The following is a 69,249-nucleotide window of genomic DNA, read 5'->3' as shown; positions in this document are numbered from 1 at the left end:
AACCCACAGAATGTACAACATCAAGAATGAATCCTAATGTAAACTGGTGGACTTTGGGTGATAATGATGTGTTCGTGTAGGTTCATCAATTGTACCAAATGTAGTACTCTGGGATGTTGATAATGCAAAAGGCTACACATGAGTGGGGACAGAGGTATATGGAAAATCTCTGTACCTTCCCCTTATTTTTGCTGTGAACCTAAAACTTCTCTAAAAAACTGTCTTTAAATATGAAAAAAAAGTGTGGGGAGGGACGTACGTGTGTCAACATCTGGCATCTACTTTCTTTTAAACATCAAGTTTCTAAAATTAATTCATATTATTGTGTGGAGTGGAAGTTTTTATTTTTCATGCAGTATAGTAGTCCAAGGTATGACTACACTACAAAATATTTATTCATTTTCCTGCCATAAGACATTTTGGCTATTACAGACAATACTGATATGAATGTTCTTGTAACATGGCCCCTGGTATGCAAGTGCATAAGGGTTTCTGGGGCATATAGTTAGGAATGGATTGCTGAGTCATAAGGTGTGGGAAACTGTTCCCAAAGTGGTTGTATCAATTTAAACTGTCACCAGCAGTGTCTAAACTTTTCCTTTGTTCTACATTCCCATCAACACTTGACATTAACATATATCTTAATTTTTGCCAATCTAGTAGGTGTATATGGTATTTCATTGTTTTCTTAATTAGCATTTATTTATTTGCTAGTGTTGTTGAACATGTTGTCAGATGTTTATATGATATTTGCATTTTTTTAAATGGAAATGCCTGTTCATGTCTGATGCCCATTTTTCTGTTGGGTTATATTTTTTATATTGCTTTATCTTATGTTCTCTGGATTCTAATATTTTGTCAATTAGATGAGTTACAAATATCTTCACTCAGATTATAACTTGTCTTTTCCTTTATGATGTTATTTGATAACAGGTTTTTTAAATTTTAAGGTAATTAAATTTAGAAATCCTTTCTTTTCTGGTTAGCAAGTTTTGTGTTTTATTTAGGAAATGTTTCCTTCCACTGAGTTCACAAAGATTCTTCTATATTCTAAAAATTTTGCGATTCTCTCTTTCACATTAAAATTTTATGTGTATCCATATTTAAGTATTTAATCTACTAAGAATTGATTTTTTGGTGTGTAGAGTGTGAGGTAATGCTCCAACTTTGTTATTTTTCCATATGAATAGCTAATCATCCCAATCTGTTTACTGAATAATCCATCATCTCCCCTATGATAAGCCATGCCTATTCTCTCATAAATAAGGATTCTATATATTCGTTGCTGTTTCTTGGATTTCTATTTTATTACTTTGATCAATTTGTCTATTTTCATAAAGAAAAAACTGTTTTAGCTATATACTCTAATTTATAATAAGTATTGATATCTCATAGTCCATCTACATTATAGTACTTTTCACAAATGTTTTGGCTACTCTCCCTCTACTTTTCCATATAGATTTTCAAACAGCCTACCAAATGTCAAATAGATAAAAATCCTCTTGGTATTTTGACTTGAATTTCACTAATGCCCCAAATAATACTTACTGAAACAATTTCTTGGCACTGTTTCTTGGACAGTGTAAAAGGAATCTAAAGTAGGTAGCCTAGGGATAACTTTCTGTTCTAACATCCAAGCAAGTGACTTCCATCCTCAAGGTCAATTTAAAGTTCATGATGGCTATGACAACCCCAACCACCATGCCTATGGCTGCCCTCCCATAAGTCCCACAACACACTTCTGCTTACATGTCATTGGCCAGGACTCAGTAACATGGACTACTAGCTGCAAGGAAGACATAGAAATATAGTCCTTTGGCTCAGTAAACTGCGGCCTAGAACAAAATTATGTTTTTTCACTAAAGAAAAAGGGTGAGAATGGCAAATGCCAAGTCTAAATGATGAACTAGAATAGGACCATTTAAAAGGTTGATCTCAAAGAAGTTTCATAGTGGGTAAAACAAAATAAAGCTTTAAGACCATCTCATGTTCTCCCAAGACCCAATAGGAAGAAGTCCTAGTCTAGGAGAGCCATTAAGGATTAGGGTTAGGGCTAAGTTAGGGTTAGGTTAGGTTCTTCTTTACTGAAGGCAGAGAAATGGGGTGACTTTGTTCTGAGAGCCTGCAGGGCACCAAGAAAACAGGAAAAAAACACTTTCCCTCTAATATTAATCAGAATACCAAGCTCTATCTACAGTATTATTTACATAGTAATGTATGTATAAATACATTGCATATAAATACTGTGTGTATAAATACTATGTAGAGTATTGCTTATATAACATGTACAGTAGCATGTTTCAGTTATGTATAAACACACATCCAGTTTTAAAAAACTGGAAAAAATATTCAGTGTTAACAATGGTTATCAACGTTTACCTCTGGGTGATAAGATTATGTTTAACTTTATTTTTACCATTTATGATTTTCCTTTTTTTCCTAATTTTTACTTCCAAACTTTAGTATTATTTTTATATTTTGAAGAATCTTATTTTAGAAGGAAAAAAAAAAAGTAAAGGAATGAAAACAGGAAAGAAGGCAGGTGGTGGATTTGAACTGTAATTTGCCATTGAATCCTGAGTGTCATTCAGCAGATACTGACTGAACATCTGTATGTATAAAGGGCTGTTGTGAGTTTCCAGGATGTATAAATCTCTGTTCCATGGAGCTTATATTGCAGTAGGAAGGGGAGGCAGAGGGGGTATCAGACAATCACAGTAACTATAATAAACTTGTCAATTGTCTCATATATTAGGAGGTGATATGTACTGTGGAAAAAAATGGAGCTGTGTAAGGAAGATAGGGAATGTAACATAGAGGTAGCAGAGCAGCGCAGTTTGTGATTTTAGATAAGGTGGTCAGGGTAGGCCTTATTGAAACATAGGGCAGAGGGACATAGACAAAGGAGGTGAGGCAGTGAGTCTTGCAGATGTCTGGGAGATATCTGGTGCAAAGACCCCAGGGCAGAACCACACCCAGTGTATTTAAGAACCAGCAAGGAGGCCAGTGTGGCTGAAATGGAGTTGAGCAAGGAGATCCCAATAGGAAACTCTGGAGGTTTGTTGTTTTTTGACACGGGCACCTGAAACGTAAGAGAGCCTGCCAAGGGTCGCCAAGCCTGTTGACCACTGCCTGCTCCCACCAATCTTCATGGAAAGAGAAAATACAGCACAAAGACATTTGCCGGTGCATCTCAGATGGCTGCAAAATCATGAATAGGAAATGGGCATTTGAAGGGCAATGAAGATCTTTTAAGCTCATATTTCAGTTGAAAGTAATAACCTTGGAAGAGAAAAGGAGATATTGGAAGGGAACTGCTAGCTTCATAAACGAGTTGAAAAACAGGTTTGATTTTCCTGGACCATGGCTTATAATAATAGAGCGATGGACTCTTGGCAAGAGACAGAACAGGAAGGGAGAGTTTGGCAGGTAGTTCATAAACTGAACAAGAGCGTTTTCCATTAACATTTGATGAGGAGGGAGAAAAAGATTCAGATAAAACTGAAGACTCAGGTGTTAAATGAAAAGAACAGTGGTGAAGATTCCCAGCTGATCTCAGGAGAAAACAAGAGGAGAAAGATGTGGCAGCAAAACATATGATCTCAGATATGAGCTAAGCATAGATAATAAAAGCTAATGTGATAATTCATATCAAAAGGAAATCATGCTTTTAAAAAGAAGTATTTGGCTTTTTAAAAAGTGACTCTAGGCTAGAGTATATTCTCTGCCATGTTAAGGCATGCATCATGTGATAGCATCCACCACCCAAAAGAAGGACAACTAATTGAAGGGTGGAAAAATTGCAACATATAATAGAATTATTTACATTTAGGGACATTTGTAAAGCAGAAGAGACACTTTTAGATGAGGATTAAAGAATAGAGAAATGGAATGATCAAACTGTGGAAGCATTTAAGGATGTGGAGGACATTTTGCAAATCAGATTAGAAAACTAACATAATAAGAGACAATAGCAATGGAGAAGGAAATCTATCTGAACACCGTGAAGACTTATACTCCAAAAGCAAGGATCTGGTAAATTCTTTCCTTCCTGAAGAAAGTAGAAGTAACATTTTGAGGAAATGACACTCCAGATGCAATCCTAATGTACAAGGATAATACAAATAACAATAGCTTACATTTGTTGAGCCCTTAACATCATTTATTGGGTGTTCACTATGTGTCAAACATTACTTCCTTTAATGTTCTCACAAGCTATGAAACTATCCCCATTTCACACATGAGGAAACTGAGCGTTAAAGAAGTTAATGAGTGCAAGGTTACTTAGCTAGCAATAAAGTACCTGAGAATCCAACCCAGATCTACCTGACTCCGAAGCCCATATTGTTAACCAGGCCTCTTAAGATTGGTGAAAAGTAACCATGCCATTTTAAAGACCATATAGTTAAGAAAGAGAAGTCTAGGAAGAATCAGCCTTGCACATTAAGGCTTAGGAAAGTGGGTATGATAAAATAAACAGAGAAGAGAGGATGATCCTGTGGCTAATGACTCCAGAAGACGGAACATGTCAAGGGACTTGGAAGATTATTTAAAAATAACATTTTTATTAATACAGTCATAAGTCATTCAAGCTGCTGTGCATCTGTGCATGAACATGCCAAAAATAATACATGGAAGTTAACAATTTGGCTGCTCAGGGCACTCAGATGTTATAAACATGAGCACAAAGATGGAACACCAAAGACCAATGTCAGAAGAAGCCGAGATTTCAAGAAGCTTAAGGACAGCAAAGATTTTTGTTTCAGTCGTGTTCAGAGCAGGAAGAACCAGAAAAAGTCTAGGCTAACTGCTTGAGGCAGATGGTGTAATATTACAAACAGGACTGAAAAGCTGGAAACCAACATAGGATCATTAAGAACAAGTCTCATCAAACTCTCATTTGCTTTATTGATGGGATTACCAAACAGGTAATGTACCGTAGCTTGATCTGAGCAAAATATCTTATCAAAGCTCTCATGGGTAATGCTTTCATGGGCAAGATGGGGAAGCCTAAGATGACTTCCTAACTCACTGAGCAACTAAGCCCATAGAGTATAAGTGGACTATGCCGGTCTGAAGGCCAAGCGTGCCTCGATGTTCTGTACTCTTAACACCTGAAGATGAAATTTGATCTAAGAGTGCACGTTATCACATTCACAGATAACCTGATGCCTGGTAGATGCCTAATTTGTTCAAAACAGACTCAAGTGGCAGAAATATCTGGCAGGCTGAGGCTAACAAGTTTGATGTATATCTACGTAAATAGCTTGGAACTAGTTAGTACAGGATGTGAGGGGTTTGACTTTACAGTATTTGCTTGGAAAGGACCTGGGAATATTAATTCACAGAACAAGAAATGGACAAGAACAGAACCTTCCAAAAGCCTGCAGTCTTTGGCTGTATTCACAAAAATATGGTGTTGAAATTAAAGAAGAAAGTATTTTCACTGCATCTGTAGTGCCCCATTCCCTATTTGGCGAATTGTTTTTTAATTCAAAAAACCAAATTATAAAATGGTCTTTAACGGATAAAAGGAATTGTTGATAGCAAAAGTCAACTCTGGGATCTTAGGATCAGAAAACATATTACAGAAAAAAATATAAATAATTAGCTTTGAAAAAAAGTAGGAATTCTAATACTGAAAAAGCTGAGTTCCTTGGAGACTCTATCACGTTGCCCTGGGTGTAGGCTCTGTTGTATTTATCACCATCTGAAATCGTCCTGCTTCTTTATTGTCTATTTCCCCTTCATATTTTTCTCTTTTTTTGGCCGCACCATGTGGCATAGGGAATCTTAGTTCCCTGACCAGGGATCAAACCCACATCCCCTGCATTGGAAGCATGGAGTCTTAACTGCTGGACTGCCAGGGAAATCCCAATGGTTCACTATTTTATCTACAGCACCTAGAACAGTGCCTGACACATAGTAGACACCAAGGGAAAGAATGGGATTGACTCTACACAAGTCACAGACAGCCTCCCTTGGGTCCGGTGGATGGGGACAAACTGGTATCTGGGTCCTACCTTTCCCCAGCAGGGGATATGGGGAGGGGCAGTTCTTTAGAAGAGGCTCTGGGGATAAAACCCCTAAACATCTCACTATATGCAGAGGGACATGTAGCTTGAGCTGACAGTTTTTGCTGACCCCTCTGAGGCTTCAGGCATGTCTGGACATGTCCAGGGAAACGGTGGGACATGCTGGGTAGAAGTCAAATTTGCACAGAGTCTAAAGAGCCCTCTGGGAGAAACAAACAAACAAATAAACAATCTCAGGCTGTGCCCCCTGGGTGACTTTCAACCTGTCTGGGAGGGTCTGGTGATTTGGTGGGGTAGTCAGTTAAAAGTTTACTTTCTGATGAAGATGTGGAGAAACTGGATTCCTCCCACATTGCTAGTGGTGACAGACAATGGTCCCACAACTCTAGAAAACTATGTGGCAACTTCTTACAACACGAAACCTGCAACTACCCTACAACCTAGCAATTGCACTGCTGGGCATGTGTCCCAGAGAAATGAAATTTTATATTCACATAAAAACCTATAAAGAGCAGTTTTATTCATAATAATCAAAACCTGGAAACAACTCAGATGTCCTTCAGTAGGTGACTAGATAAACAAAGTATGGCACATCTGCACCATGGAATACTGCTCAGCCATAAAAAGGAATGAACTATTGATAAAAGAACTTCAGTGAATCTCCAGATAATTAGGTACTTACACTGAGTGAAGAAAAGTCAATTCCAAAAAGGCACACGCTGTATGATTCCATTTATATAATATTCTCAAAATGACAAAATTACGGGAATAGAGAACAGATTGCCAGAGATCAGGGATGGGGGAAGGAGGTGGAGTTGGCTATGCCAGAGTGATATGAGGGATTCTTGTGGTGGATGTGGAAATTTTCTGTGTCTGGCTGTGTTGATGTCAATTCTGACTGTGGTAGTGTACCATCGTTTTACAAGATGGGGGAAATGAAGTAGATGGTACACAGGATCTCTCCATATTATTTATTACAACTGCAAATGAATCTACAATCATCTCAGAATAAAAATTTAATTAAAACAATGTTTACTTGCAAGTTGGGAAGGTGAGATGGTAGGGAGGTGTGTAGGAGGGGAGTGAACAATCCAGATAAGTCTCCCAGGAAAGAACTCATCCTAGATAAACAAAGAACTTGTTGCTATGACCTTGACCTTCCAGAGGGTAAGATCCAATAGAGTAGGAATTGCGTCCACCTTATGTCACTGGATCACTTGTGCCTACAACTACAAGCCTGACATATCAGAGGGCTTATGACTAGCGTTCCCATCTATCCAAATAAGAGCACCTAGGTATTGAAGAATGATGGGCTACCCAAATCTGCTTGAGTCTTTAGTTTTGAACAACAAAGGTTTAACTGAAAATGTACTTCACTCCATTTGGTTCCTAAGTTCAGACTGACTGATAGACAGCCCTGTTGTGGAGACACCCAGTGGAATCCAGTAGAGCTCTGTGGCTGTTAAATGCACCTGTCCCAAGGTCACCCCCGGATACATAAAAACTGACATAGCTGCTCAGTTAACCCCTGTATCACACTGCAGTCATAACAACACTGCTTTGGGAGTCTCTGACAAAGCATGATTCCACAAAGAGGGAGGTCCCCTACACTGCCACAGAGCACCAGATATCCTTGACAACCTGAGGACTGGAAACGAGTACTAGCAGAAACTGGTGGGTCTGATGAAGTTGCAGGAAAGAGCACAGCTCCAGAGAGGCAACGACAGTGCTAGGGTGGGTCCTGATCAGTGGCCTAGGGTGCTGTGACCTTCATGGGGTCCAGCCAGAACTGGAACAGTCACCGGCAGCAAAACTTCTGTGAGTGGTCTTCTTGCTGAACGCATGTGAGAAACCTCTTAGGGACTCCCAGAACTAATCAAGGGGGAATTTGCAGGAGCGTAAACTCCTGCATACACAGGTAAGCGGCAGAAGCATGTAACTTGGACTATAGACTTTTAAAAAAATTGAAATAACCTTATATCATATTGGTCCTGATTTTCATGAGGGAGCTGGATTTGGGATCAGAAGACCTCAACCCCAAGCTTCAGATTTAATTTCTTAAACTGGTATCCTAATGTCTGCTCTGCCGCTTGATAAGGCTGTTATTCTGAGAATTATATGAAATGATATATATGAGAAAGCTTATAACATTGTCAAGCACTGTATGCATGCAGTGTTTGGTATCATTATTTTAAGAGTGCTTTGTCACCTCCACTGTAACTTTCTGTCATCTCATCTTCTAGAAGCTGCATACTTTCTTAGCCCCCTTTTTGTGCCCCCTATAAAATACCATGGTATTTCAGGTGCTTGTGACCTAAGACTATTTGAAGTGTGTGTCTGTGGCGGTCTTTGTCTGACATCATTTAAAAGTTGTTCTGGGACCAGAATCTCCTGCAGTTCCCTGCACCCCTACCCAGGGCTCTGCTGAAGGTGTGGTCGTGGGTGTTGGCTGAATGTGAAGGCAGAGGATCCAATTACCCAAAGGCTAGGAATTTGAAAATGTGTTCCAGGATTAGGCTTCTAATTGTCTAATTCATAACATTTTACAAGACCCAAAACCTGAAAATTAAGGGATGATAGTGAATCCTGGAAACGAGGGAGGCGAGAGCCAGGAAGTCAGACTCCCTGTGCCTGGCCCCCACCCACTCAGTGGAACCCACAGCTCTGGGAAAGATTTAGTTCCAAGGAAAAGTGGAAAATGCACTGATTCAGAGTCATGGATTGACTCTGCCACTTAAAGCTGTGTGACTCTGGCTTCAAAAGCTACTCTTTTGAAATAGGGATAATACCTGCTCTGCATATGTTGATCAATGGGAGCTTTTTTTTTTTTTTTAATAAAAAAACCTGTTGTGAATTGTAAAGCATGCAAATGCAAAGATTTGTATAGCCCCGGGTCCCCAGACCCCCAAAAAGAAAAGGTCAGCTATAACTGGCTACTGGGATGAACCTTCCACTTAGAGATAGAAACTCTCATCAGTCCTTCAGCTGAAAAAAGGTCTTGTTTGTTTCTGGATCAAGAGACCTTTCAGACACACACTGGAAGCCATAAGCTTTTGTTTTTGCACATAAGCTTCTAAATTGAGTGAAGGAAAATTATTACAACCTAGGAAGATATAGATCATTTCACGGAATTAAAAGAAGCATCAAGGGCTTTCCTGGTGGCGCAGTGGTTGGGAGTCCGCCTGCCGATGCAGGAGACACGGGTTCGTGCCCTGGTCCGGGAAGATCCCACATGCCGCGGAGCGGCTGGGCCCGTGAGCCATGGCCACTGAGCCTGCGCGTCCGGAGCCTGTGCTCTGCAACGGGAGAGGCCACAACAGTGAGAGGCCCGCGTACAGCAAAAAAAAAAAAAAAAAAAAAAAAGAAGCATCAATTAAAGTCAAACCCCAGTGTTTCAGATGCTGGGAAGAGGATGAGAGTAGTGCAGTCCTTGCAAGGCCAGGCATGTGAGTGAACCATGGCAACCAGAAGCAGGGACAGAAAAGAGCTGAGAATAGAATGCAAAGAATCCAGCTCTCCAGGTAGCCCGGCTTAGCTGCAGGCTGGGGTTTCTTCATTCATTTATTCATGTGTTCATTCTCCGAGGATCTGCAATATGCTCGATGCGAGAGGTACAGACCTGAATAAGGCAAGGTCTCTGAAATTGAGGCATTCCCAGCAAGAAGGTGTTGCTGCAGAGAAGTCTTGTGTGAAACAGGGAGAGAGCCGCCCGGAAGGTGAGTGTACACATCTGCCCCAGGCTGGCCGAACACTCTGCTTATGTGCTTCTCCAGCTGCCAGCTAGAATGTGTCCCACAAAGGAGTCTGAATGTCCCAGGGCCTGCAATGACTCACCTGGATGCAAGAGCAGACAGTTACCTTTGCCAACAAGCAGATTTGGGGTTCTTAAGTCATTATTACTTGAGAAACAGGCCACTGGATCTTTGAGGCAGGGTCCCCCAACATATTAAGGAATCTAGAGGTCGTGACCCCTTGCCAAGGTGGAAAACAGACACCATCGTGGACTTCTAAGGCCCAGGCAGAATTAGACATTTTCTCTTCTGGGCTCTCACAGCTCTGGGCCCACAGCTCTTTTCAGCATTTCTTACAGTGCATGGTAGCCATCCTCACTGCACCAAGAGCTCCACCAGAGAAGGAACAGTAGGGTGCAGTGGTTAGGCACCTGATCTAGGTGGCAGAAAGATCTAGGTTCACACCCTGATTGGGTCCCTTAAAGACTGTATGCTTTTGCTGGGACAGTGCAATTAGATAACATCTGTAAACGTTTGGACCTATAGTATAACCAATATTTGGTAGCTGTTATTATTTTAATATTATTTAATATATACAAATACTATATTAATGTGCATAATATATAATGATATATTATTTATGACAAGATAATATAATAATATATTAATATTAATAACACATACAAATAATAATAGTTGTATCCATCAGAATTCAGGGCATGAAATAGAAATTGCTTTATTTATATTAAATAGGATTTAATTTAATGATTGGAAATGGAGTTTATAAAGGAATAATGTGCTTGCAAGGTTAGTAGAAGGGTTGAAGGAGCCGATTCTAAGCTGGGGCTCCAGAAACAGCTTCCAAAACAACACAGAAATGACCAGTCAGGGGAGTTACCACCTCTGGGGCACCTCGGGAGCTGTGCTAGAATCCTGAAGCTACCTCTGCTACAGTCCCTGCCTCTCAATGCCCAAGAAGCTGGAAAATGGACTCCAGAGCACCACTGCAGAAAACCCTCACATTTCCACAACTTTGGTTGCCAGCAAAAACGGCTAAAAGAGGGTCAACGTAAATAAACCTCAGAGACAATAATCAAGCAAAAAGCTTGATTATTTAGGATCAAAGAATTGCAATTCGGGCACACAGATTTTGGTAACAACCCAGTGTCCCTAGTAGGGACACTGAGTAAAGTTCAGGGGCTTTTAAAGGCAAAGAAGGGCAGAAGATCTAAATAGACATTTCTCCAAAGAAGACATACAGGTGGCCAAAAGGCACATGAAAAGATGCTCAACATCGCTAATTATTAGTAATGCAAATCAAAACTACTGTGAGGTATCACCTCACTCCAGTCAGAATGGCCATCATCAAAAAGTCTACAAATAATAAATGCTGGAGAGGATGTGGTGAAAAAGGAACCCTCCTACACTGTTGGTGGGAATATAAATTGGTATAGCCACTATGGAGAACAGTATGGAGAACAGAATAGAATAGAATAGAACAGAACAGCCAAGACATGGAAGCAATCTAAATGTCCATTGACAGATGAAAGGATAAAGAAGATGTGTGGGGTGTGTGTGTGTGTGTGTGTGTGTGTGTGTGTGTGTGTGTATACATATATATGCAATGAATTATTATTCAGCCATAAAAAAAGAATGAAATAATGCCATTTGCAGCAACATGGAATGACCTAGAGATTATCATACTAAGTGAAGTAAGCCAGACAAAGACAGATATCACATGATATTGCTTATATGTGGAATCTAAAAAAAAAAAGATACAAATGAACTTATATATGAAACAGAACTAGAACAACAGACATAGAAATCAAACTTATGGTTACCAAAGGGGAAAGGGAGAGGGGTGATAAATTAGGAGTTTGGGATTAACATATACACACTAAAATAGATAACCAACAAGGGCCTTCTGTATAGCACCAGGAACTATACTCAGTATTTTATAATAACCTATAAGGGAAAAGAATCTGAAAAAGATATATATTTATATATGTATTTATATATATATATATATATATATATATATAACTGAATCACTGTGTGTACACTTGAAACTAACACAATATTGTAAATCAACTATTTAAAAATTTTTTTAAAGAAACAAGTATTAGAAGCTGGATATTCAAAGCAAAAAATAAATAAATAAAAACAAAATAAAGGCAAAGATGGGAGGTCTGCATTACAAAGTCTTAATTGGAGTTGGAGGTGGAAGCTAGTCTTGGCTAATCATGATTTCATGCTAAGGCTATCACTAGAGGAAGGTAGAAGTTTGTTACTATGACAGTTTTCAGGTGTTCTTATAGAGTCCTTGGAATTTTCGTGGTTTCAGTTCAAACCTTCATGGTTCCACCCAGTGAGGACATGCATAAGGTTCACCTCCTTAATAACCTCCCAGCTCCATTTTAAGACCCCTTGACATAAGTGACTCCATTTTATTTCACATATCACAAAAGGGAGCAGATTATGCCTTGCACTTCTTATGCTGAGTGTGTCTACATGATGGAAGGCAGTTTGCATCTAGAACTCTGACTGCAAAGACATCCAGAAAACATGGTGCTTGGCTTCCCAACGTCTCCCTTTACCTGTGAGGCTGGAATGAAGGTCTGTGAGCCAGTCCACACAAGAGCTAACGTGTGGACTATTGCATTCCAGGCACTCTTCTATGTACTTCATGCCAGGTTAACCTCACAGCCATCCAGTGAGGTATGTACTTATTTCACAAATAAGGCAGCAGAGCCTTAAGGAAGTTGCTTTGTCAAAGGTCACAGATTAAGAGGTGAGGATGGGAGGTAAACAGGTTCTATATTATTCTGGAGCCCTCGCTCTTAACTACCATATTATTCTACCCATCACTGTACCTTGCATGCCTAACCCAGCATGTGGCCACACCTACTCAATGAACATTAGAGGAATTAATTATCAGGGATTTAAACAGAGAATTAAACCTAGATACTGTGGCCTCAGTCTTCTTCACCTTCTGGGTCTGATCCAGGTCAGGAAGGCAGAAGGCCGACAATGATGAGAGAGACACAAAAGAGGTGCCCATGTGGTGGACGGAGTTGGAGCTGTGTGTGCAAGTCCCACAGAGAACTGAAGCCAGAATATAGGGGAAAAGCCATTTGGTGGATTTGAGTGCTTCTAGGATCAGAGGATGTCGAGATGGAAGGGCCTAATAACAATGACTGACTGATTCATCCAAGAGATTTTTATTTTTGCCTTTTTTTTTTCTTTTAATAGAGAATGAAAGTATGATCTTAGAGGAGAAACAGACCCCCAGGAATTCAAGCAGCCTGGTGCCTGTGGTAATTGCTTCCTGAGGGTCCTGTCTCTGCTGATAACTGCAGACACCTGTCCTCTGCAGAAGCAGTTGGCATATCACACACCCAGGCACACGACTGTGCAGGCTTATAAACACCTGCAATAGGACATGCTTTCTCCACTCTCTCCGGACACAAACCGCAGTCCATGTGAGTGCCTAGGAAGTCTCTGTATCTGTATTCTGGCACAAATGCTGAGGTCTGAGAGAAGGGCCCAGGACCAAGACCTGTGGGACTGAAGTCCCCATACAGGAGTGAACACACACACAAGCACAGAAACACAAACATACACACACGGAGGGACACAAACATACACACCACATATCACACACAGAAACATATGCACCACAAATATACACACATATGTACACACATATGTACACAACACACACATAGACATACATACCACACACACCTCCACACACAGAGATTCACCACATACACACACAGACACATACACACTACAAACCACACATACAAACACACAGAGACACACATACACACCACACCCATCACAAAACCCTCCACACACTTCACCACACACAAACACAGAGACCTTCACATACATACACACACCATGTACACACATACAGACACAAATACATATGCCACAAACATATACACACAAATACACATAACATACCACACACATGAACATATACCACATATACATACCAAGACACACACACACAGCAGACACATACTATCACATATAATACATACATCCCAAACATACACACCCACAAACATACACAGTGAACACTTAATACCACATACATATACACAGGCATAAATTTTCTTCTCAATAAGTGCCTCACTATGGTTTAGCCATATTACAAAAGGTTTAAGGTAATATTTATGTGGACTGTGAGTGTGGGAGGTATGTATACAAAACAGTACCAGAAATAAGAAAAGCAGCAAAAAAGGTAAATACACAAAGATGAAATCCAGTGATATGCATGCATGATATTTATAGGAACAGAAAGGCAGCGTAAGCAATACAAATAATTGATGTTTATTTAGTAACCTTTGGATCATTTTCTGCGAATGGATTTAGTTGAACAGTACGATTTTTCCAGTAACTACTCTTTAGCCTGATACATTCACTATGTGGCCCCTGACTTCTTTCCACGGGGCAGGGTCTGCTCCACCTCTAGCTCACCTCCTTCCATTCTGAATGTACCTGTTGTTAGGGGGACAGCCGCACAGAGCCCCTGCAATGTGTGGTTGATGACAGAGCTTGCCACCCACTCCCTCTTGTCCTTCCTAGCTCCCTCCCTGCCCCAGTGTTCTTGCCTCAGAGTACATACAGGGAAGTGCAAGGGTTTGGTGCTGACCATAGTGAGACACCGTCTTCTCCCAGAGCTACAATTTTTCTCTGTGTGCCTAGGGGGCGCTCAGGTCCAGGAATTGAAAATGTCAGAAGTTCCCTTTAGCATTTCTAAGACCCAGTAGGGAAGGGCTGGAAATCAAAAGTTAAGGGACAGCTGATGAGAATGATGGCTGAGGGTTGTGGAGGAGGAAAGGGTGGGCTAGTTGTAAATATACCTCCAAGACCCATTGTCTCATTGAAGTTCAAATCTAAAAGGAATCTTACAGACCATCAGGTCTAATCCCTACATTTCTCCAAGGCAGAATCCAAGGCCAGAAGAGTGAGCGACATGTTCAAAGTTAAACCTAATTAGAAGCAACTCTATAATAACAAATGTAGAATTCCTCTCTGTTGGAGCAAATGGTTACCATTTTTTATCTTCCTGTTCCACAGTATTGTTTCATTATTCAGTGTATGAGCCAAGATATTATTCTGGATATGAGATTTTATTAGAGAAGCTAATTGATTAAATATACTTTATTTAAGACTTTCCATTTTATTAGATGAATGTTGAAGAATATTGTATAAAGTGCACAAATCAGCTGCTTAATGCAGACACGTCCTGCTTTAATAGAGTTCAACATCCAAAAATCCAAAAGTGAGGTACGATTGCTTCATTACAAATTATATCATTTAGTGGGGTTTTTAGTTTTTTGATAGGAAGTTTCCACTACATATTTTGACACTGAAGCTTTCCAGGGAAAAAGGGATGTAACTCAAGAAAAATGATGATGAATTTTTGTGTAGTTTTGGCATTCTATCCTGATAATTCTCAACTGTGTGTTTTTATTACATTTAACAAAACAACAAGAAATGGGGAAGATGTATGGATTAGCAATGGGAACCAGAGGTCTAATCCTACACTGGCCTCTAATCCCAAGGCCTTACATGAGTCTCTGAACCTTTGTGAGCTCCAGGTCCCCTTACAAAAGAACAGGCTGGGACCAGACAAGCTCTATGGGTTCTAATTAGGTTGCAAAGAAGAGTGGGAGTATGGTCAGATGTAAGAGTTAGACCAACTGGAGCTGGTTTATCTCCATCCTTAACTCTCTGAGCAAGTGACTTACCTTATCCAGACTGCAGTTCTCTTTAGAGTATAAAATGTGTGCTATCCACCATGGAGGTCTATTTGAATGTTAAATGAGAAAATACACACGGAGGGCTTAGACATTACCTGCCACATCATGGGTGCCCAGTAATTTTAGTTTTATCCCCACCTCCAACTTTGCCATTCTGTCATTTGATAACCATATTAATTTTACAAAGAATTCATGGCATCTATCTGCCTTAGGGTAACATCTTAGGGATGCAGTAGCGGAGGACTTGACCTTGTGCTTCCACAAAATGCCTTTTGCTATCAGTGTGGGAGAGACGGAAGCCAGATGGATGGAGGAGGCCCTGCACCCACTCCCCTGCCGCCACTGCAGCTTTTTGGAGCAGATATTTGCCCCACCGTGGTTTGGCTTTATTTGTTTTGCTTTCTCTTCATTGAGTTTTGCTCATTTGCTTTTTACAGATGACTGTTTTTTTGAGATTCTTTTTTTTCACCTGACTCTTCTTTCATTCGTGCTATTATTTCCTGATTAGGTCATTTCCCCAAACTCCCCTCTCTTTCATCTGGCTAATCCTCCAGGGCTCAGCTTTCCTCATGGAAATTTTTTTGAACCATCGCCACCCTGTTATTTGCTTTCATAGCACCCTGTGCCTCTGCTTCCTAACACTCACCACAATTACAGTTACATAATTTGTGTCGTATTAGTCTGTCTCCCTTACCAGGCAAAAGCTCCAAGAAAGCAGCAATCTTTCCTATTTTATTCACTGATCTGCCCCCAACAATATAATGCTTAGCACACAGTAAACGGTTCTGTGAATATGTGTTGAGTGACTGGGTGGATAAATGAATGAAAAATGAACGAATGAATGAATCCCCAAAGCCATCTGTCATGGCTAGCTTATTAGTACAGTTCTGTCCCTTTTCTCCTTCCATATTTCATCTTCACTTTTTGCAGGATTCTTCACAGCTTCTCCTGCACTCTTAAGAAAGGAATTGATTTACAGCTGCCACAAAAAAATTCAGCCAGAAGTGCTGACAGATCAAGACTTTAGAGAAACTTTATCTTGCTCACAATGAGCCTCACACATCCACAATAATCCCCCGTGTCCTTTAGTTGGGCACTTAAATCTACTTTGGGGTATCCATGGGATTATCTAAAGAAGCAGAAGGGCCAAAGGATTTTATTGATGACAGATCCCATTTTAGATTCCACCTTGACAATTTTTCTAGCCCAACAATTCGCTTCTAAAGATTCTATACACTCCATCTTGGGCCCTGGTTTTGTCTCTGGGATTTTCTACTCTCATCAGGTCCCCAGGTAATCAAATGAGCAGGTGAGCAGGTAGGAGTTCCACAAAAGGAAGAAAGGCATGTAAGTCAAATCAATATTTTCTCCTAATGACAACAGCCCTTAGAGCTAAGAGAACACTTGAGTCTTGGAAAGTGATGTCGAAGAGGGAGCAGAAAGGGAAGACAGAACAATGGGAATGGCTCACACCACTCTTCTTATTTATGTCTTTATGTTTCTCTCCTTAATGGAATAGTAACACACAGGAGTAGTTTTCCTCTCCAGGTCCAGTCTGACTGAAGATTAGGTTGAACAACCGCAGGCAGCTATGGAGGAAACATTTTCAACAATAATTTTCTGGAGCACTGCTATGTTTGTGTCAGCCCTCAAGCTTCCTGACAATATAGCTTTGTTCTCATTTCCTCCCCGATACCTGATCCAGCAGAGTGCCCCGCTCTCAACCTCCCAGAGGTAAATTGTCATTATGAGGGAAACAATAGGCCAAGCTGCTCTGTGGAGGGTATATATTCAAGGATGTCATGTTTAATTTCCCTGCTTCCATGAATAGTCTTCAAGATGAATAGCTTCAAGATTCCTGGGATTTGTTTCTTTTTTTTGTTTGTTTCTTTAAATAGCATACAGGGTCCCCCACTGCAGCCTAAATGGTGCCCATTTCAGGGATTCAGACCTGCCTGAGTGTGTGTCACAGAAAGGTTGGCAAGAGTCACTTTGGAAGGGATTTATGTGGCAGGAGTGGGAATGGGTATCTCAGACATTAGCCAATCTCGCCCTTGGCCCCAGGGAAAGGGAAGCTACAAGCTGAAGCTACAACAGCCAGTTTTCAACGTTGGAGGAGATATAAAAAGGAGGATTCTGATGCTAGGGTAACTGAAAGTGGAAAGGAAGAGCATTCTGTTTGCTTCTGTGCTGAGGCTGCGGTGTTTTAGACATACTGAGGCCTGAGGTCTTCTGAGACTGTAACAGCTCCTTGGTCTACACAGCTTTGGGGACACGGGGTAAGGGCCGGGGGTGGGGGCGGGCAGACAGCAACACCTGCACAGATATCAGCACTGTCATGGAGGGCACTGGCAGCTGTGGTGCTGAAGGATCCTCAAGTGCCTTCTCAGGCATTGAACGTCTGAAGAGTCCATGGGAGAAGAGGAAGCGCACGGCAGATAGGATGTGGGAGCACGTGAGCACGTATGCCTGAGCAGTCTGCTGCAAGAGGCCTTATTGACTGTGGAGGAGACAGACTCTTTGAGCCATCATTTCATTATGCAGTGAGCCAGTGGGGCTTCAGGGGAGAATGAACTTTCACCAGGTTTCTGGTCAAGCTCCATCCCCCACCCAATGCAGCCCATGATGCCCTGGGATCCAGTCATACACAAAGCGTTCTCTTGGGCCTGCCTATTTACATTCTTAGACTCCTGCCTAATCTCCCTAGAAAAAGAGTCAATCTGAAGAATATCTACTTCTAGCACCCAAAACTCTCATGAGAAAGTCTGCTCTAAAAGAAGGGCCAGACACTAATGGCTAGAACACACAGGGTGAGATGAAACCAACAACATGAAACTCAGTAGAGTTTGGGAAAGTCTCCAGAGATTAAAAAAAAAAATCTCTGATAAAAGCATCATCGAAGGATTAAGGGTCAAGTGTTGTGATGAAGGCAGATGGGGTGTTATCTACACAATGGTCCCACAGCAAGTTGTAAGAGTTCTCACAACCACCCCATGTCTTTCTAAAGAGAGGGATTGTCAGCAGCAGGGCATAGTTATGTCACTGATCAAGTTCCACAAGGCTGGGATGGCCCGATGGTCATGCGCCCATGGCCATTCACTGCTCTGAGCTAAACCAAGGAGACAGCTCATGGCTTGGGAGAGGTACAGACTTATGGATCTTTTACCTCTGACCTCCAGCCCTGATCCTGAAGAACTGAGATCTTGTCCTCTATGCAGTTCTTTTGGTCAAAGATACCTTGAGCGGTAGCAGGCAGACAGAATGGCTCTCTGGAGGAAAAACTCCCCAACTATTAGAGAAAGAAATTTTCAACTGCCAGACTAAGGGATCCAAAAGATGTGGGAGAAGCCCCGGGACAAGGATGATGATACTTTTCTTCTCCTGTTTGGGGGAAAAAAAAGTGAACCTCTGGATGGTTAACAAATCCCTCACATTTATTTAGTTTTCAATCCAGTTTTTAAAATTTGTCCCCACTCCTATTCCTCTATGAAATCTTTTTTTATCTTCCAATTTTTTTAATTAATTAATTAATTTTTTTGGCTGCGTGGCATGCGGGATCTTAGTTCCCCAACCAGGGGTGGAACCCACACCCCCTGCAGTGGAAACCCAGAGTTTTAACCACTGGACCGCCAGGGAAGTCCTTTCATCTTCCAATTAAATTGGAATTGTAGCAGCCTGCTCTGAGCACTGGGGGTACTTATGCGTACTTTTATAATGCTTTACTATGTCTATCTTCTCCACCAAAGTGGAAGCTTCTGTGTTACTGTCTCAAAGAGTTTAGCCATTAGAAAAAGAGCAGTCAGTGGGTTGTAAGGACAAGTAATTCATGAAACTTTCCTGGGGATGAGTAGACAAGTCTTCCTCACTGTCCTGCCCCTTCCTTTCTACACTCTGCCCTTTGGCCAATGTTGACACCCATCCTATGGTCCAGAGAGTGGTACTCACTGAGATTGTGCAGGAGGAGGGACTTTGCTGAACAAGAGATATGCATGACAAAGCCTCAAGTGAACTATCTAGAAAGAAGCATGCAGGGGAAGAAAACCCAATGAATACTACCAGGAAGTTGTTTGGCATTTCTCAGATTTGAAAGGGATGGGATAGAGTTTTAGAACTATAAGACTTTATAACCAGCCAACTCTGTGTTTCACTCTACATGACTTAGCCTTTTTCCAGAGGCTGCCCTGTCTCCTTTAGTACATCTACTACTCGAGTGGGGACCAGCAGTTCATGTCCTTACCTATTTATTCAAGGTTAACAAATTGGTCTGTATCACTGTCATTAACACCATCATCTCTATAACCACCACTGTCATCACCATCACCCACACATGTCTAGTGCCTCATAGTTTACAAAGTGTCTTCATATTCACTCTCATTCCATGCTAACAACAACCCTCTAAGGACATTCTGCAGTTGGGATCATGAGTACTGAAGTCACTGGCTTTTCCTTAGGCCTTGAAGCAGGTATTTCCATGGTATAAGAGTATAGACAATGTAATAAAACGTACTGTTGTATAACGTGGGAGAGAAGGATCCTTTAGATAACTGTATCGTTGAGGCCATTTCGCTGGGGTCACCTATTTGGCACTTCTTCTGGTTTTTTGCTACAGAAATAATGATGCCAACCAAAATAAAAATAAGGACATTGGTCATGAAGATTATAATAAAAAGAGTAATTTCCCAAACTGTCCTTTTGTAAAACAAGAATAAGACCCACTGGGTCAAGTTACATGTGGAATGATAATAATGTAATAATAAAATAACAACTACCTTTCAAGTTATTAAAATAATCATTATTATCTCCATTTTACAGATGAAAAAGGATCTCAGGTAAATAGCTCGCTAAGTCGGTATCAAAAACAGACAAAGATCCAAGTCACCTAGCTCCTGGACTAATGCTCATCTCTCTACTGGGCTGCCAACATGTAGTTCTGCACTGACGGGGTGGGCTTTCTCAGAAGCCCTCTGGGAGGGAATAAATCAACAAAACAGTAGACTTCTTTTTCTGATTGGCACATCCAGTAGGAATTTGCTTGCCCATTTACAGAACCCAAATCGAAGACACTGTAAAACAATAACCTTACTTTTTATTGTCTAATTATTAGCAAACAAATTGGTATTAATAAATGAAATGTGGATTTAATATCATGGTGTGTTTCAAAAGGTTCACAGGATCTTTGTGGAATATAGAGGCTCATGAGTTGTCATTTTAAAATGGGCTTCGGTTTACTGGTTTCTGTAGATCTCTTTTCAATGGTTCTTTTAGGCCTCCCTCTCTCCACCCCACCCCCTGCCAAATGTATATTCTTCTGTGGGGATAGAAATCACCTGGTGCTAGGTTAGGTCAAGGTCTTCTTTGGTGTTTACCCACCAGGCTGCCCCCTCCTCAGAGCAACTGCATCTCTGAACCTCAGGGAATAGAGCCCACGTGTCTTTTAAAGGCACCACCCCACCAAGTATTTCTCATCTAAAGTAAAGGTTAAAGATAACAGTTTTACTTTATTTTAAATGTTATCACTATGTTCTCATCGTTATTCTTGCAGGTTGACAAGCCAGTTTAATTTTGTAAGAATGTTTGGCAACAAGGGCCTTCTCCTCCGGGTCCCTCGGTCCTTTTTGACTAGGTTTTCCTGGATTTGGGGGTATTTTGTGGTAGCTACAGAACCAGAAGTGGACAAGGGGCAAGGCTTCTGTAGGCCAGTCTTTCTTTCCATGATAAAAAATGGCAATTGTTGGTTAAATAAGTTTCTTGGAAAATCTCTGCCCAGTTTTTCATTCTCCTCTATCTGCTTGTGGACGAATTGCAATCTGAAATATTTAAGTTATATCACCAATCAAGTGTCTAATTGAAAAAAAATATCCTCCTTCCCCTGCCCAAAGCTTGACCAGGCTGCTATAAATGCAAATTATGAGGCTGGGTGAGACATCGGGGATCATTCCTGCTAGAATTATACTAATACTAATTCTGTATACTAATACTAATACTGTATACTAATATACAGTACATTAGTCCATGTATATTCTAACCTCAGACCCCTTCTCTTGCCACAAAGTGAATGACCATGGGCACTGCTTAGAGCTCTGTTCATTGGGAGGACTTTCTCTTGCCCCTGCCTTTTTCAAGGCCAAGCCTGAGTGAGACTGTCCTGCAGCTGTCATCAACATTCAACTTTCACAGAAATACCCAGCCAATCCATTCATATGCAAGCTTGCGCTTTTTGATCCTCCTTCAGTTAGTTGTTAAGAATCACCCCGGGGCTTTCCTGGTGGCGCAGTGGCTGAGAGTCCGCCTGCCAATGCAGGGGACACGGGTTCGTGCCCCGGGTCCGGGAAGATCCCACATGCCACGGAGCAGCTGGGCCTGTGAGCCATGGCCGCTGGGCCTGCGCGTCCGGAGCCTGTGCTCCACAACAGGAGAGGCCACAACAGTGAGAGGCCCGCGTACCGCAAAAAAAAAAAAAAATCACCCTTCACGCCCCTGGATGTGAGCTGAGGGAGAGGCGTGGATGCAACAGTGATGGGTGTGCGGTGCGGGGGAGCTCTGTTATGTAGCCTGCGTGTGCTCAATCCCAGATGAACCACTTCTCTTTTATGATGAATTATTCGGGGGCCCACTTGGCCTTATGACTTCATGGATATAACAGGATTCAGCTCAAGATGAATAGTCCTAGACTCATGGTCACTTGGTCTCACATGGTCAAGCATTTCTTCCAGGGCCCAGTACCACACCTGGAGTTGTTTTTTAAAAAGGCATATAATCATCTACTGCAAATTGCATGGCCTTGATCCATGTGACTCTCCTTCTAGGGCTTTCCACACATTCCAAATGGCACCTTTCCTTACCAAGGATGCCTCTAACACCGCTGGGTCTGCTGGGTCATATGGTCCAAGTGGCAGAAATGCTTGTATTGCTGCCTGGACCTGCCACTGGGCTTTTGTCTGCTCTGAGCCTCACTCAGATCTGGCATCCTTTATGTCCTCCATTCCTAGGAGTGGAATATGCTGCCTCTGGAACCCCAAAAGGCCCCCTGGGTGTTGTGCTTCCTTTTTTATAGTAGGAGGTATGTGATGCAATAATTTATATTTTATTTTGAAAGGGATTTCCCAGCACACTCCTTACTACTAGACCTCCAAAAATTGTACAGAAGTGACAGGAACCTGAATCTACATAGGGTTTATTTTCTACTCTCTAAAGTGCACGTGTGCTAGCCATCTGTTGCTCATCCAGCCTGATTAACATAATATCATCAATATAATGGATCAGTACTATAGAATGTCCAGACAGTAGAGCTGTCTTTGGACTTTGTTAGGACAAAAGTCAGGAGAGTTAACATAGCCCTGGAGCAACATGAAAACTGCTTCCGATCCTCTTTTTTAAATGGGATTAAAAAGAATGCATTTACCAAATCAATGACGATATACCATGAACCTGAGGCTGTATATTAGCCTGTTCTAGCAAAAAGACCTAATCTGGAACAGCAGCTGTGCTGTAATCAGGCTACTCCTTATCTGAGTTTGTAATCATCTGCAGTCACCCTCCAGGATTCATCCAGTTTTTGCGGTGGCCAGACTGGTGACTCACATGGAGATATTCTAGGAACCACTGCTCCTGAATCCTTTGGACACTTAAGGATGGCACTTATCTCTGCCATCCCCCCTGGGATGCAATAGTGGTTTTTAAAATTTTATTTACTATCTCGGGAAGAGGCAGTTTCATATACTTCCACTTGGCCTTCTCCACTATAATAACTCTTACCCCATAAGCTAAGGACCCAATGTGGGAGTTGGACCAAGTATGTCAATCCTAATTTTACACTTAAGGGTTAAGGAGGTGACAACAGGTGGGTCTGCACACTCAGTGGGCCTACTCTAAGCAGAACTTTGGCTAGGACTGTGTTGAATATCTGACCTCAGGTGCCCTCCAGAAGGGCCACAATTACACTGCAGGTCTCTGCATAGCAATGTCAATTCAGACCCTGTGCCCAGGACACAGTTACTCAAATAAATAGCTATAGATCCTTTTGGAAAAGGACTAGAGAAATACCCTGTTCACTTGTCATGGTGTTGCAGCGTCCTCCAGATTGTTGCCTGGAGACCCAGCCACCTCATCAGACAGTGTGTTCCAGGTCTGAAAACTGGATCCTATCTAGGCGCTGTGCAAGGAGTGGAGACTTAGTATTGGGATGACCACCCTCCTCTCATACACAATCTGCCAATCACCCATGCTAGATTTTTTCTGCTAATACAGTCTGAGTAATATCCTTGTCAACTTTCCATCTCTTTTCTCCTAGGACCCCCATGTTCTGTTAACTGTTGCCATAACTCTCTGTGGATCAGGCCTCCTTGGCCGCCACTCTGACCTCATCAGTCTTTTTAATAATTACAAACTTTTAACTTTGGCAGTTAAATGCTGTCTCCTGACCTTTATTATTTCAATGTCCCATCATCCCTACTGCTATGAGCAAGCCAAGGTCTGTAACAGTTTCTGCTACCATCAGCCCCTGGCCTTCAGAGGAGGTCCACTGTTTAACTTTCCCCTAGCACATCCCAATGGCCTTGTGGAATGGTGTGTCCTTTGGGCATTCCTCTGAAACATAAGCATTCAGTGGATCATCCAGCCATACCTACTATACTCACTGTCACATGACCAGCCCCATAGCCTTTTCTTTAATATTTATTTATTTGTTTATATATTTTGGCTGTGCCAGGTCTTAGTTGTGGCATGAGGGATCTTCACTGAGGCATGCGGGATCTTTTTTTAGTTGCAGCATGTGGGCTTCTCAGTTGCGGCATGCATGCGGGATCTAGTTCCCTACCAGGGATTGAACCTGGGCCCCTTACATTGAGAGCGTGGAGCTAAACCCACTGGACCACCAGGGAAGTCCCCCCCCCACCATAGTGTTTTGATCCCTTCCTCTACTATCTGCCACTACAATTCTAGCATTTCAATTTCTCTCAATGTGTACCATCACTTTTTCTTTATGCTTCTAGGAGCCATCCGAGTAGCAAGTTCACACTATCTCCTGGGTTCCTTGCCAGGGTGTTCAGTCTTGTATCTCAGGAGGCTTCCCTCAATCCTATAAACCCTTCCTTATCTGTATATTTCAGCTCCCTTGATCAAACACCCACAGAACTTAATTACACATATGGTCCCTTGGCTTCTACCAGTATCTTCTGTTCAGTTTTTCCAACTCCTTGGAGGCATAGGCTGTCTCCTTCCTCATCAGGCCTGGTACATTTCCAGCTGTGCTATCCTGTGACTCAAACCTAGAGGCCATGAGGGAGGTAGGGATGGGTCCTGTGGAGGGACGATCCACCCACATGTCCCCACATGCACTGTGCTAGGGTCTCAGGTTTTTCCAACCAGTGCCCTGAACTTGGCATAGCAGATCTGCCTCGGTTGGGCATTTAACTATCTTTGAAGTTCAGGCACTCTTAAGTCATGGGCTTGGTCCTTGTCTTTCTCCATTCTTCCTCTGCAGGGCAACCAAAGAGGCCATCTGGCTTCCACACCTGGCTTTCAATTGCCTGTGACTCTTCATCTGATCTTCATCTTCATGCAGAGCACCAGTGGCGCTTAGTAATAACCATCCGACAATATCATCCTTCCCTCCACACACTGCAAACACCTGGAGTATCTACACAGGTTAGTGCATCCCCTGCCACCAGTACACCTTCCCAATTCACAGAAGTTAAAGTTTGAACGAGTGAATAACCACCTCATGCAGGGGGGCTGTCTGTGCTTCACTCACCACCAGTGACAAGTTTGCCAACCAGGCAGTGAGGGGTCCAGCCAGTGAAATCTCATTTCACACCCTTGCCTTTTTGGCATCCATACTCGAAGGTTGGGTTCTTTGGACAATGTTAAGATGGAGTTTAGGGTGCAGATATTTTTGGGGTTCAACACCTGTGAGAGGATGGGAGGAAGAAGCAGAGCTGGGCGGAGGAAGCAGTCAACCTGCAGCGTAGATCTGACAGAACCTGGGCTGACCTGGGCAGGGAGATCTGGGGTGAGCGTTGCCCACTGTGGTCATCGTGCAGGGGGCTGAAGTGCTGGGCTTTTCTACCCCTCCTCACTCAGTCACCCCTGAGAAGGGTGTGCCTCAGGTGAGGTGGATCTTGGCCGCTGAGGCCACTCTGAAGGAGCTGACAGTGAGAGGCTGTCTGCTGGTCAGTCGCGTGCCCTTCGGCTGGGTCCTTCCTTGGCAGGAGAGATGTGCTCCCACATCCACTGCTCCTCCACACTGTAAAGTGGGGATGGTAGAGTTGGGCCAATTTACTCATGTGATCATAAGGACCAGATAAGGCAGGTGAAAGTATTACACAATGCCAGCATTTTTATGGGAATATTGTTACTTTGGATGTTACTTAGAAATATATTGGCCATAGGTAGGGACTTGAAATTTTAAATTTTATTCGAACCTTTTTAAAAAAAATTTTATATTAGAGTATAGTTGATTAACAATGTTGTGTTAGTTTCAGGTGTACAGCAAAGTGATTCAGTTATATATATACATGTATCTATTCTTTTTCAAAATTTTTTCCCATTTAGGTTATTACAGAGTATCGAGCAGCTTCCCTGTGCTATATAGTAGGTCCTTGTTGGTTATGTATTTTAAACATAGCAGGGCGTACATGTCAATCCCAAACTCCCAATGCATCCCTCACTTATTCTGACCTTTTTATGATGATGGTGTTACTTATAAGAAGATTTTACCTTAAAACACCAAAAAAAGCAACTTTTAATAATAATCCTAGGGATATGGGGGGTGGGGGGTGAGATGAATTGGGAGGTTGGGATTGACTTATATATACTAATATGTATAAAATAGATAACTAATAAGAACCTGCTGTATAGCACAGGGAACTCTCCTTCACTTTGCTGTACAGTAGAAACTAACAGAACATTGTAAAACGACTATACTCCAATTTAAAAAAAAAAATAACCCTAGGGATAATAGATGCTCATTGGAAAATATCTGGTCTGGGACTTCCCTGGTGACGCAGTAGTCAAGAATCCACCTGCCAGTGCAGGAGATATGTGTTCTATCCCTGATCTGGGAAGATCCCACGTGCCGCGGAGCAACTAAGCCCGTGCGCCACAACTACTGAGCCTGCGCTCTAGAGCCTGCGAGCCACAACTACTGAAGCCCACACGCCTAGAGCCCGTGCTCCGCAACAAGAGAAGCCACAGCAAGGAGAAGGCTGCACACCACAATGAAGAGTAGCCCCTGCTCGCCATAACTGGAGAAAGCCTGCATGCAGCAGTGAAGACCTAACACAGACAAAAATAAATAAAATTTTAAAAGACAAAAGAAAATATCTGGTCAGCCTGGAAAAAAATCTACGTGGCCAAAGTTTCTTGTGTGTTTTTATGTTCTGGGTGGTGTTGATGGTGGTAGGGAGAGTTGCTACTTAGTATTTTCCCCAGGAGAGGTAGTGATAAAATCCCTGCATTCCCACCCCTGCCCAGCTGAAGTTGAGCAGCCCCTCTCATCTTAAATAAATGAGTCACTCCCAGGCTTTGGAAAAAGGTCTTTTGAATACACCTTTAATTTTATTGACTGTGTTATACATCTATTAAAGAAATGCTCACCTTTAGAACTTGATTGTAAATTTAAAAAGAGTGGTCAGAATGGCTCAATCACCAAGTCAGCTATGGGCAGTGGGGAGCTGGGAGGAGAGCATCCATTTAGAAATAACCATATCTGAGCTTAGAAAGACATATTAAGTGTTTTGAGCTTACATAGCATCAATTGCATTTTATAAATCAGTTATGTGATACCTTCCATCCAAATTAGGAGCAGAGTAGGAACCCTCTCACCCTGGCCACAACCAGGCTGGGGGGCCTTATCGCATGGCCAGTGGGCGAGTCAGATGATAATCTTCACCTGATCATAATGCTGGGACCCCAGTCCTGGTCTCCTGACTGGCAGGCCCTGTTCCAGGCTGTAATCCACCCAGCCTCTGACAATACCCAGCTCTGCTCTTCACGTTTTCAGCCTAGGGAGGAGTTCCCCTTCAGGCAAGAGAAGTAGCAGAGGGGGGTTTTAGAATCCTAGGTTGGTGATGGTTGGTCCAGGGCCCATCACTGATCTCTGGTCATATTTTGGCCTGCTTCTCTTTCTTCCTCCAAATTAGGTTGACCTGCCAACTTGCTTGAAGAAGTCATCCACTGGGTTCATTAGATGCTATCTCTAAGGAAGCCACTGTGCCTGGCCTGGTGGTTTTGGTGTATGTAAGACAGAGGCAAACCATCCTAGAATTTCCAGTGTCCCAAGGTGTGCACCAGAGGATCAGATGTGACCGAAAACAAAAGATAGGGTATGGTATTTGGGCATGTGCCTGGGTGGATTTGGATGGGTCAGAGCATTCAGCCTGGGGCCGGTCTTTCTGTGCTGGCTTTAACACAGTGCTTTCAGCAAACCCTGGCAGTGAAGCCTGGCCATTTCTAAGAATGGACCTTGCTGTATCAGGAGACAGCACTTGCCAGAGATGTGGCAGAGAAAGCTTCTTTCTTTCTTTTCTTTCTTTCTTTCTCTGTCTGTCTTGTTCTCGCTCGCTCTCTCTCTCCCTTTTTCTTAATAACAAGTGATGTAACTTTTAGAAGTCTGGGGCTTGGGGCCAGTGTCTTCATCCCAGAACTCACATTTGTGTGTGATCAGTTAGCTAAATCATCCAGAAAAGCACAAGAGCCATCACAGGGCCCCATGCTGAGTCTTCCACAGAAGTCAGCTCTGATCTATGACTCAGCCTGCTTGCCCTTCCTCTTGGAAGCAGCTCTCGTTTTCCTCAAGAAAACAGACCACTATGCCTCCCCTCTCACGTGACCGCCCCAGGACTCCATAGCAGCATCTTACCACGAGCCAGCACATTATAGTGCTTGCAGACAAAGCCTTGCTTTATGACTTTCACTGCTAGTTTTAACTGCTGGGCTCCCTGGGTGCTTAGAACCGTTAGAATCAAAAGTATCTCAACATACAGCACCATGGCCGCAGGCTTGGCTGGAGTCTAACGGTCGTGCCCTGCGGTTATTTTGCCAGTTATGGGTGAACCTCAAACAGTTAAGAACTGCGACTCCATTTCAGTTACCTCCCCAGTAACTCGAATGCTTCTCTTTACCTCATGAGTCTGCAGAAGAAGACGGGCAAGTGTTCAAGAACAGACTGTCTCATGAGATTTCCTGTACTTCCTGCTGCTGCTGCCCAGGCCACACATCCCCCAGAAAGTCTTTCTCATGATAGGTCAGCGCTTCTGCTGCCAGTTGTGGTAGAGGCCAGTTGTAAGGAGGGGCATGAAAAGGCAAAATAATGAGGAAGAAATGCACCCTCTACCTTTTTTCGGAGGGGGAGGGTACAGGGGAAGGAGGTGATGACTTGAAAAATTTACATGTAAGCTCATGTAAAGTTTGCAAGGAAGGCGTAGAGTGGGTTGGAAGAGGCCCAAGCCACTGTGGAATTAGCCACATGGGCGTGCAGCTCTCTCAATCAGACATCTTCGTGGTAGAGTATTGCAAGAACTAATACCCAGATTCTTTCCCTGCTTTCACCCAGCTCCTCCTTCATGAGCTCCTTGTACAGCTCATTGAGTACAATTATTCAAGAGGGAATCAGCAAGTTCAGGGCGACAGGGAACATTGACAGGATTGTGGTCATCACAGGCAGAAGGCCCCGATCACCTTGGAGGGAGAAGATGCTTGCAATGTCAGTGGTGTATCCCCACGCCCAGAAAAGTGCCTGGCACCTAATCAGCACTCAGGAAATATTTATGGAGGAAGTGAATGGAGGCAAATTTGACTCAGGTTAGCATTACTTTTAGAGAAAGATAGTTATTTTAAAGCAAAACAGATATGCTACTTTATTGCCTGTAGAATGGTCTCAGGCCTTTGTCTTTGTCCCCTATCCTGGAGAGAATCTGTAAGTGACTCTTCCCTGCCCCACCCCCCATCATACACCCACTCTGAGTGCTTACCTTTTTTTTTTTAGATGATCGTTTAACAGGGAAGAACATGCTACCACAACGTGACGAGATCCCTGGCCTGTGTATCTTCTCAAAACCTCAAGTCTGGTTTAGCCAAGAGCTAGAGATGACCAGGGGACAGTGGTCAGCCTGGGATGGCTCTGCCACACCTGGAATCACCGCTGAGTGAAGGGCCTGTGGAGACCACAACACTCTGAGAAGTCCACAGCAATTCCAGGTAACTTTTGAGGGAAATTCCTGACATTCCCAGTTCTTTTTGTCCCTTTACTCCACAGAGTTTATGGAATTAATGTACACTTTCTTGGAACTGACTGCTGTGGCCTTTTAGGTATCTGGGATCTGAAATACATTTCCTGTTTTCATCGGGACCCATCTTATATCTCTTGAGGTGGCCTCAGGTAAAAATTCCTGGTGGCATCCCTCCCTCTCTTTCTTCTTTCCTTCTTAGAGAGGTGGCTAACGAATAGTAGTCCCTTCCAAACCCATAGCCTCACGCTAAAATCCAAGGAGCAGAAAGTCAAAGACAGGGGCGACAGCCTCTAAGTTCAGCTGGATAGATAAAAATCCATCCCGTTCTGAAGATTCCGTGAAGGAGATGTTGCTACCCCCTCCCTCCACCATTGTTTTTGTGTGTATGCACTGTCCGCCCATCTTCATCCAAAACAAGACAGGAAGTGACTCACCCAAAACATAACATAAACCAGAACTAGCTACAATAAGAAGTATTAGAAAGAAAAAGGACACACAAGAGTTGGGCACGAGATGGTGCCGTGAATGAAGTTAATACGCAACTCAGGCTCCGAGGCACTCACCAAAGGTCACAAATCTGGCCCAAAGCTGTTGAACAGGAGATGAGAACAGGAAGTGGGTTAAGATATCCGTTCATGGGACCCAGAGATACACACGGCAGAGCAGTCCAGGTGTGTTTCTCAGCTCCGGCAACTTCCTCTTCACCTAGGAAGCCCAATGCCCAGGTCCTTCTGGGCCTTCAATCTCAGCAGCTCCCAACCCCCTGCTTCCTCACCACACGTCAGCCACCCTGGTCTCCTTTTTGTTCCTTGAACACACCAAGGTCATTCCTGACTCGAGAACTTTGCACCTGTTTTTCCTCTTTCCTCAGATCTTCACACATCTGCCTTGTTCTCGTCATTCAGGCCTCAGCCTAAAGTCCCATCCTCGGAGAAGTGATTTCTAACTGCCCACTTGAAAGCGGCTCCTCTTCCCCTAAGCCCAATGTGAGATTGCTTCACCCTGCTTGTTTTTTTCTCATAGCCCCTAATCACTACATGAAAAATTTTAACTCACTTATTTGATATGTTTACTGTGTGTCTCTCCCATTACAGAAAATCATGAGCACAAGACCTGGCCTGCACCTCTTAGGACAGAGTCTGGCACTTAGGAGGAGCCTCAGTGAATATTGGTTGAATAATTGAGCTTATACTAAAACTAAGAAAAGCTTTTTCTGAAGGGTCCTCATAAAAGGGACACTGAGCAATATGATGGGCATATCCTTAGCAGCATCCTTACAGCAGTCACTGCAAGGAGTCTCCACAGACTCTTATTTAGTGTCAGGTCAGCTCGGGCAGGGGACAAGGGGAACTTACCATGAATAGTTTTATCTGCACTTGCGTCCAGTTCCCCTTTCTGTCCGACAGCATTCTTGCTTGCTGCAACCAAAGGCCATTATGCCATCCTCAATAGATTCAGATAGAAATTTGCCACCATTGTCTGCCTCAAAAAAAAAGAAAATCATTTTTATAGATGTGAAAAATTCCACTGGGCTTCCCTGGTGGCGCAGTGGTTGAGAGTCCGCCTGCTGATGCAGGGGACACGGGTTCATGCCCCGGTCTGGGAGGATCCCACATGCCGCGGAGCGGCTGGGCCCGTGAGCCATGGCCGCTGAGCCTGCGCATCCGGAGCCTGTGCTCTGCAACGGGAGAGGCTGCAACAGTGAGAGGCCCGCATACCGCAAAGAAAAAAAAAAAATTCCACCAATTTGCATTATTTGGAAGGAAACTCTGTGGATTAATAAAAAGGTGGTATTTTGGAATATATTTGGTTTTGTTGCTGCTGTTTTGGTTTTTTTTCTTGGCCACACCATGGCATGCAGGATCTTAGTTCCCCAACCATGATCGAACCCATGCCCCCTGCAGTGGAAGCACGGAGTCTTAACCACTGGACCGCCAGGGAAGTCCCTGGAATATATTTGAAATAAATTATTTATTATGATTGAATAGACACATTGGCACAGTTGCTAATACAAAGGGCTAGACACCTTTACGAGCTCCATTTTACAGAAAGTTATAAAAAGCAAAGCTTGACTTTGCCACGAGCTGGCAACTATTTACACAGAATTTACGTTGTACTAGGTATCATAAATACTGTGGTGATGATTTAAAGTATACAGGAGGACGTGCATAGACTATATGCAAATACTACCCCATGTTATGTAAGGGACTTGAGCATCCTTGGATATTGCTATGAGTGGGGGTCCTGGAACCAATCCTCTGCGGATAATGAGGGATGACTGTAATAGAGTTCAGTAATAATACCAGAGTTTAAATAACAAAATAAACTGGAAATTTTCATATAAGAATGTAACGCAATCTTGGACTTCCCTGGTGACGCAGTGGTTAAGAACCTGCCTGCCAGTGCAGGGGACACGGGTTTGAGCCCTGGTCCGGGAAGATCCCACATGCCACAGAGCAACTAAGGCTGTGTACCACAACTACTGAGCCTGCACTCTAGAGCCCATGAGTCACAACTACTGAGCCTGCGTGCCACAACTACTGAAGCTCGTGCACGCCTAGAGCCCGTGCTCTGCAACAAGAGAAGCCACTGCAATGAGAAGCCCGCGCACCTCAACGAAGAGTAGCCCCCGCTCGCCGCAACTAGAGAAAGCCCGTGCACAACAACAAAGACCCAATGCAGCCAAAAATAAATTAATTAATAAATTAATTAAAAGAATGTAATGCAGTCTTAAGGATTTTCTAGAGACTTAGTGGACAGTGTCTGGTAACTGCAACATGGCCATGGAAGGGTATGCTTTTGTAGATTTCCTGGACCTAGCAGATACAGCAAGTCTCGAGTATCCATGAAGTCAAAGATGAAAGCCCAAAGGGGACCATCTGGGGAAGTCTAAAGACAAGGATAACCAGTAGTAGCAACATGGCTGGACTGAGAATGATGCTATTCTAACACAGGATAGAAAATATAGATGTGATGAGGAATTATTTTCAGTTATCCGGAAATCTACTGTAAGCCTCATTCTTTTTCTTAAAACAGAACTCCTCTGAACTCTTGCACATGAGGAAGCAATAAAGGAACTGCTATTCTAGACTTAATTTTGATCAACAAGTAAAAAAGTCATCAGGATTGCAGAGATGAGGGAAAATTTAGGGGAAAATAACCATGAAGAGGCAAACAAGTAAATGGTGAGTTGCATATTCCCAACTTCTGGAGAGCAAATTAAAGTTCAGAGAAAAAAGAACACTGGTCCCGTGTCAGAAATTGATTTAACAAAATGGACTGAACACATACAAAATTGACTGATAATTACTAGGCACTCTATAGCTAGAATACAGCATTGGATAAAGCAAAGTTCCTGTCCTCATGGAACTTGCAGTATAGTCAGGGGAGAGAGGAATAAAATACAAATATATAAATAAGTATATAATTTAAAAGTAGTTTGAGCAAGCTCTTTGGAGAAATGGCTGATTCTAGAACTAGGGCAAGAAATATACAAAATAAGCTTGAAACATCTTATAGTGTCAGGAAGTAAGGAAGTGCTCAAAAACAAAAAAACCCACACTAATGGGGGTGTGTCAAAGGGACACAGAAGCAAACTGAAAGCATTCCCAATGGCCAGAACTGGAATAAATTAAGCAACAAAACAAAGCAGTACTGAATTATAACCCAAGGTGTAAAATGAATATCTCTGAGTTCACACTGATATAAATAAATGATTCAACAAACAAATAAATGGAGAAGAGGTGACTCTTCCATGAAGAAGAATTCCAAATAATTTATGTAAATAATCCTTCCTCAAGGAGGTGGACCATAACTCCCACCCCATAAGTGTGGGCTCCACATCGTGTCTTCCTCCAAAGGCACAAGGCAGAATAGCAGAGTGTGCCCTCTCCAGCCGGCCTGCCCATGTCTCATCCTGGCTCTTCCACATAATAGCTGTGTGCCCTTGGGGAAGTCACTTAACCTCTCTGTGTCAGAAATTCCTCATCTATACGATGTAGATCATACTAGAACCTGCCTCAGAGGGTTGTTGTGAGGATTAAATGAGTTAGTACATTTAAAGCACTAACAGGGCTTCCCTGGTGGTGCAGTGGTTGAGAGTCCACCTGCCGATGCAGGGGACACGCGTTCGTGCCCCGGTCCGGGAAGATCCCACATGCCGTGGAGTGGCTGGGCCCGTGAGCCATGGCCGCTGAGCCTGCGCATCCAGAGCCTGTGCTCCGCAACGGGAGAGGCCACAGCAGTGAGAGGCCCGTGTACCGCCAAAAAAAAAAAAAAAAAAAGCACTAACATTCTTGGCATACAATAAGTGCTGTATATGTAAATAAGTATTTAGCCACTGGAGGTGTTGAGCAGAGTAGTGTTAATGGCTCAGTTTAGTTCTTTAAGGGATCTCTCTGTGTTTTCTGTGGAGAATAGACTCTAGGGTGGCAAGCGTGGGACTGAGAGGTCAGTTAGGAGGCCACAGTGGTGGCCAGAGTGATGGCGGCTTAGACCAAGGTGGTCATAATGCGTGTGAAAAGAAACAGCTTCAAGATAAATTTTTAAAGTAAAATTGATAGGATTTGCGAATGAATTGGATATAGGGTATAAGTGAAGGAGAGGAGCAACAATGTCTCCAAGAATTTTAGTTTGAGTAATTGAGTGAGTGGTTGTACCATTTTACTGATATAGGATGCTGAGAGAGGAGGGTTGGTTTTCTGTTTTGTTTTTGGTTTTGTTTTGTTTTTATTGGTTGGTTGGTTGGTTTTTTGTCAGGGGAGGTATTAAGAAATGTTAAGAGAGGAAAGTGAAGTGAGAAGTTCTAAAAAATTCAACTCTGACAATATAAATTATTCCAATACAGGAGAAAGAGGACGGCATCTGAAGAAACTTATGTAGTTACAGTGTTTGTTATTTGATGAACTTCGATTTTTTAGGTCAAAAAAATAGCTAGAATGGCAAAGAACTATGCCCACACGTTGCACCAATATCAGTTTCCTGGTTTTGTTATTATAGTTAAGTAAGCAGGAACCATTGGGTGAAACTGGAGGAACGGTACTTGGGATCTCTTTGTACTATCTTTGCAATTTCCTGAGAATCTATCATTATTTCAAAATAAAAATTTTAAAAATTACTCTTGTTTAAGAGAAAGAAATAACAGCAGATATTTTAGAGGTTTTAGTTGACTACAAGATATTATGAATCAATACTGTGATGTGGTTGACAAACTAACGTTGATGTGGCTAGGATTTATAGAAGTTAAAAAAATTCCAAAGAGGGACTGTAGAAGTACCACTTTATTTTGTCCAGGTCAATCCACGTGCGAAGTAGTAAATTCAATTCTTGATGCCACACTCGCAGATTAACCGGCACGTTGAATGACAACTAGACACAATACCCAGAATAGGGCAGCCCTGTCATATAAGAAATAGTTGGAAGGAAGCTAAGATATTTACCCAAGAAAATTGCAGACTTCCGTGAGAAAGTCTTCAGATACTTGACAGGCTGTCATTTGATAATCCAATTTAGAAGAGCCTTTGACATCCCTTTAGCTAAAATAAACTTACACTTTCTCTTCACAAAATGCCAGAAGTATTTTTAAAGAACACTTAGAGAAACTGTTTTAGCTGTGTTAAAATTTCTGATTTTTTTGAAAACAACTGAAGCTGAATAAACCTGGAACATCAAAATGTTCTCCCAACTGAATCTAAACTGTTATTTCATTCGGTTTGAAACTGTTACTAATTTTAAGGAATCTCTGCTTTATTACCACCACCTTCAACCATTTCTTCCTGCAACTGTCTCAAGAGCTATTAAGATATGAGACCTATTACTCGGAGGTCTGTCAGCTTTTCAGATGGAACCAAGAAGTTTTATATTAAATATTTGCTTTGACTAGCAGAGATGGGAGTACAGCACTTTTCCTATTTCTCCTGATCTATGGATGGAAAGGAAGATGGATTTAATACTGTAAAGTTAATATTGCTACCTCTTAATATTATTTTATATTATACACTGCAATGAAGTTTAGACAGAAATTTAAAAAGAAAGAAATCACTTGGCAGTTTGCTGTAATAAAAGGCTATAAAAATATGATAATAAACCCAATGAAAAGAATCTTACAGATACTGATCTTCATATCCTGATTATGATGGAGGCGTTAATTGAGGAGTATCACTATTGTGTGCCTATTCCATGTGCTGATGAATTTTTCTAATTCTGAGCCAGCAGAGAGCATGAGATGAATATACTGCTTTGGTCAAAAAAAGTCAAACAAAAATGCTGAACATCATCATGAACCAGAAACAAAACAAAGAACATTATTCTTCCTTGGAACAAAATTAAACTCTTGTTGCACCTAGAATGGAGAGTATTTGTAGTTCTGGTTGGTGACTGTCTTAGACTCTTGTACCATTTGCATCATCACTGGGAAGAGGCAATGAGCAAAATAAATAAGTGAAGATATAACCTGTTAGATGAGATCAGTGTTATAGAGAAAAATAAACTAAGAAAGGAGGTTAGAAGATGCTGAGATAAAGACCTAAAAATGAGAGAGTAAGATAAGCAAAACTCAGAGAGAAGAGCAGTTCAGGAAAAGTCCTGGGACTGTGCCTGGTACATTCTGAAGCAGAGTTAACAGCATGAGAAGTCACAGAGAACCTCGCAGGCCACTGTAAGAATTTTGGCTTCTACTCTGAGTGAGAAGGGGATCTGTTGGGGGGTCTGAGTGGAAGATTGACCTGATCTAAACTACAGTTTTATGGGAGGGCTCTGACTGCTGTGTTGAGAATAGACTGGATGGGCTGGGAAAGGAGGTCATAGGTGGAAGCAGAGCAGTCTGGAGGCTGTTATCATGATCTAGATAAGCACTAATGATGGCTTGGAGTGGGGTGACAGTGGTTGAAGTGGGGAGAAGTGATTGGGTTCTGGGTTCCATTTTGAAGGTCAGGTCAACAGGATTTGCCAACTGTTTTGTTGTGGGATGTGAGAGGAAGAGGAGAGTCAAGGAAGGATGAAGTTGCCATTAACTGAGAAGAGGAAGACTGTGGAAGAGCAAATTTGGGAGATGGAGGACGTCAGAATCTCATTTGGGGGATGCTTGGCTGGGTATACTTTTAGATATCTGATTGGAGATAACAAGCAGGCAGTTGGATATATGAGGCTGGAAAGCAGGGGATAGGTTGGTGCTAGAGGTATAAATTGGGAATGGTCAGTATTTAGATGAGATATATAACCACTAGACTAGATGAAAACACTGAGGGCAAATGTAGAGAGAAGGGAGACGAGGCCTACTGCCTGAGTTGTGGAGCATGGCAGAATTCAGCATCAGAGAATGAGAAGGAACAGGAGGAAGGGAGAAGGGAAACCTGGAGGATGTGGGTCGTTCGTTGTCATAGCTGCTCTCCCTCCATCTCTCATTCTCCTTCTTTGCTCTCCACCTCTCTCAGCCTCACCTCCCTCACTCTTAGGTAAACAAAGACATTTTCTGTCAAAGTGCATGAGCCAAAACAGATATTTCCCAGGTAAACACTATCCTTTTAATTGGGTGATTCTTTTAAAAGGCACATAGATCGCTCTTAGGTACATTAGTTACAGCATGTGGAACAGCCAGAACATCAAGTTACCCAGCTCTGTGGGTTCCATGGACCCGCCTGCCAAGTGGTATGGAAGATATTCTCATTAGTGTTGCTGTTGGTATTGTTCAGGGAGGCTTTGGCCCTTGCCACACCCCTCCCTCCTTCCTTCTCCCACTCCACCCCCTGATCCAGAGGCCAATGAATGCTCACATCATTTCACTTTGGTCCAGCTGCCAGGCTGGGGAACAGATGTTGTATTGTTAACACCAAGTAAAAAACAAACAGCCCCATTCCTCTGTGTTCTCCCGCCTCCCCCTCCATCCCCATTTTAGTCCCCTGGTGAAAATGGGCAAACAATGTTGGGGAGAGGAGTGGATGGGGCTCCAGTGAGTAATGCCATCCTCCCCAGCCAGGGCTGAGCCTTGGCCGGAGGCAAGTGTTCTCCCAGGCCCTGTTTACAGCAAACACGAGTTCTATCAGCTGAGTGGCTGGCTCGTGGCTGGTGACGTGAAGATGCTCACACTGAGCAGGGCATTGAGAGAAAGAAGACAATGACCCTCTTCTGCATGTGGCCCCAGTAATGCATCTAATTGCATTTGATGAGCAAGAGCTATGACCACAAGACAATCCCAAGGGAAGAAGGAAATGATTTCTTGGCTGAGGTCTTTCTCTATGTTTGCTCATTTCTTCTTTAGAAACGTTTAAGAGATGGAGGGGGCTGGGATATTCATTTCTTTTCTGGAGACCAGAGGTTTAGATTCTTCTGATTTTTTTTTTTTTTTCACTTCTCATGCAGACCCTTTCCTCAGGTTCAGGGACATGGAGGGGTGCAGGGGGTGGAGTAACCATGGACAATCCAGGGCCAAGGCTAGAAGTGAAGTAGCTCATGGAGTTGAGGAGGCCAACTGAGGGGAGGCAGGGTGTGCAGGGCCATGGCAAGTGGTTGGAACTTCCCTTGAAGGTACTAAGTGTCAATGAAAAGATTTTACACAGGAGAGTGACATACAGGAAGCAGATATTTCCTCTGTGAAGAAGATACATCTTCTGTGAAGGACAGATGGGAAGGAAGAGCCAGTTAAGAGGCTGCCGTAGCAAGCCGGGTAGCAGACAGCAAAAGCCCCAACATTCCATTAGAGTTGGCTCAATTGTTGTTAATGAGACAAAGTCAACAGGGCTTAGGAACAAATTGGGTGTGGAGAGGGGTTGGGTGAGCATGATCAGGGTTGTAGTAAGAACGTACTGGTTCTCAGCCCTGAAAAATTTATGCCCAATCAGCCTCCTGTGTATACATCATTCAAAATAAAATAGGTGTATGGAATTCCAAACATTTTCTGTTTTATTTTAGAATGGCTACTTTGATACTGTTTGAAAGCACTAAACTCTTTCCAAATAATTCTTTGGCATCCTGGTTTTGTTTTCTTGGTGTTTCATGCACGTGCCTTTTCATGCTTATTGGAAAAGCCAGCACTGGGAGGGAGTTGTGAAATTCATGTGTGAGCCACTAGGTGGATGGCATGCCTTTCACCAAGAACAGGGATGCAGGAAGAGGATATGCAGGGGCAGAGTAGAGATGAGCTCAGCCTCGGACGTGTGAGTTTGAAGTATCAACAGAGACAGACAGTGCCAGAAGGCAGCTGATTAGATGAGCCTGGAGCGGAGATGGTAGAACTGGGCGTCGTCAGCACTCATGGTGGGGGAGAGTCATAGGAGAGGATAAGGTCATTCGGGGTGGATGTGTGGAGGGAGAAGGGAGAGGGCCTGGAATAAAACCTGCAGAAAACTGGCATTTTGGGAATTGGGCAGGAAAGGAGTCTGATGAGGAGTATCTAGGAAGATGCAAGAAAATCCAGGAGGCAGTAGAGCCCCCAAAGGGTAAGGAACAAAGGAATTTTGAGAAGTAGGAAATAATCAACAGCATCAAATGCTATAGCCTGATTCAAGGCAGATTAGAGGATGAGAAGCACTGATTAGCATCACCGCATGTAATATCAAAGAGGTCACTTATTATTGAGAGTGATTCCTAAGGAGTGTGGAAGGATACGAATGAAATGATAAAAAAAAGAGGTAGTGAGTTTACACCATTAGTGGTAGCTATAGAAGAATGGAAAGATGAGGTTGAGAGAGGGTTTTATGTAAAGATGGCAGAGAACACATTAATACCTTATTTAAACCTGCCAGACAAATACATCAAGACTTGCCAGATTCAGGGGGCAGGGTGGAGAGCTTTAATACATAAACGAGTTTTAGGGGAAGATTTTTCTTTGCACCACCTATAGGCTACAGAGAGTCAGCTGAGGCAAAAATTTTGCTTGGCTTCAACGTGGTATTCTGCAAAGTTGGACAGTCATTTACCAGGTACCTATTATTCAGGCTGGCTAATGCATGAGCTGCTGTGGGGAGACTCAGAAACAATGAGCTCAAGAAGCTCATCACCCCCTGAAGAGAGAAAACTTATGTCAGAGGAAACAAACCTACAGCATGAAACACCCACTGTGCTTGTCCTACACTGTGTTTTTGTACAATTGAACCATTATTTTAAAAGATCACACGAAAAGCTGGATATCTGGCTCCTCTCGAAAAACTAGAAGGTATATGACTTCTAACCTGCATTAGTGCCAGGCAGCAATTGACTGCAGTGAAGGTGTGACTGCCCATTACTGAGAGCGCCCATTCTCCAGTTCACTCCGGTCCCCAGAATTCCCTATGAGCTGACTCATTGAGAAGACGTCATTTACATTATCTGCTCGCCCTTGGGAGTCATTTGTGCTCGTGACCGCTCCTGAGGACAATCTAAATTATGAACTACTATATGCTAGAATGCATGAGGCTGATAGCTATGTTGCAGGTATTCAGGGAAAGGAGAAATCTGTAGAATTAGACAGTTAAGCAAAGCTTCTCAAACTTGGTCTCAACAAGTAGATAGGATAAGGATAGGTGGTTGGATGGATAAATAATTAGATAGATGAAAGAGAGGAAAGCATTTCCCTTGGGTTCCAGGATGGACTTGACGCCTTTTCATGGCATGCCATGGCTGGAATTGAGGGAGTACAGATCTGGCACTTTTCCTTTAAAATACGAAAGCTTGTTTTCAGAGCAGGGAGAAGAAATTTCAACTTATTTAAAGACAGTGGTATCTGTAATTTCTCCATTCCCATATGACTGTCCTATTGTAGACAGCTTCCTAGTCAACAGCAGTGATCCTGTAGTGATATTGCAATAAGCTGCTCCCTTGAAAGTCAAACAGAAAGATCATATAACATTAGGATTTTATATCTATATAGTCTCACTCTTGCTTGCCACAGTTGCATCAATCCCAATTCCCTGGATAGTCATAATATCCAAGTAACCTTTCTTTTCATCTTTTCCAGCTGATTGTTTGTACCCACCCCCCAAAGAGGGTGCTTTTCAGGCTCAGTGAGCTGCAGTTCCAACCTTGAATCTAGTTCCAAGATTTGGACAGCATTTGAAATGACCTCAAAGGGATAATAACTTATTAATCCCTTTGATGATTTCTAAAGTTCAAGAATGAAACAGTCACCCTAAATGAGAGGGAAAAGCACTGAACTTTTACCATACTAATTCATTGACCCCTGTTTCAATTCCACCCCTGTGGCCTTTGCACTGCATTTTCTGTCTTCTGAATATGACCAGCTCTGTGTGAAAAGCCCACTTGTCACCTGATGACTGTAAAATGTAGCCTACCAGTTGACAGACCTCACTCTTAAATAAGAGCAGACAACCAGGAAACTTCAGATGCTTAAGGAAACCCTCCAACATGAAAGATGAAAATAATAACAAACAGTAATAAAGCAACTTGGAGGAAGCAGAGGCAATTCCGAAAACAGAAAACTACCGTGAGTACATGATTAGTATCTTCAGAGAGGTAAGGGAAAGTTTATATCTATGCAACAAGCAGAAGATGCAAAACAACAGCAAAAAGAACCATGAAAATAAGAAAAAGTGCTTGAGAACTAAAGATACAATAAACTCAGTGGAAGATGTAAAAAAATTGAAGGACTCTTCCAAAAGGTAAGAGAAAATGTGTACAGTGATGGATAAAAATATCTTTTAAAAATAAGAGAATCCAGGGAGTTATTTTTCTGACTAGTGATAGTTCCAGAAAGAAAAAGAAAAGAAAAAATAAATAATAGAGAAGAAATTATCAAAGATATAATACAAAAAATTGAAGAATCCGAGGTCCCAGACTGAAAGGGCCCATCAAGTGCACAACATAATGAATTTAAAAAGGCTCACACTAATGTATAAAATCATAGAATTTCAACATACTAGGGATAAACAAAAGCTTCTACAGAGAAAAGTAAGTTACAGACAAAGAAATGAGATATAAGAATAGTAGTAAACTTCTCAACATCAGCACTAGACTAAGCTAGTAGACAAAAAAAATTTTTTGAAGGAAAATTATTTTCAACTATTCCCAACTAAAAGTCTTAATTAAATGTGAGCATATAATAGACATTTTCATATAAGCACGATTTCAAAACATTGCCGATGTACGCTTTCTCAGGAATTCTTAGTGAGTGTGCCCCACCAAAATGAAGATGTAAACTGAGAAGAAGGCATGGGATCCAGGAAATGGGAGATGCAGCAGAAGAGAAAGATAAAGGAAATTCTCGGGATGACTATGAAGGGAATTTCCATGTGGTCAGGTTTTCAGTGAGCCTGGAGAGCAAGCCCAAAGAGGAGTTGGAGGACAGAGCCTCCTGGAGGAAGAGCTACAGAAAAAAAATGAAGCTGGACACATAACAAGCTTCAAGACAAACGCAAAATTATCTCCATCCTCCACTGACACCTGGTTTGACCACATGGAAATGTATATAGAGTGGATGTTGAATGGTGTAGGGGAATTTAGCCATAGATACCAAGGTAATTGGTAGAAGAAGAGGAAGAGGAAGTGGAGGAGAAGGAGGAGGATGAGTACAAGGAGGAGGAGGAGGAGGAGAAGGAAGTAGGTTACCGTGAATTACCTGAAAAAGCAAAAGGTTGAAATCATAGTCCTTAGGCTTGGCATGCACAATCTATCAGTGATAATAATAATGTAAACCCTGAATATTGTTTTAAATTCTCTGTTGGAGGAATAGGAATTGGAAGCATTAGAGAAAAAAAGAGGGTATGAGAAATCTAATACCTCATTTACAGTAAAAATTTAAAAATAATGTCAAATCATTAATCAAGTGACAGCAGGATGAGTATATTATTTAAAAATATGGGCTTCCCTGGTGGCGCAGTGGTTGAGAGTCCGCCTGCCGATGCAGGGGACGCGGGTTCGTGCCCCGGTCTGGGAAGATCCCACATGCCGCGGAGCGGCTGGGCCCGTGAGCCATGGCCGCTGAGCCTGTACGTCTGGAGACTGTGCTCCGCAACAGGAGAGGCCACAACAGTGATAGGCCCGCGTACTGGAAAAAAAAAAAAAAAAAAATGGAAGTACATATCACAAGAAAGAGCTGGAAGATGAATGTAATTGCCTCTAGGGAGCAGGATGTGGGGGAAGGTGGTCAGGAGGCCACTGGGCTACTGGGTTGATAAGTATCTTTAGCACATTTGACTTGTTCCAACTCAGGGCCTATGTCGCTTCGATTAAATTTTAAATTAATTTACTCTCCGAAATATATAGTAGCCCCCAGACAGTTTTAGAATAACTATGCACCTACCAAGGTGAGTGCTGGAAAAATAACAACTCACTTAGATGCATCGTTTATACATCTGGCATCTTACCAAGCAGTTACCAACCTGGAGTTACAGCTCCCTACCACAGTCACCCGTTCAGACAAACCCCCGCCCGGTATGCTCAGGCAACAGCTGCTTCTGCCAGTCCTCATTTCGGGAAGAGGGAAAGGGATGAGTTAGACAAAAATAGGTGTCTGTGTGGAAAGAGATTTTTTTACCTTGATCTTTAAGCCAGCTACGTGTACATCTACTATGATAGAAGCCTGAATGTTGAACAGTGTTGAAGCCAACAGCTAGTTCTCAGCCTCATTCAGAGAGATCTACACAAAGCTATAGAAAAACAGAATGAAATTTGCCAACTTGCTGAGATTTATAATATCCCCTTCCAGCAAAAACTATCAGCTAATTAGTCAGAAAAAAACCCATTCTATCCAGAGGTGATAGAATGCTTTACACTGAAAGGTAAGTGTTAGAAAGGACCTTAGAAATCATCCAGTTCAACTGTTCCCAGAGAACCAGAGAGGCAAAGAGATTGTCCAAAGCTACGCAGCTTACTCTTATCAGAACTGGATCTAGAACCCTGGATGGGACTCCATACTGCCAACCTCAGAATTTGACCTGTAGCCTTCAGATAGATAAATAGATATAGATTTTAGAACAAGATCAGGATCTGGACACAGTTGTAGTTCTGAGACTTGTGATCCTTCCACCACTCCAGACTGCCTCACAAAGCAACAACAGTAAAAGGGGAGATATAAAATCCAACAAGTCAGAGGCTTACCTCTCCCTGAGCTGCCAACCTTTAGGGTTTAGATGGTCCATGAATTCAACAATGACTTATTGAGCATCCACTATGTCCTGAGGGATTTCCAGATAGAGGTGTCTAGTGGACAGGTGGATATTGGGGTCTGAGGTGAGAGATTTCAGAGTCATCGACAAGTTAGGTGGTGATCACTGTCACACTGACGAATGAGATTGCCTCGGGAGAATGAGTACACTGAAACGAGAAGATGCCCAAGACAAGATCCTAAGGAACACCAGCCTTAGGACAGGAAGAGTAAAGGAGAATACAAGCAGTGCCTGGAACCTATACCTGTCTCTGAGTAACCATCTTATACGTCTTAAACTCATTGCTTGTTTTTCTCCTGAGTGTTAAACGTGTGTCATAAGTATCTTTAGCCAGTGCTTGAAGTTATAGAAGGAAGGAAGTGGGAGGATTTAAGGGTGAGCAAAGGCATTCAAACTTCTCCTGGTTCATCCTGGAGAAGTTGGTGGAACAAGTTTTGGACTTCCTGTGGAAAAGTAAGCTGCTGCCCACTCTGCCCCCATTGTAGCACTGTTGCCACTAGCAGGGGCCCCAGGGAAACCTGGGGAGGACAGGTGTTTCCTGGAAGGGTCAGTGGAAGGCCATCTACCCCTCTGCCAAATGAACCTGGTCCAGATCAGAGCATGTGCTGCTCAGAGCCATGTGGTATAAAGGTTGGGTAAACATGCACTTGCTCTGTGATGAGGAGAACGGCCAAGGAGACTGGACATGACCAAAAAGGTTATCATATGCTAAAAGCAAAGGGAAAAAGGCAATGACATGCACCTTTCACCTAGTTAAGTGTATTTCTCAGGGAAATGTCATTTTAGAAAAAATAGAAATTCTAAGTAGGAAAGTGTTGAGTTGGCCTGGAAGGGGTTGTTGGTTGATTGTTAGTTTTTGATTGATCCAAGATCCAGTAGGTTTTATGAGCAAGGAGTTCCAGATCTCCTCCGCCATGTCCTAATTACACTAGGCCCTCCCTGGAGGCTCTCCCTGGCTGGGATTTCATACCCAAAGGGAGTAGAGAGAGCTGGAAAGCACTGTAGTGGAGAAGAAAGAGCCCAGGCTTTGGAGCTACGCAGCCTAAGGTTGAACCCTGACTTTAACAATTAATCAGTGTGATCTTGTGAGAGTTATGTAAACCCCATGAGTCTTGCTTTCTTCATCTTTAAAATGGGAAGATGCTTACCTCAAAGGATCGAATGAGATAGTATTTATGAAAAGGTACCAGTGGGTACTCAACAAGTGCTCCCTCACCTCCTACTTCCTTCTGCTCATCTTCCCCTTGAAAGCCACCCTTGAGTGGGCAAGATAACACTTAATAATCTTGGCTTTCCTGCAACTCCTTGCAAATTAGACACATTGCCCAAGCTGACAATGATCTCAGCATTTTCTCTGTGGACCATTAGTAGGGATTCTACCATCATGTCACCAAGATATTGCACCCTGAGCATTGCATGCGTCAATCATTGGGTATGAGCTGACATGCTTTTGTAACTCTCAGCTGTTAACCCGGTTCTTTGAGAAAATATTGCATTTCTATCTGTCATTAGAGGTAGTGGAAGCTTGATGAGGTTCCTGGTCTTCTGTCATCTTTAAATCCTCGGGAAGGCTCAAGTGTGTCAGTTAAAGACAACCCCTCCCACCCCCCACCCCAGCCTCGTCCCCCACATACTGTGATGTATACTGGTCAGCATTGATGAGACTTCCCTCTTTTGCTGCTGTGATTCACCAGCCATGGGTACCATCTTTTCTGTTCTCTCTCGCTGGCATATAAGTGTTTCCTCATTTGTATTTCTTTCCCTGAAGTTCATGCCCTCAATCATCTCCAGCAACCTGGATAAATTTAGCTCTTCTCAGGGACTTTTGCTGACTTGGTTCCATGACTGTTGAATGTTTGCCTGCTCCCCAGAAAGAGTTTGGGGCTGGCTCCCCTCACTTGGAGGTCTCATCTTGTTCTGGTGACTACTGTGTCACTTGTGTAATTGGTCATTTGAGTCACCTCAGGCCAACCAGTTTGAGAACCAACAAGTTTGTGTTCTTGGAACCTGAAGTCCTTCATTCCCGCTTCTGACCCTCTGACCCCTTAGTATCCCTTCCTTGTTTTTATTCTTGCCCTGAACAGCCTGTGGCTACTGCTCTTATCTATCATGGTCACTTCCCATTAGGGCTAAGAAGGCAACTAATAAAGGCTTCTCGACTCTCTTCTCCAGGAGCAGGGCCTCAGGTCTCATTACCAGGATCCAGCAGAGTGAAGTGTACTTAGCAGATGCTCATTTAACGTTTACTAATTTGACTTGTTCAAACTAAACATCAGAGAGGTTAAAGTCAGACTCCCTTGGTCAGCAACTAAATGAAAGAGAAATGCACGCAAAGGCCATTATGTTTTTAGACACCCTCATTTTCAAGCATCCAAAATAAGGCTCATGGGTCATGTTGAGTAGGTTTGTGTCGGACTTTGAAGGATGGGAAAGATTTGAATAGATACAGAGGAAAAGGAAGGACTTATTCGGAGAAAAGAACAGCACAAACATAGAAGACATAGAACCAGAGGGGGAAACTGGCACAAGATGCATGTATGTAATGTGACTTGGGGGTGTCTGTAAAGAGCTAGTCTTATTCCAGTGAAAATATGTATAAGGGGAAGAGGAAGGAAAAAATGATAGCCACCCTTTGCTGGGCCTTGAGAGCTTGGCTGTGACCTAATCAACCAACCAGCTACAGACTCCCCCTACCTCTCAATGTCCTTGTTCCTTATAGGAACAACTAGGTATGGCTTCTTTCCAGTCCCATATTCACCCACACCCCAGTTTAGCTGCTGTTGTTTCATGGAAAACCAAGTTAAAAAGTGTCTGTAGAGCCAAAGTAATTTACTCCAGAGACCACTCATGCGCAAGCCCCATAGTGAGGTTGTCTAGCAGTGTCTGGGGTGGCAAACACTCATCTGAGGACTCTAGCACTTGGTGGTGATCAGGGCTACCAAAGGCTACAGCTTCAGGAGGCAGCGAGAGGAAGGAACAGCTGTGCCCTGCATAAAGAACCCACGCACTCCTGATTGGCCATTGTTCTGGCATGTGAGTGGGACCAGTGACCCAGATGTCACTGCTGCCATCCTGGCTGATCCACAAAGAAGTGAATCAGGTCTATTTTAGGAATCTGTTCAACTGGTCACATGGAGAAATTGCTATTAAAAAACAGCTATTTACCAGGAAAGCAAAGCTCCTGCAAAACAAAAGGTTAGTATACTCTCCCCAGTAACTCTTTAAACCAAAGCAAACACTGGTGCAGGCCAGGTTTGCTCTGTAGTTCTGCTGTCCACCCTTGGTCATCTGATTCCCAAGGTTCCTGGTTGATCTCCTCCTCGGGAATAAGCTGAGAAAGGCAGCTGGGAATATCAAAGGACAGGGATTTCTAGAGGGTAAGAGGGTTAGGGTCACATAGCAGTTCTCTTGTTAAATGATTGGTTGATTTTTCCAGGAAAGTCAAGGGGCTTGACCAGGCAAAGCTCAAAAGAATCTGGAAGGTCTAAGACCCTTTATCATAAAAGTGTCCCCTCCACTTGTATTTGAGGATTCTGTATTAATGGATGGGAAGTACATCAAATATAGTCCATAGAGATACTGCTCTAACTAGAGGACCAAACCATGAAGGCAACACCAAGAGCATTAAGATCAACATTGAAGAGATGACAAATGCGCTGATTATGGTGCCCATGCAGTGGCTGGGACTTCCTACAAGCCATCACCACCGTATGACCTCAGCTTCTCGATGGGTATCCCTAAGCCTTCCTTTCCTCTCAGCTTCTAAGGTGTGCTACCACTCGGAGTCATGTCAAGTTAGGAAATCCTTATGTGACCTGTCCTATGAAACTTACAATCTTGCTTTGTGCACAGTGTGACACACATATCCAACAGAGAAAATAAGATAAGGCAATAATACTAGAGAATAAGTGGCATAAAAAATACAAGTTGTGGCTGGGGACAGATCAGTGTGCATCTGGTGGGCAGATCAGATAGTGTGGCCTAGAGCACACAATGAAAAAGACATTGTCTATAATGGAAATTGAAGTCCCTAGCCTGACTTCCAGTGCTTTCCATAATCTGACCTCCACCCCCATCTCAGCCTTACCTCCCAGGGCTCCTCCTACAATCCAACCAGACTGCACCCTAAGTTCACCTTGCTCCACGGGTGGTTTTTTACCATGTAGCAAAATTCTTCCTTTCCTCTGCTTCACCAAATGCTAACCGTGTTTGAGGTCTGGCTCACATTTCTTCTGCTCCTTGACACAATTCCAGCCACCCAATCCCCCAGCCCTCAGTGACCTCACACTGCCCTTTGTCCACATGTACTTCACTCACAGTGTTCACTGTCTGGACGCTCATTCATTCATCAATCACAGACAGCTTAGGATGGCTCTCAGCTAGTTATCTCAGACTATTACCTAACTTTGACTCTTTGTATATCATCCCCCCAGCTGTATTATTCTCTCCTTGAGAGCTTGCATCTTGGATGTCCTGCATCACCTAGCACAGGACCTAACACATAGTAGGTGGTCGATAATTTGTAAAATGAATGACAGTACAGACAACCTTTTGATGCACAACTACTTTTTCTAATTTATTCCACCTGAGGGGGTAAACAAAGGGGCTACATTTAATGAAGGTCTATCATGTGCACTTGTTTGGCATTTTCTGAACATCATATCATTTAAACTTCACATCAGTCTGAGAGGTAAGAATAACATCTTCAGTTTATACATTATGAAAATAAGGATCAAAGATGTGAGTGAGATAATTTGTTCAATGTCAGTCAGCAACAGTGAGCTAGAGTCGAGAGGCAAACTCTGGTGTGCCTCGCTTAGAATACCACACTCTTTCAATGGTCCTGCACTACCTTCCATCTGAACATCCATGGGAAGGTTGCTGAGTTTCTTCCTGTGGGTCTCATGCCCTACCCATGACTTTTACTTCATCACTCCATGCATTCCCTCTCCCTTCAAGCTACCTCCCAAGAGTTGCTTCTCCTGGAACCCACTGCATGCTTTCATATTTCCATGTAACTCCCTTAGCCTGGAAAATGTCCTTCCATCTTTTCTACCTGTGAAATCTTACTTATCCTTGAAGGTCCACCTGAAATGAATATCGTCTCCATGAAATTTTCTGTAATCCTGCATGATAATTAAATTAAATGCCCTTACGTCTGAGTCCCCACAGCCCACTGCCCCTTCCACAGTTCAGAACTCACTTTATTCTGCTTCAAATTCCAATCATTTGTTTACCTTCCTGCTTTTTCTCCTAGGCTGTAACGCAAGGGCAGGGAATGCATCCTCTTCATCTCTGTAACTCAAGCCTTACATGACAGCAGCCCGGTCTCCCAAGAGCCTTTGATGGTAAAGGCAGCTGATGGTGTGGAGCATGAATTCAGCAGCATCACACACACCTTCCGTGATTCTGCCCAGGTAATGAGCCATTGGATACCAATCAGAGCCAAGAATAAGAAGCTCTAAGCAGATTTCCCACATTTCCCACATCTGTCCCCAACGCTCAACCTAGAGGGGTTTCACCTTGAGGCTATATAGTCCCCAGTGTTCAGTGATTCAAGAATGGTTCTACCTCCCTTCTTAATCTGGTCTAAGGTCTAACTTGTTACTAAGATCATTAATGCCACAGGGAGAGGCTGTCATAACAGCTTTTCCTGTGTTTTAAAGTGCTATAGAGGGATTTCCCTGGCGGTCCAGTGGTTAAGACTCCGTCTTTCCACTGCAGGGGGAACGGGTTCGATGTCTAGTCAAGTAACTAAGATCCCACATGCTGTGAGGCAAAAATAAAATAAAATAAAGTGCTATGGAAAAGAAATGGCTGGATATATTCTTTTTAATCTCACCTTTAGCAATAAGGTGTGATCTCTAAGTTTGAAAAATGAACAAATGAATAAATAAATGGTGAACGTGCCAGACTCTATTTAAATGAAGATATTTGACATTTCTTTGGTCTTCCTTATAGAGTTGCAGCCCCTCCCCATGGCTCTAGAACACATTCCATCTAAAGATGGGGACTGGGTTTCCTCCTGAAGAACAGGCAGCCATAAAAGGATGTTAGTTCAGGAGCCAACACAGTGAATACGACCAGCATGGTATCTGGAGCCCAGAAATCTGTACACAGCCTCTGACTCCATATGACTCATCCAAACAACAAAGATCTCTAGAAGCAATCACTAGGGCAGGGCTTAGGAAACACATTTTCTGTGGTATGCCATCCCTTGAAGGCACAGCTTGAAAATTTTAATTCTATGTTCCTAGTTTCTAGCACAAAGCCTACACCATAATTAACACTTAATACATGTTTGTAAATGGATTCTATCCTTGCTTTTCGTTCTCTCCTTTTATCCCCCAACTTTCTCTTTTTCCTCCTTTCCCATCTCCTTTCTGTCCATTAGGACTTGTTGAGGTCCTAATAACTGGAAATAATTAAGATCTTAATCACCTTCCCCTTGTCCACCTTACCCTAACCTCCAGGCAATACATGAATGTTCTTTATGGAATATTAAATATTGGGTTCCCTTGTTTTTGGATACCTGAGCATGACAGTTGGCTTCTTGGTGATCAAGCCCTGCTCCTATTCCTTCACCTTTACTCTCATTTTTCCTCTCGCTTCTTTCCAACCTCCAGTGGTGTCGAAAGCTGCATGAATGAGCTGCTGACCCTCCAAGCTGAGAAACTTGGCCCTCAGAACCATTCCTTGGGAACTCTCACTTGCTGTTGTGTCAGGTTTCTTGCAGATGGGTTCACAGTTGCTGTCAGCCATAATTCCCACCTATACCCCCATTCTCCTACCCTCTGCTCGCCCCACCAAATCCAAAATATTACCAAGAACTGTGCCCTAGGGGACTGGACACATAGGCTGTGCTGGTGGCCTTTAGGGCTGTGCTGGCCACCATCTCCACAGAAAGGATGCTTCTGTTCTGGAGTGTGTGACAGATTAAGGGCAGCCCAGGGAAGCAGGAAGATAAACCACGATGTGGAGAATGTCAGCACTCCCAGGAAAACAGATAAAACTCCCTGTCTGATCCATTTTTATTTGGGCAGATTTCATGTTGAATCATTTTGCTTGCTTGAACATCAAAACATACGCCCTGGTCCCAGCACAGTCCATCCCAGATGAAGTTCTCTGCTTAAGGAGTGGGGCCTTCAAGAGGGGGAATGAGCAGCTATAAACAATCCCTGTGTGCTTACCTCCCACCCCCGGGCTTCTACCCCACCCCAAGCCTACAAATCCCATCTGGAGAGTCTGCCCCTCATAGTGAGGAGTATTTGATCCACCTGACTTCCTGATAAACCTTCAGACAGAAGTGTGTGTGTGTAGTGTTGAGTGGGGATGTTAATGTCGTCAATAATAATTCAAAATGAATTCCTGCATATGAACATTGTCTAGTCTTGGAAGGCAAATATCTCTTCATTAAATGTCAATCATTGCTTTCGAAGAATTTTTAATGGGGAAGTACTCCAAAAAAAAAGCCAATAGGAAAAAACAAAAGCAGGTAGATACCATATATTATAGGTAGAGATAGAGACAAAGATACGCATTGAGCAAAGAGTAGAAGGAAATACATCAAAATGCCTGGAGAAATTTTCCCAGCGTTGTGAATTATGGGTGATTTTGCTTCCTATTTTTCTTTATGTTTCTGTGCTGTCCGAGGTTTTCTACTATGAACAAATGTGACTCTAGTAATGGTGGATGGGATGAATTTTTAAATTTGTTTTTAATGTAGATCGCCTTGCCTTGACCTGATCCCATCAAGAAGCCTCACTGAAAGCTGAGTGACCTGAGTACAAAGGCTTCAGATCTTCCTACCTCACGGCCGGCCCAGCCCTCCTTCCTGTTGTCCAGCACAGCATCCGGCAAAGGCCATTACCCTTATTTAAGGGCAGATGGTGAGTTGAAAACCACACAACAGAGGTAGTTCAGGCACATAGGTCTGTAGGAACCAAGTTCAGACGTAAGCTAAGAGGTCACCAATGGCTCCACAGCTGTGCCCCTACCCCCAGCGCACCCCGAGAGCTTCCTCCCAAAAGATTCTTTAGCAAAATGGGAAAGGGAGGAGATCAAGAGTAGGAGGGGAATGAGGCAAAGGAGCCAAGAAGGGGGTTTCTAATACAGAATTGAAACTGCCCTGTTCAGGGGCTGGCAGATTTCCAAGGACCTCCAAGGATGCAGAGAAGGCCTGGGAGAAAACCAGGGACAGGAGGCAAGGTTCACTTCAGCTCAGACACACTCCACCTCCTCCTCTGGCTCCAACCCCCTCTACTCATGGCCAGACGTCTTAAATTCCCCTTTTTTTTTTTTTTTCCCCTTTTTTTGCGGTATGCGGGCCTCTCACTGTTGTGGCCTCTCCCGTTGCAAACACAGGCTCCGGACACGCAGGCTCAGTGGCCATGGCTCACGGGCCCAGCCGCTCCGCGGCATGTGGGATCTTCCCGGACCGGGGCACGAACCCGTGTCCCCTGCATCGGCAGGCGGACTCTCAACCACTGCGCCACCAGGGAAGCCCCTTAAGTTCCCGTTTGTGTTCCTTTTATCTTCCTCACCCAAACTCTAGCTCCCACCCCCACCCCCAACTTAATTCCATCACCCCCTGACAATCTGAGCTTGTTTCTCCAGGGCTTGCAGCTCCTGCTGTGAGGGTGATAGCCACACCCAGCTCTTGAAGAGGGATGTAGCTTGTGAGGTCAGGGAGGAAGTGGGGGAGGTGGGGCTGGGTGGGGAGGAGGGAAAAAGCTTGGAGTAGACTTTTCAGAAGTGTGGAGAGGGCAGCTGAGGGCACCCAGCTCCCCACCACCCCCATTACACTGTTAGTGCGGCCCACCCTTGAGCTGCCCTCAGTATTGGGTTCCAAGTGGGTGGGTGTCCAAGGAAGAGAAACTATGGAAGCAGAAGGCAGGAAAGTGCAGGCACTGCTGGGCGATGCCCACCTTTGCACTCACCTGGCAGGGCCCACTGGAAGCAGTGACAATAGGTTGACATCTGTTCTTTAGATACTAATGCCAAATAGATTGCGTGACAGTAGTTTAACATGCACGCCTAAGATGGTGTGTGTGGGTGTGCGCACGTGTGTGTGGAGGGGGGGTTAGTGGAGGGTAGTGGGAAGCAATGAGGGGAGGGTCCCTGTGGAGACTGAGATGATTTGTGCATTCCTCCAAATTTCTGGGGGAAAGAACTAGATAACAAGTTCAGAAAAGTCATTAAGTCTTGGGGGATTCAGAGCCAATCTTCCCATGGTCATCTTTGTCCCCCATTTTTTCTTTTGGAAACCCGACCTCTTTTTGATAAAATATATCTGTGTTCTTGAAAAACATAAGCCTTCACATATGGTTTCCACAGCACTGACACTTTGCCACAGAAGGCAATCTGATGCAGTGGTCAGAACACATACCTCGGAACCAGACAGACCTTCAAAAGCCTGACTCTGACAGTTAACGGGCTGGGTGACCAGTTTGAGTCCCTGTAAAGTAGGGATGATCCTAGTTCCTTGCTCCTGGGATTTTTGTAAGAAATAAATGAGAGAGCATATGAAGCGCAGAGCCCAGCTCTTGGTGAGGCTACTATGGTCCTATGATAAAGTCAGCACTCTCCATGTGGCTTTGGTCCCAATAAAGCTACTCCGGGTAGTGTAGTAGGGGACTAAGCACCAGAGCAGTACTAGTAAACTGTGGCCTGTGGACCACATCCTGCCTGATGCCTACTTTTGTATGGCCTGAGAGCTAAGAATGGTTTTTCCATGTTTAAATGGTTGGGGAAAAAATCAAAAGAAGAAGACTATTTTACAACACGTGAACGGTATATGAAATTCACATTACAGTGTTCATGAGTAAAGTTTTTCGGGAACACAGTCACGATCATTTGTTATGTATCTTCTATAGCTGCTTTTGCAAAGGACCCACAAAGCCTAAAATACAAAAAAGTTGGTCAGCCGTGCATTAGAAGATCAGTAGCCCAATTCCAGCCGTGCTTCCCACCTCCCAACTAAAGATAATACCTTCCCCTCTGTCACCACAAAAATGCCCACCAGCGTACATACACACCATTTGGCTCATTCACCATGTTGTTGTTAACACCAGCTGGCCTACATGCTGGAAAGTGTAAGACAGGACCTGGCAATAAAGCATTACTGTTATTTTCTGAGCAAGCATTGGGGGTGGTGCAATCCCAGTCACCCCTACTGAAAAGACTCAATGTGTTCTTTGTTCTCCTAGCCCTTGATCTTTCACTCTTATTTCTATTTCTCATGCCTTCTGTGTCCATTAGCACTGGCTCAGCTGGGAAAATATGAGTTGGGCTTTGTCTATACCTTTAATCAGTTTACTGGAAAGAGGTCAGAAACAAAAAAGGGAAGAAGCATTAAAACATATACATTGTTGAGTGCTTACTATAGGCCAGGGGATTATAGTGGTGAATAAGGAAAGATCCCTGAGAGAGGAAGAGAGAAACAATAAGGCAAATAGTTATGAAACAATGCAATAGCTGCTATAATAGAGGCATGTACAAAGTACCGAGGGAGCAAAGAAAATGATTTCATCTATTGGGATATTGAAGAGGAGCATCAGGAAAAGTCACAGGGAGGTGACAGCTTTGAAGAGTGGAGAAGAGTTTGTTAGGTGTGAAGAAAGGGTGAAGTCATGAGGGTACAGGGGAACAGCAAGGGCAAAAGCAGGGGCAGGGCACCAAGGGCATGTTCAACAGAGGGGGTGACCCATGGGAAATAAGCTGACACTAGAGTGTGGATGACCCTGTGTACCATAGTCAGGGGTAACACTTTATTCTAGATGGGTAACCTTCAGAGACTTCAGAGACTTAAAAGAAGGGAGCGAGATCATTAGATGTGCTCTTTAAAAGTGACTATTGGTAGCAACAGGGAGGGATGCACTAGTATAGAGAGATGCTGGGTTAAGAACAAGTCATGAGTTGTTAATCAACTATACTCCAATATAAAATAAAAAGTTTAAAAACAAAACAAAACAAGTCATGGGTGTTGGAGAAGTGTGGCAGGAAGAAAGATCTTGGATGTAGTGGTAACAGGAATTCATGACATATTGAGCTCTTAGGTGAGGTAGAGAAAGGAGTTGAAGAACAAATCCCGGGATTCTGGAGTGAATCCAGAATCTGCCCAAGACAGATATTAATGCTATTAACTGAAACAGAAAATGCTGGAGTTCTACTTGGGATGTGGGTGATCCTTGGGCATAGTTAACTTGTGGAAGATGGCATGATTTTAGTTCATCCAGGTGAAGAAATCCAGTAGGTGATCATTGACACTCTTAAGTCGAGAGCCCAGAAGATGTAGGGGCTATAAATATACGTTTAAGAATCATCAGTCAGGACTTCCCTGGTGGCGCAGTGGTTAAGAACCCGCCTGCCAATACAGGGGACACGGGTTTGAGCCGTGGTCCGGGAAGATCCCACACGCCATGGAGCAACTAAGCCCGTGCGCCACAACTACTGATCCTCCACTCTAGAGCCTGCGAGCCACAGCTACTGCGCCCGCGTGCCACAACTACTGAAGCCTGCGCACCTAGAGCCCGTGCTCCACAACAAGTGAAGCCACCACAATGAGAAACCCTCGCACCTCATCGAAGAGTAGCCCCACTCACCGCAGGTAGAGAAAGCCCATGTGCAGCAATGAAGACCCAACGCAGCCCGAAAGAAAGAAAGAATCATCAGTCAATGATGTATGAAATAGAGGACATTATTCAGCAAATATGAAAGGAAAAAGAAAATTACAATTAGAACCCTGGGGAGTACTAGCATTTAATGGGGTGCAAAGCTAGAGACACCAATCAGAGATGGGAAACTAAAAGGAGAACCTGGAATGAGGAGCATCACCAAAGCCATGGAGAAGAGAACTGTGAAAGTTTCTCCTGCACAGAAGAGGAAGGTCAACAGAATGAAAATGCAAAGAGCAAAAACTCCTCAAATAATGGGTTCCCATAGCCCCACTTGGAATCCTGTGAAACACTAAGTGTCACCACAGAGAGTTATAAAAATCAATCTGTCTGTTTCCAGAACTCAGTGCACAGGATTTGAAAAGCAGAGGTATTTTTCAGGACAGATTATTGGTTTTGCATAAGCACCAAAAAGAAGCTGCTGGGTTTGCAAAAAATGGTAGTCATTGATGAGCTGGACAGGAGCAGTTTCTATAGAGCAGTAGGAACAGAAAGCAAATTCCTGTGGGTGCAATTGTCCGTGGATCTGAAGAAGTAAGGACGAGGAGCATAGAGTGGACCTTCAAGAAGTGATATTTCTGTAACTCTTCTTTTTTTTCCTCTCAAAAAACAATTGTCTGTCCTGGAAAATCCCTCTGCTTTCCAATTTACTAACCCTGGGCACTGTGTTCTGGATATAGACCAAGTGACTTTTACAACTCTCCTAGGTGACATTTATCCTTTCACAGAATTCCAAGTGGGCCTTATGGAAACACTATTTGAGGGATTTTTGCTTTTACCTCAAAAGTATTTCTAGATAAAATCAATGAAAAGGATTAAAAAGTCTTGCTGTGTGTGAACCTACAAGGATAGGTTCCTCTGTAAAGGGTTCTGCCATGAGTCCACGCAAGAAGTCAGCCCTCCTTTCTCTCCAGCTTATGGCATGGTATTGATACAAGTAAAGAAGGAAAAGGGGGCCAGCTGTGCTCTTAAGCTTCACTTCTAACTCAAGTTTCCTTTTTCACTTTAGTCTGAAACCAACAAAGAGCAGAGAATAGAGGGTGGTAAGAGATCAGGCCCCTGGAGAGCTGCTATCTAGTTCCAGCTGTACTTCTTATCCACAGAACCTACCAAAAGGAGAGCGTTGTCCCTTTTCTAGTCTGATTTTCCTAAAATATAAATATTAAATTTATAAATATAAGTTTGCTTAAAACCTGGAGTGGCTTCACCTTGTCCCAGGATTAAGTCCCATATTTTAAACAGGGCAAACAGGGCCCTCCACATCTAATGGCTCCCAGATAACTCCTCAAATTCTCCTTTCCAACCCACTGGGCTTTTTTTTCTTCCAAAGCATGCTGCTCTGTATTCTTGTAACTTTGGAATATGCTAACCCTCTGCCCAAACTACCTCCATTTTCCCACTTTATCTAGCAAGCTTAAACTCATCTCAGGTTATGTGTCAGGTGCCTCACAAAACTCTTTGCGATCCCTGAGGCTAGGTTGGACCTCCTAGATCAGACGATATGTCCCTTTCCTAGCACTTCCATGCCTATGCTTGCTTAAGGTCAGTCTCTCCTCCTAGAAGATTAGGCACCCATCAGGGCAGAGAACGGGTCTGACTTTTCACTACTATGATCCTAGTACTAGGCACAAAAAAGTGAATGGTGTGCTCTTTTGTTCATTTATTCATTCATTTATTCACTGAACATGTAAGTAGCAGATCACATAATACATGGAAAACTTTTTGAAAAGTATAATGCAAGAACCAAGTATTTGGAATGTTCTATGCAGAAGATTGCAAAGTCAATTTCAATTCAGTCAACACTTCTGAAAGAAACTCAAAATATTCTCCATAGTATACCCTTTATAATCAAAGGACAATGCTATTATTGTTATACATACTTCAAACAAGTCTTTATATCTTCTTGCTTTTATAATCAAAGGCTAATATTATTATTACTATATGTGATCTCAGACAATTCATTATACTTTCCAGAGGGATGTTAGATGTCCCCCAACTCTACTCCTTGTATTTTCTGGTGCTATATCAAATTTAAATATCCCAGCCCTCATAGAGTCCTGCCAACAATATCCAAATGAATCCATCAGTAAATATTATGACTGAGTAACCTTTATTCTTCGACACACAAATATAATCAAAGTAATATTCTTTCAACTTCTGTTGTCAATGAATGGTAAAAATCACAACTCAAATATTTTATTAAATAACATTTTTTCTTAACTTTTTAAATTAATCAACTAATTAATTAATTATTTTTGGCTGTGTTGGGTCTTCGTTGCTGCGCACGGGCTTTCTCTCTAGTTGTGGCGAGCGGGGGCTACCCTTCTTTGCAGTGTGTGAGCTTCTCATTGTGGTGGCTTCTCTTTGTTGTGGAGCACAGGCTCTAGGCATGCGGGCTTCAGTAGTTGTGGCTCACGGACTCAGTAGTTGTGGCTTGCAGGCTCTAGAACGCAGGCTCAGTAGTTGTGGCGCACGGGCTTAGTTGCTCCGCAGCATGTGGGATCTTCCCGGACCAGGGCACGAACCCATGTCCGCTGCATTGGCAGGCGGATTCTTAACCACTGCATCACCAGGGAAGTCCCTTAACTTTTTATATTGAAGTAAAATGCCCAAATCTCTGAGTGACACTGGATCAATTTTTACAAACATATACAACCTTAAAGCTGCCACACAGATCAAGCAAGAGCATATTATCTACACCCAGAGGCCTCCCTCTGCCCCTTTCTAATCAACCCCTGCTCCCACCCCCACCAAAGATAACCAGTATCCTGACTTCTTTCACCACAGATTAGGTTTTCTTGTTCTTGAACTTCATATAAATGCAATCATACAGTATGTCCTCTTTTATGTCTGGATATGTTTGCTCAATATTATGTGGCTGAGAATTATATATGTTTTTGCATGCAATAATAGTTTGCTGGGGTTTTTTTTCATTTCTGTATAATGTTCCATTGACTATATATGCTACATGCACTTGTCCATTCTACAGTACTATTGACAGACATGTGGATCGTTTCCAATATGAGGCTTTGATGAACAAAACTGCTGTGAGCACTTTTCGGTTTGGATGCACGTATGTCTGAGTTTCCATTGGGTCCAAACCTAGGTGTGAAATTGTTAAACCATAGGGTAAGCTTATGTTCAACTTCAGTAAAAGTTTTCCAGTGTGATTGTGCTAATTTACTGTGTAGGTTTACCCACCCACCAGTAGAGCATGAACGTTCCAGTTGCTCACATCCTCTCTAACACTTGGTATTGTACTGTTTCATTTTATATATATATATATATATATATATACCATTCTGGTATAGATATACCTCTTTACAGTTTTCATTTGTATTTCCCTGGTGAATAATGATGTCAAGCATCTTTTCACGAGCTTGTTAGCCATCTGAACATTCTCTAATATAGCTTCTAGAAGAAGACATAATATTGCCATGACCTTGGGGCAGTCAAAGACTTCTCAAACAGAACACAAAAAAAGGCTATCCATAAAGGAAAAGAGTGATAATGTAGACTCCGTTAAAATTTAAATATTCTGTTCATAAAAGGACACCATTAAAAGAATGAAAAGGCAAGCCACTGAATGAGAAAAGATATTTGCAATCATAGCCAGAATTCTTAAAGAACTCTTGGAAATCAGTAAGAATGAAAACAGACAACTCAATGCAATAGTGAGCAAAAGACTTGAATTAAGTCTTCGTTGTTGTGAAATGTTACAAACATTAAAATATTTTTGACTGTACTTTTTTCTTTTGTGTAATTATGGTCCTTAATAAAGACCGTTCATTCAAGGCAATTTCATTATTTTATATCTTCTCATGATCTTTACGTAAATAAAATCACAAATCAGAATTTAAACAATTCTTTTATGCCATAGTTTGTTCTATATTGGTTTTGAAAATTTGGTTACAATGATTACTTCATCTAGTGCAGCTCCCCACCCACCCTGAGTCCTTATCTGATGAATGAGCTCTCTATTTTTAGGACTTCCAAATGCTCAACAAAAACATGGAAAAGAATGATTGCCCCTCTGCCTTACAAGATCAGGTTCAGATAACGCTCTCCAAGCCTCCAGGCCCTTAGGGAAAGTGTACAACCTCATCTTTTTTCATCTCTCTTGGGACTGCCTCAGAAAGTTGGATTTCCCCCCCAAGCTACCTACAAACTCCCCTTCTCCCCATACACCACCACTACCACCACATTCTTTGAAAATCTTCAAAGCGCCAGGAATGGACAGAGAAGGCAGTATAAGTAGGAAGGGATCTCTGCAGGGAAGGAGGTGGAACAGTGGGAAAGACTAGGGTAGGCGCCAAAGCTCTCTTATCTACAGAAATAACATCTCCCTGCAGTCCCTTGGGGGCTGGACCACAGCCCAGGGTTAAGAAATCTCTATAAGTAAATGCAAATATCCCCTCCCCCTTTTCTTCTCATCTTACTCAATTTTTAAAAAGAAAAAAAATATATTGAATTGAGAACCTGAAGTGGCAAAGCCAACATTGAAAACAGGAGAAGGATATAAAACCCAAATGTCTACTGAACACCTCCCAGATGCCAGGCAGTATACTAGATATTAAATAAATCATTGCCTTCAAGCCACTTAGAGTCTAGTATGGATGAGCAATTGTAACAGGTAGAATAACAGTGACATTTATTTAGTGCTTACACTATACAAAGAATTTTAATATATGTTTTGATATATAATATATAATATATTTAACATAAAATACTATATTCTGATATATAATATATTTAACATATGTTGTAATACACTTATTTTAATAAACTTATTTATTTATTTATTTATATTTTTGGCTGTGTTGGGTCTCTGTTGCTGTGCGTGGGCATTCTCTAGTTGCGGTGAGCGGGGGCTACTCTTCATTGCGGTGCACGGGCTTCTCATTGCAGTGGCTTATCTTGTTGTGGAGCACAGGCTCTAGGCACGTGGGCTCAGTAGTTGTGACTCGTGGGCTCTAGAGCGCAGACTCAGTAGTTGTGGCGCACAGGCTTAGTTGCTCCGTGGCATGTGGGATCTTCCCAGACCAGGGCTTGAACCCGTGTCCCCTGCATTGGCAGGCAGACTTTTAACCACTGTGCCACCAGGGAAGCCCCATGTAATACATTTTAATGTTTTAAATATCTTGAATCTTCAGAGCACATTTATGAGAAATGACATTTTCACCCCCTTTTATAGATGAATAAATTGAGGAATCAGGAGTTTGAATAACCTGCATAAGGTCAAGTGGTTAGGAAGAAGCCAGACTAAGAGCTGGATCTAACACAATTAGAAGGCAATAGAAACAAGTGCATAGATAGTAAAGAATATATAAATTATGCTGGGGGCACCAGAGAGGGGCTTTTAGACCAGCCAGGGGAAGTCAGGGAAGGCTTCCTGGAGGAGGTGATATGTACGCCATCCTGAAGGTTAGGTATGGGATTAGGAAGTCAGGTAAGGGGAAAGCATTCCAGGCACAATTATAGCACCTGGGAAGATACAGAAGGGTGGGATAGCAGACCATGCAGTGTGACTGAGTCACAGGTGGAAGACAGAGCTAAAGGGGGTGGGCAGAACCCTCACCAGGAAGGGTTTGTGTGTCAGCAAAGTCAATGAGAATCCAGAGGAGGATTTTAAGTAGGAATGGATGAGGTCAAATTTGGATGGTGTTGAAGATGATTGCTGAGGGTGGGAGAATGGTGGTAAGGAAGCAGGTGAGGAGGGCATGGGAAGCCAAGGGAAAGAACTATTATAGAAGTAAGAATATTTTGACTTTCTTCAGAACTGTACACCACCCAGGGGTGTGGACTTCCTAGAGCAAGCAAGACCCAGCCCACCACCAGCTGTGGCTAAGCCAGCTTCATCCTAGTTCCTGACCCTGCAAACAGGCACAGAAGCCATCTCCCATCCTTGCCTCAACCCACCATATCCTTCACCCTGCACTATGTTATAAGCTCCATGAGGTAAGGACATTTTAGCATCATGCACATGCAGCAAGATGTATGACCAAGGGCCTAGACTTTGGAGTCAAAGAATCCTGGGTGTGAATTTCAGCTAAACCATACCAGATATGTAGCCCCTTGGCTTCCTTGCTGTAGTGTGTGAATAATAACATAGAGCCGATTAAGCACTAGTGGTCTTATAGGTAAAGTCTGCTTTGTTAATTGTAGCCTTTATTGTTCTTATTATTATACAGATCCCTTATGATTTGGTCCCTACCTACTACTCCAAGTTCACCTCCTACCAAATATCCCTTTGCCATGTACTTTACATTCCCATCAATATCACACTGCTCATGTGTTATCAGATATGCTATTTGGTTTCACGTACTCATGCCTTTTACATACTATTCTCAATGCCTAAAAATACCATAACTCCCTTGCTTGTCATGCAAATTACATTTCTATTTGTCTTTCAAAACCCATCTCAGGCATCATCTCCTCAAGGAAGCACTTCCTCATATTCCATCTCCCAGTTAGTCCCTCTACTGTGCTTTCTCTGTGTCTTGCATCTTTTTTTTTTTTTTTAATTTTTTGGCCACACCAAGTGGCATGCAGGATCTTAGTTCCCCAACAAGGAAGTGAACCCATGCCCCTTGCAGTGGAAGCTCGGAGTCTTAACAACCAGACCGCCAGGGAAGTCCCTGTGTCTTGCATCTTAAATGTGTTTCTATTTTTTCACTTCCCTCTGATGATGTCTTACAGTATACTTCTCTGATTGTTTACCTGTCTCCAAGTGCCCAGTCCCTTGTGGGCAGGGGTTGTATCTTATTTATCTCTGTACCCTTTAGCACAGGGCTCAGTGTCTAGGATCTAGTAAGGAAGGGATCAATCTATTGAATGAATGATATGACAGGGAGCATCAGTCTAAACAGACACAGGTTTTTGGTAGTGTCAGTCCTCAAGATAAGGATAACAGGAGAATAACTGGCTTAGGGGTTAAGTTCATCCAATGAAGGTCTAGCAGGCAGTTTATCACATGTGACTACAAGTGTGATGAGCGATAAGGGCCTGATGCAGTTTTGAGAGCCCAATCCATGTCTATATGATAGATGAAGCTGTTATTTTGGTTATTGATGCCCAAGAACTATGAATAGAGTGAGAAAAGGAGAAAGCCAAGGACTCCTGAGGACTCCTTTTCATTTCAAAAGTCAGCCAAAGGAGGTGAAAGAGATTAAAAGATGAGCAGCTTTAAATGAAGGAGGAGAACCAATGAAAAGGAAAAAACCAAAGGAAGACAGAATTTCAAGAGATGTCAATACTCCACAGGTGGGGGCTTCCCTGGTGGCACAGTGGTTAAGAATTTTCCTACCAATGCAGGGGACATGGGTTCAAGCCCTGGTCCGCGGAGCAACTAAGCCCATGCACCACAACTACTGAGCCTGCACTCTAGAGCCTGTGAGCCACAGCTACTGAGCCCGTGTGCCACAACTACTGAAGCCCATGTGCCTAGAGCTCTTGCTCCGCAACAAGAGAAACCACCACAATGAGAAGCCCGTGCACTGCAACAAAGAGTAGCCCCTGCTCACCGCAACTAGAGAAAGCCCGAGCACAACAACGAAGACCCAACGCAGCCAAAAATAAATATAAATAAATAAATTTATATTAAAAAAATACTCCACAGATGCAAGTGGATATGGTTTTGGCAAAATGGAGGTCATTGGGAAATTTAGTGGAAACAACTTCAGCAAATAGCAGAGGGATGGAGTGGTTGGGATTGCAGATTACTAGGGAGAAGGGATAAAAGGAGTAAGTGGAAGATCCACCTGCCTGCTCATTCAGTTGAAGCACTTTCTTACCGACTTAAGGATTTTAAGGCAATATTTGTGGTTTCTCAAAGGACAGTCAACAACTCTAGAAGTCCAACTCATAGTGCTAGCAAAGGCCTAACACACTGTAGGCACTCAATATTTGTGGAATGAATGAATTAATGAGTGGAACTGAAAGAAATTAAGGGCAAAGTCTTACTCCAACTCCACTTGGCCTGGGGGCTCTTTCAGCTTTTTTTGTTCCCAGAACAAGGCAGTTCCTAGCTCTGTCTCATTCCTTCCCATCCTCTCCCACCCATTACCCTGTCAGGGTAGGGCGTCTGGCTTCAAAACGTTTTTAAATGTCCATACTTTGGTAAATTTTGTTGCATTGAATTATGACCCAGACTCCCCAGGATTAATCAGATAAACCCACCTAATCAGTTAACTATGAGTTTTTACTTCTCCCTAACTTGAAGTTTTAATCCCCTTTTGTCTCCAGAAGCCCTTAAAAGGAAAGCTGGAAAAAAATCAGTAGGGCTTTTCCTATCCCCACAGTTATTTCCCTTCCCCCACTCCACTTTGACTCTCCAAACTCTGCAACTCCTCCCACAATACAAGCAGGAAGATGTGCTTTTGAGGCGGGCTGATGAATGAGGAGACTTCTCTGCCAGCCCCTTTGCTTACGTGTTAGGGGAGAGCTGCACCAGGACTGGCTGAGACCAGGTTCAGCGACCTTCTGCCTTGTTAACTTGTTTTATTGCTTGTGTCAAGATGATCCTGGGAAAATTGCTTGTGTCACCTCCTAGGCCTAAGGGAAGATCTCTGGCTGCTGAAACTGCTCACCCCATCCAGCCACCATCCCAGGTTACCCTTTTGTTCCCTAATCCCAGTTTGCCTTCCTTGGCTTGCTGCTAGGAGCTAAATGGCTCAGGGGATTTCTTCCGTGGATGGTGTTGTTGTTGGTATTGAGCTTTGTTTTGTCTTTCTCCTAATTTGGAACAGATGGAAGGAGGAAATGAAAAACATTTGACTTCTCTTTGGTAAATTTCAAAGAGAGAGTGGAAGCAAATAACCATTCAGTAAACAAGTATTTAATGCACGTTGAGGAGCGTTTTGGTGATCCAGATTAGTCCTGGCCAACAGAATGAGTGAGTCATGAATGCTATTAAAATGTTTTAGTAGACACATTATAAAAAAAAAATAAAAAATAGCAATGTTAATTTTTATAACAGGGACTTCCCTGGTGGAGCAGCGGTTAAGACTCCACGCTCCCAATGCAGGGGGCCCGGGTTCGATCCCTGGTCAGGGAACTAGATACCACATGCATGCCACAACTAAGAGTTCACATGTCACAACTAAGGAGCCCTCGAGCCACAACTAAAAAGGGGCCCTTGAGCTGCAACTAAGGAGCCCGCCTGCTGCAACTAAGACCCGGTGCAACCAAATAAATAAATATTAAAGAAAAAAAATGTTTAAAAAATTTTTTAAATATAATTTATTTAAACTAATATTTCCAGAATATTATCATTTCAACATGTAATCAGTATAAACTTATCAATATGATATTTTCATACTAAATCTTCAAATTCTGACATGTATTTTATACTTTAAGCACATCTCAATTCAGACTAGCCACATCTCAAGTTCCCAGTAGCCACACGTGGGTCTAGTGGTTACCATACTAGACAACACAGATCTAGATAGAAATCTCTCTTGCCGTCATACAAGTGGGAAAGTTAGAAAATAAATATGTAAAGAGATTAATAAAGAAGATGATTTTAGATTATGAGAAATGCTAGAAGTGAAATAATCGTGATGAGATAGCCACTGAGGGGTAGGGATGGGGAGTATTGCTACTTTAGATGAAGTCATCGTAGGCCTCTCACGGGAAGCATTGCAGTGGGTACCTGCAAGGTAAAAATGGACCAGCCAGGTGAAGAAGTGAGCAGAGCATGCCAGGCAGAGAGCGCTGTCAGAGCAAAGGCCCCTAGGCGTCAAATGCTTGGCAAGTAATGTTTTCGGTGTGGCTAGAGGGCAGTGTCAGTGGGGGAGAGCGGAGTGAGAGGACTTTGAAGAGGTGAGCAAACCCCAGAGCACATGGGGCTTGTAGGCCTTGGAGGAGAGCTGGATGTAATTCTAGCTGAGATGGGATTTAAGCAGGGCAGTAATATGATCTAATTTGCACTTATAAATGATTTCTCTATCATCTGCATGGAGAATTAATTAGAAATTAGCAAGAGAGATGCACAAAAACTAGTTGGAGGAGGTAATCTGGTTGACTAGATGAGAGATGGCAGAAGCTTGGCTAGGGTGATGGCAGTGAGGGTAAACAGATAGAAGGGACTTCAGGACAAGCTTTGAAGGTGGGACTGCCAGACTTGCTAATAGACTGGTTATGAGGGGTGAGAAGGAGAGAAAAATCAAGAATGTCACCTATGACTTTGTCTTGAGCACATGGCTTCCTTCCCCCTCTCATCCCTAGCCCTGGCCTCTGTTAACCCACATCCCCAGAATTTCCCATCTCCCTAAGACTTTAGCCAGAAAACTAGCTTTCCTGGGCTTTGAACAGGAATTTGTCTCCAGAATTTCAAGCCAGCATATGCATCACTCCTCTCTGTTGGCTTGTGCTCATGCACTCCTGAAATCTTTAAGGAATTCCTGAGCTCCCATGCCAGGACTACATTCCTTCCTTTTTTTTTTTTTTTTCTGGCCGTGCCTCAGGGCTTGCAGGATCTTAGTTCCTCGAGCAGGGATGGAACCCCGGGCCCCCCAGGCAGTGAAAGATCGGAGTCCTAACCATTGGACCACCAGGGAATTCCCAGGACTACATTCCTGAGTGGAGTGTGTCTGTGCATTGTGGCCAGTGAAGTGCAGAGAAGACGGCCCCATTCAAATCACTCAGTATTGAGCAGGTGAACCAGCCTAAACTGGCATGTGAAATTGTCCTAACGATCAGAAAAAGGGTAGAAATTTCTTCTAGGGGTGAGTGTCAGCCAACAATGCATTCAAAATAAGGGGTCAAAGGGAATTCCCTGGTGGTCCAGTGGTTAGGACTCGGTGCTTTCACTGCCTGGGGTCTGGATTCAATGCCTGGTCTGGGAACTAAGATTCCTCAAGCCGAGCACTGTGGCCAAAAGAAAGAAAACAAACAAACAAAAAGGGTCAGAAAGGCAAGCCTATGTGCACCGCACTGAAGAACAGCTGTAATAACAAAAGATGCTGGTCTTGTTTAAGACATAAATAAGATCCTAAGGAATGGATTTCCTAACAGCACTTCCTTATTTACTCCAAGCAAATGTTAAGCCTTAGTACACTTGATATGGAATTCACAGAATCATTTAAATCATGTCATGGCTTGAAAACTAAGGGAGGGTTTGGCTGCGTATATGTGGGTCAAGGAAATGAGGGGTGTTTACAGAAATCTGGGTTAATAGGCACAACATAAAAAAGAGGGAGAACTGGATGGTGGCAAATGCCTGAGCCCTACCCTTGTTCCCTGACGCCTGGGACGAGGCTGGTGGGAGGCATGCCACATAGCAGCTACACCAAAATCGAACTAATGGCATTTTTGCTGCCCAGAAATAAGTACCCCCAACAGATGGCATTTCCCAGGAGAACTGAATAGGAGGCATAATGGGCCTGCGTTTAAATCCTGGAATTGACTGAGTCACAATAGCAATGAAAAAAGAGTCCCTGTTCAGTTTATCTTTCAGGCTCTCTCCCTGGCCCCTCAACACACACACACACACACACACACACACACACACACACACACACACACCCCTAGTCCAGGAACCAATGCTGCACGGACTTACAAGATGGGAGGACACTGTGCCTAATTATTTCAGTCTGTGCCATGACACTTTCTCAGCAATGGGCATAAATCCTGGGCCTGGCTCTCCAGAAATAACCAATAGCTTCCTGGGAAGGAAGTCTTTCTTTCCAGTTCAGGCACATTTCCTTTTCTGACTCATTTTTGTTTGTTTTTTTTAATATTTATTTATTTATTTGGCTGCATTGGTTCTTAAAAAAAATAAATTTATTTACTTTATTTATTTTTATTTTTGGCTGCATTGGGTCTTCGTTGCTGTGCGTGGGCTTTCTCTGGTTGCAGCGAGCAGGGGCTACTCTTTGTTGCGGTGCACAGGCTTCTCATTGCAGTGGCTTCTCTTGTTGCGGAGCACGGACTCTAGGCACGCGGGCTTCAGTAGTTGTGGCATGCAGGCTCTAGAGCGCAGGCTCAGTAGTTTTGGTGCACAGGCTTAGTTGCTTCGCGGCATGTGGGATCTTCCCAGGCCAGGGTTCGAACCCATGTCCCCTGCATAGGCAGGCAGACTCTTAACCACTGTGCCACCAGGGAAGCCCTGCATTGGGTCTTAGTTGCGGCACACAGGATCTCCATTGCGGCATGCGGGCGTCTCTCTAGTTGCGGCACGCAGGCTCTAGAGCACACAGGCTTAGTTGCCCCGTGGAATGTGGGATCTTAGTTCCCCGACCAGGGATGGAACCCAAGTCCCCTGAGTTGGAAGGTGGATTCTTAAGCACTGGACCACCAGGGAAGCCCCTCCTTTTCTGACTCTTTCCCATGCTTTTGCTGGGGGACTGAGGAGGATGATATTGTCTAAGGGAGACCCCCCAAAGCTAACTCATTTCTAAGGCTAATAATACCATGACCTGAAGTCCATCCTCAGAGAGACTCTCAGGAAAAGGGAATGTCACTTCCCCACCAGATCCAAGATACGAACGGATGGGAGGGAGACATGGAATAGAGGATGGCGTTATGAAGAAAGGAACAGAGAAGCCATCAACGAGTTCAAACCAATTCAGACTCCCTTTGGACCACCGATAGGACTTTAGGTACTGACCTGGTAACCTTAATTGTACATCATCATTAACCTTTCATTTACACCCTCCAGATGATATCCATAACCTTCCCCAACTTCTTTTTTTTTTTTTTTTAATTTCCTATACTTGTGTTTTCAAAGTGTAATGACCATGCACTCCAGTTTCATCGACAGAGTCTGTTTTTCTTTTAATCAGAATTGGCCTTTCAGTTGGCAGTGTGACACTTTCCCTAGAATTAGTAAGGACTGAACATTCTAATCCACTGACCCCCCCCCCAACAGCATTCTGATAATATTGTGTGCACGTGCATGTGTAATCTGAGCCAGGCCCTTGGATCTAATCTAGTGCCTGGAGAACAGGGACCCAGAAATCAGGTGTCCTAGAGTTGGATTGCCGCTTTGCCATTGAGTTGTAACACTTTCAGCAGGTCACTCCTTTCTACTACCAACCCCCAAAGCTGAATTTAGGAAAACACCAATTCAAAACTAGCAACAATTCTATGAGTTTGTTCAGGATTGGAAATGGGGGCGGGGGGTTAACTCACTTGTATATATATATATTTTTTTCTTTTTGGCCGCACCACATGGCATGAGGAACTTCCCAAACCAGGGATCAAACCTGTGCCCCCCTGCAGTGGAAGAGCAGAGTCTTAACCACTGGACCACCAGGGAAGTCCAACTCACTTGCATTTTTAAACAATAGAGGTGCACACGTGAAAATCCACTCAGCGGTGCACAAGAACCTGATCTGAGATAAAATTGTGAACAATATCCTCATTATGAGACTCCACAAAGTTTAAAAATTCACCAAAGCTTCTCGGTGGTTTGCCTTTCTGGGGCTTTCAGATCATTTAGTCTTGCACAAGCAGCGGTTGTAATCAGCAGGGAGATTCTGCAAGGGGAAGTACGTGGCTGATCCTAGCCAAACAGACTTGTCTTTCATTTCTAGAGACCTGGAATTATCCTGCCTGCCTGGGAGGCTGGGAGGAATGAAGGGTTAATCTAATCAGCCTGGCTGCACAAAGCAACCCTGTTAACGTGGAGAAGAGTCAGGAGACTTAGGGACTTAACTACATACCTTCAAATTACAACTGAGAAGTCAAACTGAGTCTGCT

The 69,249-nt window shown here is 43.1% G+C and overlaps 1 long non-coding RNA gene across 2 annotated transcripts; it reads left to right on the top strand.

Moving 5' to 3' along the window:
• Nucleotides 1-8,627: 8,627 nt before the first annotated feature.
• LOC114898259 lies at nucleotides 8,628-61,656 on the top strand. 2 transcript variants are annotated; one of them, XR_003794311.1, is made up of 7 exons: nucleotides 8,628-9,751; nucleotides 25,031-25,194; nucleotides 27,690-27,872; nucleotides 29,534-29,745; nucleotides 49,128-49,287; nucleotides 51,597-51,759; nucleotides 61,323-61,656. It is a non-coding gene; the product is annotated as an uncharacterized LOC114898259 (long non-coding RNA). The 2 variants fall into 2 exon arrangements; XR_003794310.1 differs by lacking the exon at nucleotides 61,323-61,656 and having other exon boundaries at nucleotides 51,597-52,187.
• The last annotated feature ends 7,593 nt before the right edge of the window (nucleotides 61,657-69,249 follow it).

Source organism: Monodon monoceros, unplaced genomic scaffold, assembly GCF_005190385.1.
Source record: "Monodon monoceros isolate NGI ecotype Baffin Bay Population unplaced genomic scaffold, NGI_Narwhal_1 Super_Scaffold_18, whole genome shotgun sequence".
In the NCBI taxonomy this organism is placed as follows: domain Eukaryota; kingdom Metazoa; phylum Chordata; class Mammalia; order Artiodactyla; family Monodontidae; genus Monodon; species Monodon monoceros.
Note: the sequence above shows the minus strand (reverse complement) of the source record. Positions and strands in the feature narration are given on the sequence as shown.